The sequence below is a fragment of the Silene latifolia genome, chromosome 10 (assembly GCF_048544455.1).
Source record: "Silene latifolia isolate original U9 population chromosome 10, ASM4854445v1, whole genome shotgun sequence".
In the NCBI taxonomy this organism is placed as follows: domain Eukaryota; kingdom Viridiplantae; phylum Streptophyta; class Magnoliopsida; order Caryophyllales; family Caryophyllaceae; genus Silene; species Silene latifolia.
Genome location: NC_133535.1, coordinates 124,994,533 through 125,066,621, shown reverse-complemented (window position 1 = coordinate 125,066,621; position 72,089 = coordinate 124,994,533). Strand labels below are relative to the sequence as shown.

General features: G+C 35.9%; 5 protein-coding genes and 2 long non-coding RNA genes across 7 annotated transcripts; 3 read left to right on the top strand and 4 right to left on the bottom strand.

Annotated features, from left to right (window-relative positions):
- Positions 1-27,731: 27,731 nt before the first annotated feature.
- Positions 27,732-28,472, bottom strand: LOC141608159 (uncharacterized). Its single transcript, XM_074427521.1, has one exon. It carries the CDS (start codon positions 28,470-28,472, stop codon positions 27,732-27,734), a length of 741 nt encoding a protein of 246 aa, XP_074283622.1.
- Positions 28,473-30,387: 1,915 nt separating this feature from the next.
- Positions 30,388-31,836, bottom strand: LOC141608158 (uncharacterized). Its single transcript, XM_074427520.1, has 2 exons — positions 31,061-31,836; positions 30,388-30,958 (listed from the first exon to the last, which is right to left on the bottom strand). The coding sequence occupies exons 1-2, from the start codon at positions 31,834-31,836 to the stop codon at positions 30,388-30,390; spliced, it is 1,347 nt and encodes a 448-aa protein (XP_074283621.1).
- Positions 31,837-37,212: 5,376 nt separating this feature from the next.
- LOC141609165 (uncharacterized) lies at positions 37,213-37,837 on the bottom strand. Its single transcript, XR_012527260.1, has 2 exons — positions 37,661-37,837; positions 37,213-37,424 (listed from the first exon to the last, which is right to left on the bottom strand). It is a non-coding gene; the product is annotated as an uncharacterized LOC141609165 (long non-coding RNA).
- Positions 37,838-42,967: 5,130 nt separating this feature from the next.
- LOC141608157 (uncharacterized) lies at positions 42,968-43,844 on the bottom strand. The gene is made up of 2 exons (XM_074427519.1): positions 43,821-43,844; positions 42,968-43,687 (listed from the first exon to the last, which is right to left on the bottom strand). The coding sequence occupies exons 1-2, from the start codon at positions 43,842-43,844 to the stop codon at positions 42,968-42,970; spliced, it is 744 nt and encodes a 247-aa protein (XP_074283620.1).
- Positions 43,845-43,978: 134 nt separating this feature from the next.
- Positions 43,979-47,411, top strand: LOC141605907 (AAA-ATPase At3g50940-like). Its single transcript, XM_074424835.1, has 3 exons — positions 43,979-44,723; positions 45,832-46,315; positions 46,664-47,411. Exons 1-3 carry the CDS (start codon positions 44,176-44,178, stop codon positions 47,018-47,020), a joined length of 1,389 nt encoding a protein of 462 aa, XP_074280936.1. The 5' UTR covers positions 43,979-44,175; the 3' UTR covers positions 47,021-47,411.
- Positions 47,412-65,014: 17,603 nt separating this feature from the next.
- Positions 65,015-69,429, top strand: LOC141605905 (casein kinase 1-like protein 3). The gene is made up of 15 exons (XM_074424834.1): positions 65,015-65,377; positions 65,475-65,515; positions 65,923-65,992; positions 66,093-66,241; positions 66,348-66,443; positions 66,523-66,593; positions 66,711-66,772; positions 66,866-66,929; positions 67,035-67,119; positions 67,247-67,373; positions 67,508-67,590; positions 67,859-67,916; positions 68,282-68,418; positions 68,537-68,706; positions 69,044-69,429. The coding sequence occupies exons 1-14, from the start codon at positions 65,302-65,304 to the stop codon at positions 68,696-68,698; spliced, it is 1,281 nt and encodes a 426-aa protein (XP_074280935.1). The 5' UTR covers positions 65,015-65,301; the 3' UTR covers positions 68,699-68,706; positions 69,044-69,429.
- A 1,628-nt stretch (positions 69,430-71,057) lies between these two features.
- Positions 71,058-71,887, top strand: LOC141605906 (uncharacterized). Its single transcript, XR_012526524.1, has 3 exons — positions 71,058-71,189; positions 71,528-71,586; positions 71,711-71,887. It is a non-coding gene; the product is annotated as an uncharacterized LOC141605906 (long non-coding RNA).
- Positions 71,888-72,089: the final 202 nt, after the last annotated feature.

Below are 72,089 nucleotides of genomic sequence, written 5' to 3'. Positions count from 1 at the left end.
AGCCCACAACTTAGAAACTGATGGGTAAATGGAAAATAGGTATTAAATAAATAAATGAAGTGAATATAAAGTATTATATGTATTATTAAAACTTTTATAGCCATTACACAACCATAGATTCCAATATTTAAATTTTATTCTTAATTTATTTTGTGTTATTGTTGAATAATATAATTGAATGCCGAGAAACTCAAGAGGTGAATTAAATAAGAAAAAATGTTAATGAAAATGGTGGGGGTTAAGCAATATGAAGAGTTTTAATCAATTTATTAACATATTTTATTATAAAAATTAATTAAATAGAAAAAGTATTAATTAATTTGGTGGGTGTTAAGTATTATGAAGAGTTTTAATCAATTTATTAACATGTTTTATCAAAAAAATGAATTAAATAGGAAAAAACACTTAATAAAAATGATGGGTGTTAAATAATATGAAAAGTTTTAATTAATCTATTAACATATTTTATTACAAAAATTTCAATTTTAATTATAAATTATGAAACTTTTATGTAAATTTGTAAGGCTTACATAAATTTTGGAAAATAATATATTTAAATTAATGTCATGTAATAAAAAGTTGATAATTCATGTCATATTTATTCGTCATGTCACATTAAAATTTATCATGTCTTGTTTAGTAAGTGACTTGACTTTTTTGTTAATGCTAGGTAGCATTGTATACGTGGCATTTTAAGTTCCCTTTTTAATAATATTGTATAGAAGTTGAAACCATCCGTATATAATAAATTCCGTATGGAAAATCTTCAATAACGCCTTATAAGGTTGTAAACTCAATACCTCAGTATAGTCATCTCCAAATTATTTCCAGACCTCTCCATCAACCCTCCCATAGAAATATCTTTGAAGTCTTAGCACCACGTGCATGTTTCAAATATTATTTACATCCGAAAAACTTTTATTATATCGATAGAAAAATATTAGATACGATTCAACAGTATGGTCGGTATCTACTCCATGTATTATGAGTTAAATTTTCAATTCAATAGCTCAATAATCTAAAAAAACTATATTCCCTAAATCCGAATTCCAAAAGGTTCATAAAATTTTTTAAGTTCCTTATTACTATTTCAAGAATTTGATCCATCTCTTGTTATACTTATGTCCACGATCCTATATAAAAATAAAAATAGTATTAAAGACTATACAATAATCTATTCCGGTTTTGAAAAAAAAACACATAAACTTAAAAATATACGGATTAGAATTTAGAAATCATACTATTTAATATTTATCTGAAGGTTCACTTTCGCTTCCTTTTAGTACGCTTCGTTTTAGTACATGCCTTGATAATAGTTCATATGAAATGAAAAAGAAAAATATATGTTAGAGATGATTATACTCATGAATACAAACATACAAATTCAAATAAGTTGATCGGGAAAGCATAATAGTAAAATTACACAACAATATACGCTTAATAAAAAATTTAAAGAAATATTATAAGATCTTCATTCTGAGATCAACTATCATCTTATAATGGTTAAAAAAAGCATAAACCACTTAAAAAAGTAAAGTAAATTTATAGAAAAACAATCAAAAGGTGGGACTCGGAGAAAACTTAAATTGGAAGAGAAAATGACATAATTAAAATGATTAATTAGTCATGATGGTTCAAAAAGTAAATTGTGAAATTTTAAAGATTTTTCATTCAATTATTTGTACTTATTTCTTTACCATTAATTATGAGAGTAGGTTTTTGTTTTTTAGGAAATTATGAGAGTAAGTTTTATGTATTATTCTTGTTTTGACAAAAAAAAACATAAACTTAAAAACATACGAAGTAGAATTTAGGAATCATACTATTTAATATTTACCCAAAGGTTCACTTTCGCTTCCTTTTATTACATGCCTTGATAATAGTTCATAAAAAATGAAAATGAAAAATATATGTTAGAGATGATTATACTCGTGAATACAAAAATATAATTTCAAATAGGTTGATCGGGAAAGTATAATAGTAAAATTACACCACAATATACGTTTAATAACAAATTAAATGAAATATTATAAGACTTCTATTTTGAGATCAACAATCATCCATTACTTATTAGTTTCTACCTTACATTTTTTTTACCTTTAATTTTACCTCAGTTTCGTGCCTTTTGTATTTCTTCCCTCTTCAGATTACTCACGTGATAGTTTGCCTTATCTGCACTTACATACGTTTCATGGTGCTTTAAAGTTATATAAAAAATACATTGACCAAAAGATAAAACATCAACCTGGCAAAAACTTTACAAATGAATCAAAACATTGTCACATGTAAGTCACTTAAATTAAACAAACTAGAAAAAATGAATTCAAATATAAACCAAATGATTCATAAAACCAACAACATAACAAATTAAAATATACAACAACAACAACAACAACAACAACAACAACAACAACAACAACAATACTCAACAATAATACTCGACAATAATACTCAATATAATCAAATAAATAAATTAAACCATAAAATACAATTCACAACTTAGAAAGTCATGACAAATGGGCACATTTTAAATAAATAAAGTGAATAGAAACTATTATAGGTTTTATAGTCATTGCACAACCATAAATTCCCATATTTTAATTTAATTTTTAATTTATTTTGTTGTATTATTAAATTAGATAATTGATTGCCGAGTACCTCAAGAGATGAATTAAATAGGACAAAATGTTAATGAAAATTATGGGTGTTGAGTAATATAAGGAGTTTTAATAAAATTATTAACATTAAATAGGACAAAAATTAATTAAATAGGAAAAACTTTTAATTAATTTGGTGTGTGTTAAGTATTATGAAGATTTTTAATCAATTTATTACCATGTTTAATTAAAAAAAAAATAAATAGGAAAATGTTAATAATGGTGGGTGTTCAGTAATATGAAGAGGTTTAATTAATTTATTAACATGTTTTATTACAAAAATTTTAAAAACAATGAATTAAATAGCAGGAAAATGTTAATAATGGTGGGTGTTTAGTAATATGAAGAGGTTTAATTAATTCCTTAACATGTTTTATTACAAAAATTTCAATTACAATCTCAATTTTAATTATAAATTATGAAATTTGATGTAAATTTGTAAGAGTTAAATAAATTTTGGTAGACAATATATTTAATATACAAAATTAATTTAATAATAATGATAATATCCTTTAATATTATAGATATAAGTGAATTAAATTAATTTATAGATAAATGATTTAAATTAATGTCATGTAATAATAAATTGATAATCTATGTCACATTAATTCGCCATGTCACATTAAAAATATGCAACATCACATTTAAATATGCCACGTCACATTAAATTTTAATCTAGGTGGCTTTTTGGATCTTATGTGGCTTTGTCTAGGTGGAGTTTATTTATCATTTTAGGGTAGCCTTTTAATTACATTTTATAGATATATAAAGGATGTTATCGAATAGTATTGAGTGTCGTCAATTGCCGGCATCAATCTTTTATATATTCCTATATAAATTCGTCATTTTAAAATCATTTATCCCAGTACTTGTTCGGTGAACCATATTGTTTTAAACCTGCATGCCATCCATTGTTTTTTCCTTTTTCTTTACAACTTAATCAATACTTGCTCCGTGAACCATATTGTCTTAATTGATAGAAATACCACATCATGCATTCTTGACCTTGAACTGATTCGTTGCTAATAGCCTAATATAAGATGTTAATGGCAAGTAAATCAAATTAAACAAACAACAAAGTACTTTAGATGGGGAAATTATTAGTCTTATTTATTTATAAAAAAGAGTGATTAACGCACTCATCAACATACTAGACAACTTACATAGCAAAGGAAGCCTACTACAGTACAGAAAGCAAAGAAAACAAAAAAGAAATACTAGCTTAGGAAGGTGATAGTTATCAACATCACTCTTCCGATTAGAGTTACTCGAGCTTTATTCATTACAACAAACCGTCTAGCAATCAACCTTGCGCACGACGATGACCACGGCTCAGTCGAATAAGCGAGTGAGCTCCAAAAGGGAAGCAATCAAGTTGGGTTTGGGAGACGTTGACCCACCGCCGTACCTCTGCTGGCGGCCCTGGCCCTGGCCTTGGCCTTGGCTCTCCCTAACACACTTGCTCAAGCATTCAGCTCCTCCACCTCTTTCAAGACACCTTTCTTGACACTTGGCAAAATGTTTCATATCCATGTCAAATTGGTTGTCTTCCTCCTCGAAACGACCTCCTTGTTGGCTCTCTCTGACACACTTGCTTAAGCATTCAGCTCCTCCACCTCTCTGCAGGCACCTTTCTTGGCACTTGGCGAAATGTTTCATATCCATGTGACCTTGGTTGTCTTCCTCCTCGAAACGACCTCCTTGTTGGCTCTCCCTGACGCACTTGCTTAAACATTCAGCTCCTCCGCCTCTCTGGAGACACCTTTCTTGGCACTTGGCGAAATGTTTCATATCCATGTCAAATTGGTTGTCTTCCTCCTCGAGACGACCTCCTTGTTGGCTCTCTCTAACACACTTGCTTAAACATTCAGCTCCTCCACCTCTCTGCAGGCACCTTTCTTGGCACTTGGCAAAATGTTTCATATCCATGTCAAATTGATTGTCTTCCTCCTCAAAACGACCTCCTTGTTGGCATCTCCTTTGGCACTCGTACCCCTTTCCACGGCACATTTGCTGGCATTTGCGGGATGTTTCCGGATCATAACGACCCTGGTTGTCCTCTTCCTCAAAACGCCCTTCCTGTTGGCACCTCCTCTTACACTCATATCCCTTTCCACGGCACTCTCGTTGGCACTTCCTAGACAACTCAGGATCATAACGACCCTGGTTGTCCTCCTCCTCCTCAAAACGTCCTCCTTGTTGGCACCTCCTCTGGCACTCATATCCCTTTCCACGACATTCTCGTTGGCATTTCCTAGACAACTCAGGATCATATCGACCCTGGTTGTCCTCCTCCTCCCCGTACCGGCCACTCTGCTGACACTTCCTTTGGCACTCACGTGGCTGACTGCCGCGCATCAAACATTTAATTTGACATTGCTGGCCACTCTCATTATCATCCTCATCACTCACCAACATCCCGCCGCCTTGACCACCCTGGAACTTCTCCTGACACCTCCTCTGGCACTGCCACTCATCCCCTTGACCACGTTGCCCTTGACGTTGACAATCGCGTCGACACGCCTCGTACTTAGCCTTGGTTTGGTATTGTGGATCCGGGTTATCGTACCGGATAGCCAACGTTGAAGTTAACAACACTGAAAGAAGTAGCAAAACTAAAGAAACCTTCCCCATTATAAAACTAACTGATTATTATTGCTTATCTTTTTTATTTGTAGTTGTAGTGTTCGAGTGAATGCTGATTTGCACAGACGGAGTTAGATTATATAGGGAGAGTGTTGGTAGAAGTGAAGGTACATTTGGTGAGACGGTGGACATGCAGTGCGACGAGTGTTTTGAGTAGTAAGAGTGTAAAGATGGACGTGTCGGTGCATGCAATCATGCATGAGAATATGTGGACGAGTGTTTCGCGGAGTCAGGTTTTTTTGTGATTTTCGTCCGCCGCATATGCAAATGTGTACAAGTACATCCAGTAAACTCCACTTTCTTTGTTTGTCAAGTTCTTTTTGCAAGTGACAACTGTGCGTTTGTGCAAATGGACTTATGCAGGTATTAATTTAAGGAAAATGAGATGATGATACCGGTATTGCCCAAGTTGAGTAATACTTGGGGCATAATTGTAAATTGGTTAGATGTTTTTATTTCCCTCTCTTAATTTTAAGTTTCAAACTAGTTTTGTGACCCGTGAAAATCACGGGTTTGACTTTTTTTGTTGTTTTATTTTCGTTGGATTGTTCGTGAAAGTGTTTTTTGGCTTTTTCTGTACTTTCTTTTTTACTTGGAGATATATTATAGTTAGGGTATTTTGAAATTTTGTGATATGAGCCAAAACTATGTAATGAGGAATGACACCAAAACTCCTAAATCAGTATGATGGTTTGATTTGTCTTAATGACAACCCCTAAGTTAGTATTCCATTTTAATATTCGAGCATTGTAACCACTAAATTAAACTTACTTAAGCGAAATAAAAATACTTGGTATATTTGAAATAAAAGTAAAAAAGAATAAAATATTAATTGTTTATACCTCGACATTTCACGTTTAGATCCTTGGTAAGTAACTCTAAAAATAAACAAAAATAAATTAGAATCCAATTAAATAGAGTGTAAAAGATTATAAAAATGTCATGTGAATTAAAATTAAATGATTAAGGTAGCCTTTTGATTGTATATTCGTTTTGTTACCCGTGCAATGCACGAGATAAACATAAATTTTCTTACTAAAATTTACACGTGCTTCTTAATACTCAAAAGTGAATAATAATGATTAATTAAATTAAATGTACAACAAATTCTTGCACAAATGAAGATATATTAATATAGTAGTACAAGACAATAATTACACATTGTGTTTGAAACATAAATAGTTTGATCTACGAAATTAAATATGAGAAAGTGAAAAAAAGTACCCTAATATGAACAAAATAGTTATCCAAAATCTGTTATACAAACTTTACAACTCATTGTCATTTGACACAAAGTACATTTTTTTGTCGTTATCTACTAATAAAACGATACATCAATAATTTATTAGTTTATACCTTAAGTTTTATCTTTAGTTTTCACCTTAGTCTTGTGCCTTTTGATTATCTTCTTTCTTCAAACTACTTGCATGAGGCTCTACCTTATCTACATTCACGTGCCTTTAATGATGCTGTAGAGTTATTGATACACATGTTTTATTGATCAAAGAGAAAACATCAATATGACGAACATTTAACAAAAGAATCAAAATATTCTCACATGTAGGCCATTTAAATTAACCCAGATAAAAAGTATAAATTCCAATATAAAGCAAACGATTCATAAGTACGAATAACATAAAAAATTAAAATACTTTATCATACTACAAAACAACAACAATAACAATTTCATATAAGAGATGTTAATTCATTTTTATATACCATATGTTCATTCTCACCAAAATCAAATATAATATTCAACCATGAAATATAGTATGTAATTTGAAAATTTATGATCAATGGATATTAAATGGAGGATTAGTGAATGGAAACTATTAATTTTATGTCCATTATACAACCATTACTTTTAAACTTTTCATTTATTTATTTTGTGAGTTATGAGTATTATTAAATAAGATTATACAACCATTGATTCTCATTTTTCATATTCCTTTTCATTTATTTTGTGAGTTATGAGTATTAATAAATAAGATAATTTATTATGAGGACCTTAATAGGTAAATTAATTAGGAAAAAGGTTAATGAAAATTGTGGGTGTTCAATTGCCTTATTTTTAGATGCGTGAATAGTTTTTCACATAATAAGTAAATTGGACTAATGTGAAAAATGTCATAGTTTTTCAATTGCCTTGTTTTTAAATAGTAGTTAAAGTAAAATGTCATACTTTTACTTTTAGGAACGTTATTAAACTACAAAATTATTTTTATCTATACAATATAGTTAAAAGGCTACTTAAAACATTTAATTTTAATCCACATGTCGATTTTTTATTGGTAAATACTAATTCATCTATATTGATTATTTGATTATTTATTTATACAATATTATAAAAGTCTAGATTATGTATTAAAAAGTTATCTTTAAAACTGTCACATGCTTATAAGTACAAAAAAATTAAAAAAATATTAATTGCAAACACAAAAATTAAATTAATACAAACTATTTATTTCCCTTTCATAAATTTGGTTATTAATCTACTTATTTATTTAACCTTTAATTTCTTTTATTTAATATGATGGTTTTTTTTGTTGTCTCTCACCATCATTATAATTTATAGTTATCATAATTTTTTTTATCTCCCTTTTAATTCACAAAATCGTTTCTCTTCCCTCGAATAAATTGTTGAAATTAATCAATAATTAATAACAAAAAGTTTCCTATATAACTATTATAACAATCCTAATTTTCATTTTTATTCAAAAAGTTGGCAGGTAAAGTATACATACATAGATAATTAAATGAATTCTTTCGCTTTTTATACTTATTATGTTTTAAATTTATTAATAGTAAGAATATTATTTAGTTATTGTTTTTGTGTTTGTATTGAAATTGTAGGAAGATGACATACTTAATTATCAATAACATTGAATGAAATCTATACTATCTAATTAAAAGGGTAGCTTAGAACATTCAATTCCATTTCACATGACAGTTTCACACCCCATTAATTCTTATTCATTTTTATTGATTATTTAATTATATTCACAATATGACATGCATGGAATAATAATTGAATTTATAAAACTATAATCTATAATTAAAAAGTAAGCCAAACTGTCTACCATTAAATGAATGTCATATTTTAAATTTCATAAGATAATTTCTAAACCACTCTTATGCAAAGTGGATTTTGTAAAAATAAAAAAAATAAGAATAATAATAAAGCAAATCTCTTACATTCCATTTCTCCTTTGTTCCATATTTATGTCTATATTAAATTTCATATTAATGAGATAAATCTATAACTCAATAATCTAAATATAAAATATATGAATCTAATTAAAAGGCAAGCAAAACTAACTATCGTCATTTACATGTCATATTTTAATTACATAGTAAGACAACCTCTTAAATCAATCTCCTGTAAAGTGGATCTTGTAAAAAAAAAAATTATAATAATAATAATAATAATAATAATAATAATAATAATAATAATAATAATAATAATAATAATAATATCAAGCAAAACTTATACATTCCATTTCTCTTTATTCCTTATTATGTTTATATTAAATTTCATAATAATGAAAAATGATGCTCAAAAGTCGTGAACCTACCTATATTAATTTTCATAATAATGAAAAAAGGATGCTCAAAAGTCATAAAACGCATCCTCAATTCTTTATATATTTTTGATGGAAGATAAAATTTATAAGCCAAAAATTTTCTTATCTCTATCGTCAGTAGAACTAATTGTATCACTAAACTTTCCTATCATTCTATTAACATCAAGCCAAGTGTATTGAGGTTTTAAAATTATTAGTTAACTATAACTATTTAAGCTTTACATCTCTAATTGAAATCTTTTCCTCCCACTATGTTTTTTCTTTGTTCTATATTTTTCAACCGTATTATTTTAGATTTTTTTATTTTTATTGATATTGTTAATTTGTATATATGATACCGATTAGTGATAAATTGCGCTAAGAAATTTTAATTGGTGAAAGCTGAAGATACATGACTTATACTTTAAATTTGTTCCTGTTTTATATGATCAAACAATTTAATCTCATCTGTTACTCCCGTAAAATTTGGTTTGGACAAAGGGTTATTTTAGTAGAAGTAAGAACTCCTTAAGACTATTTAAGACAAGTGAGATGGGTAGGGCATCTTAAAAGCAATGGAGGCCCTGAAAATGGGTGAGGACATGGCATACGTGTATCATGCATTGGTTACACACACATATCTTTGGTTGATATGTTTTATATCTTTGATTAAGGAATAATTTCATTAGTGTATGTTTTGCTTTTGTTTAGTATTTAATTAACTTATTACTTCGTTACAGGTATGCATGGATTTGTTTACATAACAATGACGTTAATTATCAATTATTTCACAAAGATAGTCGTTGATTCCTTGTGAGAGCCAAGGTGAATTAGTTAATGTACTTTCATTCGCATTGAAACTTTCTTCCATTGAGACACATTATGGTGCTTTACTACTTTGTATATTTGTTTTGATCAAGATTCTTTCATCGATTTCGAATGTTCTTATTTAGTTTATGAACTTTTAAATTGTTAGTTGTGTCTTTCTGACTTTAGTTTGCCTCGTAATTTCTTCTAATGTATCATAGTATATGTCTTTCTAATGTATCATAGTATATGTGAAGCACACATATCATCATGAATAAATAGGTACTCTCCATTTTCCAACCAGCCTAGGCTAATATGACCCATAAACTCCATGTAGACAAATCCACATAGGATTTAGAAATGCCACGCAAGATTTAGAAATGCCACGTTTGTTTACGGACTGCCACGTTTGAAATTTTCTCTACAAATCAGTTGAGCCTCAATCAAACATCCCAATTGAATTTGCAATCAATTATATCATTGACACCGTCCTTTGTTTCTTCCATTTCATCTCCCATAATTGAATTATCTGTTATTGCTCACAATAAAAGCCAAATTAATATCGCTCACCCTAATCTATACAATCACTATATATATATTAAAGAAGACCCTTAAACTGCTGATGTGGCAGCATGAGGATCCAGAAAACTCAATTTACAGCCCTCTCATTAAAAGGGTACAATGGTCCAAAAGCTCTCAAAATTTGGAGAGTCAATAGAAAACTAAGGGGTAAAATAGTATATTAAGAATTGGTGTCCGAGCGACGTTTATCATATGTATTCATTACTAATCTTATAATTAGTGGCAAAATTTTTATTGTTCATTATACATCTCATCTAATTATTTTTTTTTGTTGAATATGCAAGAATAAAGTTTCCATTTATGCGGCAAAAAAAAAAGGTCTCCATTGATATTAGATTTTTTAAGGGTGACTCCACATCTAAGGAAAAAAAGACACAAAGTTTCATATTCATATTCATATCTTGATAATAATACATTTCCTGAAGGAATTTTCCCATCTTCTTGAAAAGATTGATTCTTTCTTCTTCCAACATTCTGTCTGTTTTGTTGTTTTGATCACTAACCTCTACAATCCAAGTTTTTGGATCATCATAAAGTTTTAGTGATTGAAGTCATAGCGCAAACCCATCCACAAACTCCCAACATTTGCGTCATTCCAGTCTACATAAGAAGAAAAAAAAATTGTGATGGACTTTTACCCGACATAAATGAATGAGGAAAGTGCCAACTAATTAACTCGGGATAGCTAACAGTATGTCCAATGACAGTTTGCCCAGCTCTCCTTTAGTTTAGACTTTAGATGTAGGTCTTCCGTTCTTGTCCTTAATCACATTGGGTTTCCTTCCTCGGTACACTTATAAATCATCCTGCGTCCCCTTTCGTTTAGAGGTACGTCTTGAGTTCGGGTTCATGTCCTTAATCATATTGGGTTTCCTTTCTCGGTATACTTGTAACCCTTTTGAAGTGAGGGGGTTGAAGTAATTGTAAAGTGTTATGTGCATAGTTGCACGTTATCTTTAATAAATCCATTGCAATAAAATTTAATTTAGGCAGAAAAAATGTACCAACAAAATCAATATCTGAGTTTTCTCCATTGCATCCATCTTTACGAGGTTCTATTGTGGGGGATGACAAGCCAGCCAATATAGGGTTGTTTCATCTTGATGAACACGTGGTTTTGTGGAGCGCCTTGCTCTGGGCAATCTCTTCTTTATGGTAAAGACCGGTCGTGTAGATAATAAGCTCAACACACACTTAAATGAGTCCAGAGAAAAGGCCTCCACCTTTGTAGGCATCAACATCCTTAACTTACCTTGTGTGCACAATGTATCCTTAGTTGTTTTCCCGAAAACATTTTCTATTTTTGGAACATTGCCGGGTTCCAAATCAGTTGTCAAAGTAGCCTCAAATTTCAATGATTTTTTACAGGTTGGTTGCTCCTCTAGGTGTTCGGAAATCTCAGAGCATTTGATCGGTCTTCTCTTATCATTTCATACTCTTTGGCTTTGGATTTACCAAATTCAGAGGTTTGGGCTTAGAAGTTTCGGGAGTTTTTGCTTTTGGAGGCACCGCATGAGGAGGATTTTGGGCGCAAGACTATTGGGTCTCGGAACATCAATTTTAGCCCAGTAGTATTTGTTTTGCTTTTTCTCTCCTGGTTTTCTGTTCAAATTTGGACCAACCTTTTGTTTCTTATTCTTTCGATGGATTAAAATTACTTCATCATCCTCGTTCGGTTCGTCTATTTTAAACAGAGAAATGAAACACATAAATTAAAAACATAAATACATAAAGAATAGAATGTGATTGTTCTTTCCCATTGTAACAATTGTGTATTGTGTTGCATCTGCTTTAGATAATAGTCAAGTAAGTAGATAGTGTAGTGCATAAGTAGATAATAGTCAAGTAAGTAGAAAGTGTAACCAAAAACGCATCCCCGTTAAGTTAAAACTAAGTATACCAACTGCACCACGACACCACGTCATCGTCTATGTAAAAAAATGAATTGACCATAAACAGAGTAGAACCTACGTGAAATATAAATCAAACACAAATTTTAAATTCTTAACGAAGACGGGTAAGGTATCTAAGGAAAGAACCAGGAACAACACCTGATTGATTTACAGTATTCGACCCTACCCTAAAATGACAAATAAACACCACCTAGACAAAGCCACGTAAGATCCAAAAAGCCACCTAGATTAAAATTTAATGTGATGTGGCATATTTAAATGTGATGTTGCATATTTTTAATGTGACATGACGAATTAATGTGACCTGGATTATCAATTTATTATTACGTGACATTAATTTAAATCATTTATCTATAAATTAATTTAATTCACTTATATCTAGAATATTAAAGGATACCTAATTGATTTCTAAAAGAATCTCAACTACTTAGGGATTATATTACTTGATTAAGTTTGTTTAATTAGTTATAATACGAATATTTTAGATTTTTTTTAATTTTTTTAATGTTTAAGCCGAGGACCAAGGTTATGGTTTTATTGGTTAGATTAGATTAGATTCCACTACTAGGGTTAAAAAATGAATTTGATATATGGTAAACAAGTTATCATTATTTATTTGTGACTTTGTGAATTTACTTACAGGCTAATATATTAATAATTGTTGAATAAAAACGAGAATAAATCATCCAAAATGTAGAAAGACATCCTAAAAAAATGCCAACTAGACAAAGCCACGTAGGATGTGGAAAAGCCACATAGACATTCACATTGCCACCTTGGTTAAGATTGACACACACCTACCCAACCATTCTCTACATAGACATCTATATTATATAGTTAAAAGGCTATTTATACCATTTAATTTTATTCCACATGTCATTTTTAGATTGGTTAATATTAATTAATTTTAATTTATATTGCTTACTTGATTAATGACAATTGACAACATAACATTAACTTATAAAATTAACATTTTAATTGAATGCTTTGTAATAAAACATGTTAATGAATTGATTAAAGTTTTTCATAGTTTTTTTTTTAATTTATTTTCATATGATCAAATATTGGTTGAAAATGTTGTATTTTTTTTTGGTAAAAAGTTAAACTTAACTTTCCTGAAATTGTGTCACTTAAAATTTACACCTACATCTATTTATTTAAGATCGTTATACAAATCTTTTTAACTAAAAATAAAAGATTGTGAAGTTTAATAACATTCTTAAAAGTAAGGTATGACATTTTATTTCAACCACTATTTAAGATCAATAATAATAATAGTAATTTTCATTAATATTTTTTCCTATTTGTTTTACCTCTTGAGCTCCTAACTAATGAATTATCTTATTTAATAACACTCATAACTCAAAAATAAATGAAAAGACAAATTAAAATATGAGAATCAATAATTTATCATGGCTATTAAACCTACGATAGTTTCCATTCACTAATCCTCTATTTAATAACTATTACTCATGAACTTCCAAATCACAAACTATATTTCATGATTGAATTAAAAAATTCCAAAAAAAAAGGATGTAACTTACCAAAATTCACATCAAATTTCTTAATTTACAATTATAGTAATATAGCTCATAAAAGTTATACATTTATTTATTTAAAATTACACAAACTTGAAAAGAAAAACAAATGTGTAGTTTAATAATATTCTTAAACGTAAAATTATGGCATTTCATATTCAACCATTATTTAAGTTCAATCCACGATAATTTTCACATAAATCCAATGATTTTCTTGAAGGCATCGTCGAATTTTCTCACAAGTCTCTTCTAATTCCCTGCCCTAGCCTAACCATTACTCCATTTAACTCTCATACTAATTCTGCAATAATTCCTACCACCATAAAGATGATATAAAGCAACCCATTATATATAACCCTTTGAATGCTTTTGTTTTTGTCCTAATTAATATCGATGTCATTTAAAGTTTGTGAACACTAATTTTAGTGTACTTCATTTAACTTCCAAATTAGCATTATTTAGTCTCTCCTATTTAAGATCGTCTCATTTGTTTTCCTCGAAAACAATCATTTGGGGGTGGTAAAAATTTGCAGTATTTTCTTTAACTTGAATTTAGAATGACGAATTACTAATTTGTGTATTGGTTTTTGTTGTCCTTTTGTTTTGTAGGCGGTACAAAAGGAAGACCTTGTGGTGAAGTCGTATGGTTAACAGCTAACTTTTGATGTCATGCACACTCCACAAGTAAATTCTCTTTTTATACAATTAACAACTTTAATATTTTAATTTGGTTTTAAAGTTTTCTAATTCGTACATAATCAAATTCTAAAATTTATGAATTTTTATTAGATGATGATCAAAATTAAAGAATAGGAATATGTATCAATGATGAAATAAATTCCGATTTCATTTGATATTCAAAAAAAAAATCAACTATCTAAATTTTTAAATCGTCAGTAGAACTAATTGTATCACTAAACTTTCCTATCATATATTCTATTAACATGAAGTCAAGTGTATTGAGGTTTTAAAATTATTAACTAATTTATTTACTTTTTATATAAGTTCCATTGGGTTATGAAATGTTCATCACATTTTCAATTTCATCATTTGTGTTTGTTTTGTTCTCATTTAGGAGCTATCAAGATTTGTGGTGTTGAGTTATTCAAAGGTAATATACTTACATCTCTACGACTTCATTCTCATTCCCTTTTTTCTTTCACTATTTAAGAGGAAACTTAAGTAAAAACCGATAATATTGCATAAAACAAATTTTACTATTTTGTTGATTAATTCAGACTAATTACCGAATTACTTTTTTTTATAATATGGTCAATTCATTGGAAAAAAAAGACTATATGGAGAAATAAAATACTAGGATAGCTTAAATAACTATATATTGGAGACTAACTACAAGATTGACGACATCAACGTGAATGACTAATAGTTTTTTTTTTCTTTCTTTTCAAATGTATATTTTATTTTAGGATTTGTTTTTTTTTTCATAAATTTACCTTCGAAAAAATAGCAATATTCACCTACTTTGACTTATTTAATTTATCGACTTTGATCTTTATGTTAACATGTAAATGCCCGTAATCTTAGTACGCAATCAACGATGACTTATTCATAAGGTGAGCTTACTATATGTTTCGATATTTTATAAAATTTCAATTACTAAAAACACTATAAACATCACACTCAAAACAAAACATTCCATGAATTTCACGGGCCACAAAACTAGTTTTTAATTTTAGGAAAGTAAAGTATAACAATTTATAAAAAAAAAATACAACACTTTCAACAAACACTTAATCAAATTTATAAATTAGAAAAATAAGTATGGAGGACTTTTAATCAATTCATTAACAGGTTTTATTACAAAAACTTTAATTAAAATGTTAAATTTTATTTGTGAATTTGTATAGATTTTATTACTTTTAAATTTTTTTAACTCATGAAATATTTAATGTATAAAACTAATTTAAGATTAATGCTAATATCCTTCGATTTGGTTTATCTTATATGTTACAAAAATTATGAAATTTGTAAGGGAATTTGTATAAATTACATCACTTTTGAAATTTTTAACTCAAGAAATATTTAATGTATACAATTAATTTAAGAATAATGATAATATCCCTTTATTTATTTTAACTTATATGTTACAAAATATATGATGACACTTTTGTGAGAAATTTTTGTAAATTTAATCAATACAAATTTTAAAATTATAAAAATGCAACATAGAATAAAATTTAATGATTATGCCACATGGAATTAAATTTAACGCTTTTAAAAGTCTTTTACTTTGATTTAATTTAACTTATATGTTACAAAATATATGATGACACTTTTGTAAGAAATTTTAGTAAATTTAATAATCAATATAAATTTAAAAATTATGAAAATGCAACATAGAATGAAATTTAATGAGTACACCACATGGAATTAAATGTAATGCTTTTAGAAGCCTTTTAACAATATTGTATAGATATAGTCATAGTAATATCGTACGAAGTAATGTATTATAAAATGTCATTTGAAATAAAATTAAATGGTTTAGGTAGCCTTTGTTTAACTTTACCCTTTTAACTATAATTAATAATAATATAATATTTTATGGATTAATAAAACTAATGGTTTATGTAGTCTTTTAATTAAATTGTATAGATATATATAGATCATAGAGGTTGGGTGAAATGTGAATAATAAACTACTCTTTTTTTTGTCATTTTTTTGCTACTCCTTTGTCTCCTCATCTTTTTGGTTTGTTAATTAGTAATAAATTAAATAGATAATTAAAATGTATAGAAAGTAAATTGATTGCTAAGCCTATGTGGAATTAAATTAATTGTAGTGACTCGTGGAATTAAATTTATTGCTTTTGCCTAACCTTTTAATTATATAGTATAGATAGATTAATTAATAATAAGGGTAATTCAGGAAATCTATCTTATAGTTATTTAAATAATCAACTTGATTTTGAGTTTCTTATCATATTATCAACACCATTTTAAATCTGGAGATTTCTTTCTAATTAAATAGATTAAGAATGAAGATCGGTAATAGGTTGCGGAACTCGAAGAGCATACTTTTTTTTTCCAAATCAACAAAATTTTGATCTATAAAATACTATTAAAAGCCTAGACTAAAAATGCCACGTAGACAATGCCACATGGGATGAAAAAAGCCACGTACACAATAACTATGTGACTTGGCAAACGAAATGACATGAATTATCAATTTATTATTATATTGCGATAATTTAATTCACTTATTTCTTTTAAAAATCCATCCATATTCCATTATCTTTAAATTTAATTAACTAAAAAAAGCGCAATAAAAAATACGCATTAACTATAAGTTAATAATTTCAAGATATCTATATAATAACATAAAAAGCCTAGATTGAGTAGTTAGTAGAATGACACAGGGCGCGCAACATTTACATGTTAGATCAATTTTTTATTTTTTATTTTAAAAAAAAATAGAAAATGAAAAAGTAAAGTAGTAATCAATAGACTAATTATTCATCTTATTTAAACACTTTCATTTACCATGCATTATTCCATTTAATAATCATTATTTAGTGATAATCTTTTTATATTCTACCGTTATGAAAAAAATTCACCTATAAAATAAAATAAAATAAATTGATAATATTCTAGCATATTCCTAGCAAAAACAAATTAATGAAAAGTAACATAAAAAGCATAGATTGAGTAGTTACTAGAATAACACGTGACGAGCTACATTTACATGTTTGAACAATTTTTTATTTTTTATTTAAAAAAAAAGTAAAAATAGAAAATGAAAAGGCAAAGTAATAATCAATAGACTAATTACTCATATTATTTAAACACTTTCATTATAACACATTATTCCACTTAATAATCATTATTTAGTGCTAATCTTTTTATATTCTACCGTTATGAAAATATTTCACCTATAAAAGAAAATAAATTGATAAAATTCTAGCACATTCCTAGCAAAAACAAATTAATGAAAAAGTTTGTTTATTTTCACCTAATTATTTTATTTAATTTATTTTTCAACAATTCTCATATCTTTACTTTGTTGTGTGTAGGAATCAAATGGGCAATAAATGCAGAGATAAGAGAGAAGTACAAGAAAAGTGGAGAATTCGGCAAGCATTTGTATTATATAGTTTGCTTTAGGAATTGTCGAATGTATATAAAGATACTTGAGATCGTCGACGATTGAATATAATCGTCAGCGAATGGTGGTTAAACTTTGGTGAAGGAAATCATCAGTGAATTACTGGCGAAAAAAGGTTGTTACTGAGTAACCCGCGTTTTCGCAGTAATATAACTTGACTAAATTGTAACTTTAGTTTTTTTTAATCTCTTTTCAATAGTGATAGATTGTTTTGCGGATGTTTTTAATATATTCATCATTGTTAATGTGTAGTAAATTTATTAAGATTGATATTAACAACAAATTACAAATATGACTAGGGTAAGTTGGTGTAAATATAGTATTCTCTATATATTTAATTAAGTTGGTTAGATGGGTAAATCTATATGTTTCTTATGATTTGAATACTAATGAGATGAGATAGGACACATTTGATTTTGTTATCTTATTGTTGCTTTGATGATAAGATGGCAAAAGTACATTGTATATATCGATTTGTGATAATCTGTTTATATTAATTCTCTTAGTGTAATTATTTACATTTTATCCCAAAGCAACATAATACTAATGAGTAGAATATCTTTTTTACTTATAATTTTCAATGTGAGAATGGATGTTTTATCTATTTACCCACCTTATTTAAATTATTATCATTTGATTAAACGTTACAATAGTTAAGAGAAAATGAGTGAAGAATATTTTAAGTCTTAAATATCATAATTATTTTCAAATTAAAAAAAAGAGGTATATAAACTACGTTTAATACTACTTATTATTTTTTAATTAATACGGAGTATCATCATTTTAATAAAGTTGACTAACAAAAATATCAAATTTGACGTTGAACAAAAATGATATCATTTGGTTACAAAAGTAACGAGAATGAGAATAACAAAATAATAGGTTATAATAAAAAAAAAAAACAATACTAAAGAATGACGTAAAATCGTAAATAACTAAATATCAAGCTACTACAAAAAATAGTAAAAAAAAATTTACGCCAACAAATTAATGAAAAGTTAGAGCTTAACTCTTACACTTTCACAATAGGTTATCTCCTATTAAATAAACCACCCCCCATCCTTTCAATTTCTCTATCATCATATTACAATAGTTAGAACCCTACACAAATGCTTTGTGTGTCTTTCCATTTTTTATAACTTTTTAACTCTTTCATTAATTTGCCATAAATTCAAATTCATCATCCTCTTTAAAAGCTCAATCTTTTACTTTTATAAAATATGAGTATATTAGTATGAGATATCGTGTAGGGTCTCATGTGTCAACTTTATTTTTGTTATCGATTCATAGAAACGACTCATTTTCTAGCTCAGTAAAACATACCTAAAATATGAACGACTAAAATAATTATAAAGATAGACCACGAATGAAAAATGGAAAAACCATCAAAAAACTAAAGAAGAAAATGCATGAACGATCCTTAAACCGAACCCGTGAATTTCACGGGTCACAAAACTAGTTTATTTATAAAAAGATCATTAACAAATTCACGATTGATAATGAGCAAATTAAATGATCAAAAACTAATTCACTTAAAGGCCAATCAAATTCATTTCAAAGAAGTGAATGAACTAGCAAAGATCGAATTCGATTGCACATTGTAAATTTATTGTAAAAGTTAAATTACATGAAAGGTAGATCATCTTCATGAATGATACACCACTTTAGCAAAGTAATAATGATGAAGTTGGTTTTGTTATACAAGCAGAATTCATCTACAGACTTTATCATTTGTTTAAACATTTACGATCGAGTGGTTCATAAAAATCATAATTGTTATTATCATTGTTATTATCAGTAGTGTTTTGATCCGTTAGATTTACCTCAACTTTAGCTAATTCAAGTACAGTTCTACCCTTTAAAATTTTGGCGCAAATTTAAAAATAGATATTTTAATTTATGTTTTTGGTAATTTTTTAATAGGGTGTTACCGAAATTCGGTAATACCCGGTGACGCCCTATCACTTCCCTTAATTTAATTTCAATAAATTCTTAATTTTTACTATTGAAAAGACCTCTCTTCATTCACAATAAATCTTCTTTGTGACGGATATAGCTTGTGATGGGTTAAGTAGTAGCCACATGGTAGATAAGACAACAATTAAAGTACATGAAAAATCACAAATGATTTGTCTTATTAAGCCATGTGGGTTTTTACTTGACCCGTCACAAGCTTGTGACGGATATCAGCCGTCACAAATGAGAATTTATGCTTCATAATAGGTAGTTATTAATTTTTTTTTAAATTTTTATCTTATACTTTATATTTAGTTCTTTGTTACTTATTAGTTGTCTCTCATACTAATTTAGTAAGAGACAATATCTCAAGAGACTTATTGTTTACTTTTTAGGATCTTCTTACATTTTCTTTTCCAGTGCCCTGTTGTTTGTTACTCCACATTTTTTAGTTGAGATGAGTTTAGTGTTATATAAAGTGACGAATTGAATTGATAATGGTGTGTTTAGGAATCTAAAATTGAAATTCATGTGATTGAGATATTAAGTGTTTGAGAACTCCTGAAATTTGGAATTCAAATTGGCTCAATTTCTTATCAATTCCAACCTAATTAAAATTCGCTTTTTCTTTTTGTCACCTGAAAATTACTAATATTGCCCGTGTAAATTACAAAATTACCCCTCTACAATTTGAACCTTACGTAATTACCCTTTGACAATTTACAACCTAATACTAACAATTAAAACTTTATATACGTTTCCCTCCTCCCCGCATCGGACTTCCCATTCCCCAGCTGCTTAATCATTTACGACAGTAGCGACGACGACAACAAGAACAACATTAACAACAATTAAGTTAAACTACTCTCTTTAAATTTTGATTCAATTGCAAATTCTTGAAATTTGTTTGTATCATTCAATTGCGAATTCTGAAAATCGGTTTGTGTTATTCGTAATTAAGTATGTAAATTTCATACTCTATAGTTGAATATTTACATTTTACAATTAAGGAATCCTGGAAATGGAAAATTCGATTCGAGTTAGGGTTCGTCGAGGGACGTTGGTTCTCTTATGTGTGAGGGATGTGCGCCTGGGCATTTGTCGTGGAGTTAGTCCTGTTTGTGGCACGACATAGCAGCGGGGCGGTCGTGTTCGTAGCATGAAATGGTGATGGATTTATCCTGCAAATCCCAAGAAATGTTACTGGTTTACTCGTGTTTTTATTTTTTTATTTTAGATATATTGTGTTGGCCACACGACATGCCTATGGTGTTGTCTTAACAGTTGCACGAAGTTGCCATTGTTGTATCATTCGATCAAGTTAATACCCACTAGTTGACGATGGCAAAACAATAAAATTAGATCAGGGTGAAGTAGAAATGCTTTGTTTTTTGTGCGATGAAGCTCGTAGATGAAGTTGTATATGAATTATATGTTTGAACTATCATTTGAATTGTACGTTGGAATTATATAATAAATCGTGCTATATACTATTTGAAATATGTTTGAACTATCATTTGAAATATTGTTTATTTTAGCTTTGGTAATCAATTACACGACATAACCATGGCCTTATCGTGAAAAGTAAACGACAACACCATGGACTGGTCATGTCAATCACACGTCACAACCGCGGTATGATCGTGTAAGCTACACGATACCACCGTGGTCTGATCATGTAAGCTACACGATACCACCGTGATCTGGTCGTTTAAACAACACGATTGAATGATGGCTAAGTTGTGAACTTTACACGAATGCTAAACATGGGCTTCCCGTCTCCCTCACGCTATCAGGTCTACACACCACCCCGGTCACCGGAGGAGAACGGAGGCCGGCCAAAGTTCCGTTCAACGTTCAGTCTAAAAGTTCAACTAAAATCCAGAATTTTTGCGTCCTCTATAGTCCATCCGCGTAAACCATAAATTTGTCAAGGAAGAATGAAAATGGAAGAAAGTGTACGATCGAATTGACTAATTTACCATGTTTCTCGCTTTTGAATTGTGGTCGTTCATGATTGGAAATTTTAAGTTATGGAATTTAGTTATTAAGTTTGGAGGCTAATGAGGGAGGAGATATTATTAGAAAGTCAAAAGATGAGATAAATAAGGGTAGAATTGGAAAGTCAATGCAAAATTCGGGCGACACTAAGTAAAACACGGGCGATAAAAAGTAGCTCCCAGGGAGGGGAGTATTATATGGTAAAGTATTGTAGTGGGGTAGGAGATTGGAGAGAGGGAAGGTATTGTGTGATTAAAATAAGTATTGTTGTGGGGTAAGGTGATTAAAATAAGATAAAGTATGAGTATTGTGGGGTATTGTTGTGGGGTGGTGTGATTAAAATAAGTGTAAAAGTTTGCCAAATAAGGAAATAGGGAGAGTATTGTGAATAGACGAAAAAGGAAATAGGGAGAATTATTTAAAATAGGAGGGAGTATTTTTTTATAACAAATATTTTCCATGACGATATTTATTTTTTATTTTCAAATGAAAAAAATTCAATGATCTCGACCCATATTCGTCCCTCCTAATTTCAATTCCATGGTTTTCCCAAGTGACCTACCTTACTCTTTATTTAAGTCATATTGGCTCACTTAATTTTATTTGACATCTTATCTCGGCCTATAGCCCAAGACATCTAAGGCTAGTTCTGCCCTTGTGTATGAATGTGTTATCGAATAGTATTGAGTGCCGGTAGTTGGTAGTAGTCTCTCATATACGGAGTAGTTTTATATAAAGTTCATCATTTTAACGATTCCTGTAACTCTTCCTGATTAAACATGCCGTCCATTTTATTTTTCTTTTTTCTTAACTACTTGATCAATATTGGTTAGAAGAAATGAATGAATATTCTCTCTTTATCGGCGAAGTTTAATTTATCGCCGCTTTTAGCTCTGTAGGTTGGTCTATGTGCGCTCGGATGGAGCCTCTGTTTTCGTCTCCGCTATGGACCGTTCGGATTTCCTTGACCGGCTGATCTCTAAGTCTATCCTTAATGTTATTTGGCTTGTCAGCCTCGCTGCGTTTTGACGGTGTTTGATCAGTCTCACTTTACTCGGTCTTTATACTTAGGTCGTTGACAAGCCGAATAAACAATTATTTATACTCAACAAACAAGCATAGCATGTAAGTAAAAGTCGAACCCAAAGGACGGTTTATTGAAGCGTTATACAACAAAATGTAAACAAATGAAAACTAAAACAAGTAATTAAAGTAGGGGTGTAAACAATATAGAGAAAACAATGTCATGGGATAATAGGGGTAATCAAATGGAGGTCCACATGTATGAGTCTAAGTATGGTCAAAGTTGTAGTCGGGTTAGAACCGAGGCTCTTAATCTTACGGTCCCACCTAGATCTAGTCGGGCTAGCTCTCGCGTACACCCGGTCTCCCTACCAACATCATGCATGGTCTAACATATCCTAAGAATCTCGATCATATAGGAGGTGTTGAAAAGATAGAGGTTCATGTAAAGTTGTCAAGCAAGCATTTCATCAAACATCTTATGTGCACTAGTTGGAATTACAACATTCAATCAATTATATAGACTCATTAAGCATGGATATACCCTCTAATCATCCCCTAATCCCCCATTAACCCTAGCTAAGAGACTACTCACTACTCATCATGATCAACATGCCAATAATGTTGGTGTGCATCATAATAAAGGTAAACATGATGATTAAAGCAAAGTAATTAACAAAAGATTAAGTAGAGATTAAGAGATGAACAATAATAAGGAAGAACAATAGAAGAAATCCTTGTTTAGATGAAGAATTGTCACCTTCTTCAATAAAGACCCAAGAAATCTTTAAGTACAAGAGTAGATCTAAGACTAATTATTAAATGATTAAGGAAAGATTAATCTAATTATCTAGGATTTAGAGTAGCTAATAATAGTCTAACGTGATGCACCTCAAATTAATTACAAGAGGGTATTTATAGTTAGCACAAGTTTATGGTTAGCTAAGGACTTATGAAGTGTTGGCCCATTAAGAGAATTGTCACCCTCTCTGATGTAGTTGTCGACGATGGTGCGGGCCTCCCCTATCATTTTCGACCTGCTCCATACCATTTCTCTCTTCATCATCCCCGGTTGTAATACATGTGAGAAAGCGGTAAGATGGTCTTCGGGTCGGCCAACCCTTTGAAGGTAAAGCCCAGATTCTTGAATTTTTTCTACGTCACATACAAGGATCTCCTTGGTGAATGGAGAAATCGTTGGCAGACAGACGTCCTGTGGTACACCTTTAGTCCGCTTGGGCATTCCGCCCGTCTTCTCGATGATTTTTTAGTCCCTAACATCTGTATTTGGGCTTGCCTCATCTTCCTTTCAGTGGGGTTGTCGCCTCTAAGAGTATTGAACAGATTTTTGACGAGGGTGTTTTTCCTCTTGTTGCGCTTGTCTTCGACAAGCATCTTTGCTACTAAGTCTAGCATTCGCTCCCTCGATATGTGTTTAGCCGGACTTTGTCTTATTTTTCGCCTTTGACAATGTGAGCATCTCCCTCCACAAGTCCCTTACTTGGTTTCCGACGTGCAGCGGTGGTATCGCTCTTTTCGACAGCCGAGTCTTGGCCAATGGTTTCGATCGGCATGCCGAAAGCCGGGGTAGTTGTGGAGGTTATTTTGTCGGTAGGGTTCAACATTATGGTTTTTCAGCTTATTTTGTGTTTTTGGGGCTTTTACGTAAGGTTCCCCACAGACGGCGCCAATTGTTCCAGGTGTAAATGCACTTAATGATAAATAAAGATACAATCGGGACTATTATGGGTTGATTCTGAGCGGCTCCGAGCTAGGCTCGGCTTCTTCTCCGTGTGGGCTCTGCGATCCGTGAAGCTGCACCCTCCTTCTAGCTTGTACTTGAAAGCAAGAGCAAATCTAGCCTCGGGGTTCCGAGGAATGCCCCTCTAATGCCTAGGTCAGGTTCTCTTTTGTTATTCTAGGGTCAACGGGGCTTCTCTTGAGGAGCAGCCCTAGGTCGACTTTAGTAGTGAGAGAAAGCTTTAAGAGAGAGACAGAGACATAGAAAAAAAAATAGAGAGAGAGTTGATTTTGGAACCTAAAAAATTATGTTTTTCTCCCTGTTGTTCTCCCCTTTGGTGGTGAACAGTAGTCCATATTTATAGGGGAAGCAGTGAGAATCTCGAGAAGCTTACGTGGCGGTTCCCAAGTAAGATTCACCTCGGCCGACGTCATTGCCCCGAGGCATGCTGGCGAATTTTCTTCCCTGGTAACCTAGCCCTGGTCGACTCGATGTTCTCGGGAAGGTCGTTGATGTTTGGAGGCTGACTCGCTGAATCCCTTAGGATGTGGTCGGTCGTGACCTGACCATAGGCATACGGATTTTAGGCCTCGAGTTCGCTAGATCATTGAGGAAACCTTGATGGGCCTTGCGAGGGACTGGGTCGTAGATTTGTGCCTTATCATTTAATATAAATATGGTTCACCTAACGAATTCAAAGATGACCAACTTTACTTGCAATCCACCAAATGTATTTGCCAATCACCTGCAACATTCCAAAGCTATCCATTAATGATTCCTATACCCCAATTTTTCTGTCCATATAGAAACTCTCAAGATACCAGAGGAGCCTTCTGATACTCTTCATCCCCTGCCAGAGGCAAATATTCATAATCCTTGCAATGATAGGGATTTGAAAAGCTAGCCCAATAAGAATACATTTGAGATAGAACAGACTAAACAAGAACCATCATACCTGCATAGCTTAGTTTCCTAGCTGCCCATCCCTTTACTCTAGCAACCATATTTTCCACCAACTTTAACAGTCCCAAACAAACATCCTTTTATAAGAGATAGGAATCCTTAAATATGTAAAAGGAAATATCCCTTCTCTAAACCTAGACAACACTGACATTGGCATGTTGAATCCTTTTACAATAAATTTCAGATTTTAACACAATTCATTTCAAGTCTAGAAGTCTCATAAACTGTAGTAAATGCTCTAAGTATGACACTCACGGACTCCTTGGCCCCTCTACAGAACAAAAGTAGGTCATCTGCAAAGTATAAATGACATAACTTCAATGCTTTACACAGGGGATGAAACGTAAACCCCCTCCTATTCACCACCATATCCAAAATCCTTCCATGTAGATAATGAATAAAATAAGAGAAATAGGGTCCTCTTGCCTTATATCCTTTTGACCAAAGGTACTTCGATTACTGGAAAAGTAGAAAGTAAGAGTAGTGACACACACCATTATCCACTTAGCCATTATTTCATAGAAATTCAAAGCCATTAACACACTCTCAAAAAAAAATCTCAATTTATGGAATCATAAGCTTTCTTCAAATCTACTTTCATTATGCATCCAGGGGAGCAATCAAGCTTTTCTGTTATACAATCTCACCAAATCTTGACATATCATATATTATCCACAATATCCCTCCCCTTGATGAAAGCACTCTGATTCTCACTCAGAATATCAAGTCAAACATCAGGCACCCTGTTACAAATCAGTTTTGTAATGCGCTTATAAATACATTATAACAGGCTATTAGTTTGAAATCTGCAACACTGTTAGGCATTTATTCTTAGGGATCAAAGTTAACACTGTAGCATTTAATTAATTGCTTAAGTAACCTGTCATTCTCAAAACAAAAAAAAACAAAAAAACAAAAAAAAAAACTCCTTAGCAGCAGCAATCACCTTTGACCATGTCACCTTAAAAAATTCCTTATAGAAATGGCTAACTGGTGTAACCGCCATTTAGTCCAGGAGCTTCATTAGTTGGTATGGAAAGTAATGCTTCCTTGATTTCCACGTCAGTCACAGATTTTAATAAGATCTGCTCATAATACTCTTCATTAATCTTGCCACTTCTCACAGTACGGATATGAGTCTCAACCACTTGCTTCTTAGATAATCCTTGATAATAATTCAAGAAAGCAGCCTCAATATTAGGCCCCACTTGTATTTCCATACTGCTATGTAATCTTTGAATATTTTACATAAACTAGGCTAGGTTTTCCTTTAGTTACGTCTTCTATCTTTGTATAAATACCTTGCTTATACACATCAATTATATTCGAGCTTTCATAAGTTTCATAGGATTTTAATTTGCCTTTAATGAGGGAACATGGATCCCTCGAAATTAAATTTATCCCCCTCCATTTTCCTTCACTCGTATTTACTATCTAAATAAGAAATTTTAAGTCTCCTACTCTCCCTCATTTTCCTTTTCCTCCAAATTCTTCAATCCAAACAAGCCCATAGTCTAAATGAGCCAAACAACCACTTATAAAAGGAATTGGATATTTCATTATTTTCTATCTCCTATACCAGAATCGTGTTAAATCCTTCATATATTACTTACTCCCTTTGTCTTTGTCATTTATTATTACCTATTACATATTAGAGTTTCTAATTCATTTATAATTTACTTTCATATATTTAAAAGTTTTTTTATATGTAATTCGATCATGGACTATCATTATGGTTCACTTGTCATCCACAAATAAAAGAGGGAGTACAAAACCTATCCACATTGCGTAAAAACTAAAACACAAATTCTTGTTTCAGATGGACAATTTTTAATGTTTCCAAAAAGACATTATTTTGATATTATTTTACGGCTTATGTAACTTGTTTTTCAAGAGTAGTTACATTTGACATATAGGGGTCGTTTGGTTGCATTCAGGAAGTTGCATTGCCTAGGAAGTGATAAATCACATGATTTTAGAATTCATGTGAATTAGGAAATTTTGTTTGGTTGCATAAAGGAAATACAATTCATGTAGGCATTGTAACTTACCTAGGGGGACCTAGGTAAGCAACTTCCTCCATTATGGAGGAATTAGAGTTCCAAGGTAATTCCATTTCATGTGAATTGGGGTAACCAAACAAGTTACCCATTTTACAATTCACATGAATAATGAATTCTTGTGTTTTTTTTTTTTTTTGAGGTGAAAGCCCGAAGGCCTTACTGTATTAATCTGGAATAAAAAATAACAGCATTGTTCGCAATCGGAGGTAGGGTATCCGACCAAACTACTCTACCAACAGTTCTAGGAAATAAATGAGCTAAAGAATGAGCAATCATGTTGTTGACTCGACACGTATGCGACCACAAAACAGACTCGAAAGAATTACATAAATTGGAAATATCCTCTAGCAATAACGAAAACATGCTCTTGCCCTTTGCTTTCCTCTTCAGCGCGTCAATCACCGTCAGACAATCACTTTCCACGACGATCTTTGTGTGCCCTCTTCTCGCAGCTTCGTTTAAACCTTCGAAAACCGCACTTGCTTCCGCTATATGAGCCTCCCACGTAACATCCTGCACCACCGAAAGGCCCCAAAGCACCTTACCCCTATCATTTCGACTAACCACCCCCACACTCACCCCTTCACCCTCCTTTACTCCCGCATCAACATTGATTTTCACAAAGCCCACCGGGGGAGCCACCCAACCTCTCTTCCCAGCCTCCCTTCCACCTTGAACACCCTCCCCACCACGGCCCAACCATAAAAAACCGCCCCCTTCTATCTCCTCAACCACATCCAAGACCCTCTTAATAATCGAAGCCGGGTTCACCTCTCTAGCATCAAACACCACTTTGTTACAGTGCTCCCACAAAGCCCAACAACCCACCATGAAAAGGACCTGCTCCCGGTGCCCAAACTCCCTCCACCTCGCCTCCACCCAATCCCGTATACCCATCCCCTCCCTCTCGCCATCACCCAAATCGAGGCCCTCCCAAACCTGTGTAGCTATAGCACAATCCCGAAACAAATGACAACTCGACTCATTAAAAGAATTACATAAAGAACAAAAAGCAGACTCACCTCAAACTCGGTTAGCTATGTTTGCTCTTATTGCCAAAGCTTTGCTGCACAGTTGCCAGAAGAAAAGCTTCACTCGGGGCCAAACCGAGACTTTCCAGAGCCTATTCCATAACCATTTCTCCCGCTCCCAATTCGACACCCCTCCTAACTCAAGATCCATACCCTCGTCTGCCAAACGTCAATATGCCGATCTAACAGTGGAAATCCCGTCTTTCTCCGCCACCCAATACCACTCATCCACCGGTCTATTAGAGCTCAAACGTATATTTCTAATTCGCTCTCGCTCAAATGGTAGGAACACTGTGTCAATCAAAGCGTCATTCCAGCCATTACCATTCGTCTCCATGAGTTCCGCCACAGTCATACCCTCTCGGCCAGGCATACGTGGTGAAAGGATGCACCTCGTCTGTGTCCCTGGCAGCCACGCTTCCCCCCATACCGTGGTCGACAAACCATCCCCGATACGACGCCGCCATCCCCCTCGTAACATATCACGCGCCTCCAGAATTCCCCTCCACGTGTAGCTCGGATTAGAGCCCAAACTGGCCGACATAATGCTGCCCGTAGGGTAATATTTGGCCCTCATTAACCTCGCCCATAACCCATCAGTGTCCGTCATTAACTGCCAAACCTGCTTACCCAGCAGAGCCATGTTAAAGAAGTGGAAATCGCGAAAACCCATACCACCTAGACTCTTCGATTGACATAATTTCCTCCACGCAACCCAGCTAATTCCCCTCTTCCCGTCCTCGAAGCCCCACCAAAACCGGGATATCAAGACTCGAAGCTCATCACAAAAGCTAGCAGGAATTTTGAAAATGCTCATAACATAGGTAGGGAGTGAATTGGCCACAGCCTTTATAAGAATCTCCTTACCAGCCCTAGACGAGATTTTCCCGCGCCACCCAGACAGTCTTTTGCTAAGCTTGTCTCGCAAAATATCCGTGAGAACTTTTTTGGACCTCCCCACCACAGTCGGTAATCCCAAATACCTGTCATGCTCCGCCACTTCCGTTATTCCCAACCTTGAAGCCAAGTTGTTCCTCTTCTGTAGCGGAATCCCCTTACTAAATGAGACCGTAGTCTTGTCTAAGCTCACTAGCTGCCCCGAGGCATTTTCATAGCTTCGAAGAATGTTCTTTACCACCTCGGCCTCCTGCTCATTCGCTCTCATAAAAAATATACTGTCATCCGCAAAGAGAAGGTGTGAAATAGAAGGTGCACAGCTCGACACACGCACGCCATGTAAGCTGTTTATCTCGACAGCTCGTCGCATAAGGCTCGACAAGACTTCAGCACAAAGAATAAACAAATAGAGAGAGAGAGAGCGGATCACCTTGTCTTAACCCCCGCGAAGGAACAAAAGTCTCTGATAGGTGCCCATTACTAAGTACAGAAAAGGAGACAGTCGAGACACAGTCCATTACCCGTGCCACCCATGCTCGGTCAAAGCCCATAGTTCTCAAAACCCGTTCCAGGAAACATCATTCAACCCGGTCATAAGCCTTTGCCATGTCAAGTTAAATGGCCATATAACCACCTGTACTTTTCGAATTTTTCATATAATGGAAAATTTCGAAAGCAATAAGAACATTGTCTGATATGGCTCTACCTGGCGTGAAAGCAGTCTGATTTTCCGATACAATATCATTAAGGAAAGCTTCCAGGCGATTTGCAAGCACTTTCGAGACTAGCTTATACGCTACATTACACAAGCTGATTGGCCTAAAGTCTCGAATTTTGTCCGGGGCCTTCTTCTTAGGTATTAAAACAATATTTGTTTTGTTAAGCTATCTCGCTGAAGTTTTGCCACGTAAAATAGCAAGAACTGTGCTGACAACCTCCGACCCAATCGAACCCCAGTAAGTTTGATAAAATAGGCCATTCATACCGTCAAGTCCTGGGGCTTTTAGCGGGTGCATTTGATGTAGAGCGTCGATCACTTCTTCCTCATTATAAGCACGTCGCAATGTAGCATTCATATCGTCTGTTACCCTATTTGCAACTCCCTGAATCGTCTCACTTGGGATAACGGGATTAGATGATGAAAAAAGCTCCTGGAAGTACGAGTTGGCCACATTAGCCACAGCTGCATCCCCACATCTCGTGACACCCTCATCGTCAACAAGCTTGGCAATAAAAATTTTCCCCTTCCGCTCTCCTGCCCTAGAATGAAAAAATTTTGTGTTCTTATCGTCATCTTTTAACCACAAAGCCCTCGATCGCTGTCGCCAGTATTGTTCCTCTTGACGTCTTAAACCCGCCAGTTCAGCTATGAGTTTGCACCGTTTGAGCACATTCGCCTCCGTTCTCTCGCTACCATTCCAACGGCCCAATTGTTGTTGTTTTAAACCAATGCTCCTGTTAAGTTGTTTGATATTGGTACCCTTCCACTTACGCAGCTCCACCGCACATTCCTCCAAAACCTGAACTAGATCCCCCCTTCCCCGCTACACCCCATACTCCACCGCCTCAGCACACCCCTCCTCCCCTACCCACATCTGCTCAAATTTGAAGCCCCTCTGCCGGTAAGTCTCACGCCTCCTATGGTCGAGCACTAATTTGATTGGTGCATGATCCAACCATTCTCTCTCCAGATATATCAATCGAGCATAGGGTAACATGTCCGTCCATGATGACGAACTCATCGCTCTATCCAACATACATTGACGATTAGCCTCCCTACTTTGCCCATTATCCCAAGAAAATTGGTACCCTTCCCGAGAGATATCTTTAAGACCACACTCATCGACAGCTGCCCGAAAATTATTCATTTGCCATTGTGGACGACTTCCACCCTTCATCTCTGTTGAGAAAAGAATTTCATTATAGTCCCCAATACAAACCCAAGGCAAAAGAGATTGCCTACTTAAGAGCCGAAGTAATTCCCAAGAAAGGTGACGATCCAACGCAACCGGCCATCCGTAGAAACCTGTAAGCCTCCACTCTCCTTCATCCCCTTTGATATTAATGTCAATATGATGAACCGAAGACGAGACAAAAGCACAATCCAGCTCCTTTCTCCATAACATAGCAAGTCCACCCGATCTCCCCATACTATCCACTTCAATACCAAAATAACCCTTCATCCGCTCCCTCACTCCCCGTAACTCACGACCACTCAATTTTGTTTCGCATAAGAACAGAATGGCCGGGGCTTCCCTTCGTACCAGAGCACGAAGTGCAGAGACTGTGTCGGGGTTGCCCAAGCCCCGACAGTTGATGCTTAAAACATTCATTGGGCCCAGCGGGGCTGACCACCGTCAACCTCCGCCTCAGGTATTAAGACGCCCCCGTCTGAAATTGTTTTAGCTCTCTTTATCCCCATCTCCTCGATCGCATCCTCCCTTCGTCTCTTAACTAACTCCACTCCTAAACTCCCCCCCCCCCCCCCACTTCCGCCAGCGCCCTCTCCCTTCTCCCCTGACCTAGGCAGCCGTGTCCAGCTCCTATGCCCCACTCCAGTCTCCCTTCCCCATATCTCCTCACCCCTGTCCACTGATGACTCCACTCCAGCCTTCATCACCCCTCGTATCTCCCCATTATTTCCCTGGTCACTACCCACCACCCTATCCGTCTCCTTTCCTCCTTCAACCACAACACCCCCATCACCCATGCCTTCATTCCCAGCTTCCATCGCCCCCTTCCTCTTCTCCCTCTCCACACTCTCACCTCCCTGCTGCCCGTCCACATCCTCAATTATCATCATCTCCGCCCTACTTGTTGCATCCCTTGCTTCTTAGAACGAAGCCCTAACGCAATATTTTTTAACTTTTCGATCATATTAGACACCATCTCCTCGGAATCCTTGACACTCAGCTCATCAAATTTGGCTCGAAGATCCCTAGCAGCCTTCCCCGAGCTTTCCTTTTCCGTCTTCATAACCTTCCATGGCGAGGCACGAAGCCAGTCCCCAAATTTCTGTTAGTTATTTAGACCAAATTAATACTCATCTTATGATATTAAAATTACAAATTAATTTAAAGTGGTCTAAATCTACATGCATGCAAATAAAAAGTATAAAAGATGGTTTTAAACCATCTTAAGACAAAAATTCCTTACATTGCTATAAGGCAAATATGGGCACTACAAAGGTCTCCTACCTTTATAGTTCATGAGCTATTCAACTATGGATGATCCTCCAAGAACATCAATTACCAATATAGGTAATCTCCTTTGGTGTCACCCAAGATTAACCCAAAATACTACTAAAATTAATAACTAGTTAATAGTAGTAGTAACCTTGTAATTGTATATTTGATGTACTAATTAATATTATTACTTTGATAATATTATTAGTTAGTTTTTATATGTGTTTTAAGATGAAAATGATGAACAAAAAAAGAAGAAAAGTTGGTCTTCAAATGGGATGATGAAACCGGTTTTGGCAACTAACAAAGACCAAGTTTTTCTTCTAATTTTTTCAACTAATGAATGAAGTGAATATTGGTGTATTTATAGGTAAATGTGGGAGACAAATCATAGTGGAAAAACCATCTAAATAGACACATGTATGCCCTTATAAAAACCGAAACATGTGGACTACTTATGGTCCATTTCGGTTTTCGACATTTGCCCCACAAATGTTTATAAGTCTTATATTTAATTATCTTACATAATTAAATATTAATTTAATTATTTAACCCTTAAATAATATAAATTAACTACCAATGACTACTTAACTATTAAGTAATCATAAGACCATATTATCAACATACAATGTGTCAATATTAACCCATTTAGCTAATTTTACAACCTCTTGTAAAATATAATAGCTAATTGATTCTACCTCAAAACATATACACATATCGTATAAAATTAATTAATTAACAATTAATTAATAAATTCTAATCATTTATTATTTAAATATCTCATAATTAAATAATAAATCTCTTTGTCCCGAGTTCGTAACCCGTCATCAAATAATACATTTATGTGACTAACTAAGAGTCAAATAATACAAGGAATTAATTATCTCGTATCTCATACACACAATTAATTTATTCTATTTGGACGTCATCCTATAGGTGTGACCTAAAGGGATCAGCTGATCACCGCCGTCACATGACAGTAATGTCAAACTCTAGTCAGCCAATCATTACCGATTAACGATGACCAGCTGATAAATAAATAAATAAATCCCTGATATTCCTTTTACAAGATTTAATATGTAAACGCACTCATTGTGGAGGACACTACTCCAACAATCTCCCACTTGTCTGACACAAGTGTGCGTTACCAATTCTCTTGTCCAATAATATCTCCCACTCAATGCAAGATGTCTTTCAGGTCGTCCTTGCACGTGATCATATCATAAAGTGGTTTCCTCGATCAGGAGAATGACTGTCTGACCGGATAATCTACTATAGATCGCATTCGAGCGTGGCCACGCATTCACAGTCATCTCTCCTCGAGTGGTCTTGAGATAAAATATGACTTAAAAGGACAATCCTATTGACCTATTTTCTTCATTCGATACAGATCACAATGACCCAGTAAATGCTCATCGGCCTCCTTTTACGGTGCGACCTAGAACAAAAACCAAAGCCACCGGAAAACCGTACCAACTCAGACAAATAGTCACCAGTCTAAAGAATTAACTAGAAGGAATAAATAGAAGTCCTCGTAGCAACAAAAGGACTCTATAAATGGTCACTGTCCGACAAATTATCTCACAATATGCTTATGTAATCGACCAGTCATCACTATGACCATATGACAGTCGAACCTGTCATCTATCGCCTTACAATCTAGTCACTCCGAGACGTCACCTCATTAAGTAACTAGGGACAAAATACAATGTTAACCCAGTTCACTTAATAGGGTTCGACATTGTCTTTACAACCTATTTGGAGAAAACAAAGTATATAAATTCAGACAAAAAAACTGAATAAAACGATAAATGCAACTTATCATATATGAAATAATAAATACAATATTTTGATTATTACATATCATATAATTTACAACAGTTCTGGCATTCGTCTCAACCCCATCGAAACTACATGACTATCATGTTTAGCTTGAGACAAAGGTTTGGTTAAAGGATCAGCGATGTTGTCAGCTGTCCCAACCTTACAAACTGTAATTTCTTTCCTTTCGATTAAATCTCTAATTACATGAAATTTCCTAAGTACATGTCTAGACTTGTTACTAGACTTGGGCTCTTTTGCTTGAAAAATAGCCCCTTTGTTATCACAATACAAAGTGATAGGATGCTCTCGGTCGGAACTACTTTTCGGTCCCTCTAAAAATTGCCTAATCCAAACAGCTTCTTTTTTTGCGCCTTCGAGAGGTCGCAATGTACTCAGCTTCCATTGTAGAATCAGCAGTCATATACTCTTTGAAACTTCTCAAGCAAACCGCCCCTCCGTTCAACAAAAAGACAAAACCAGCCTGGGATTTCAAATCATCCCTATCGGTTTGGAAACTGGCATCCGTATAACCTCTTATACGTAATTCAGATTCTCCTCCAAACACTAAGAATGAATCTTTAGTCCTTCTCAAGTACTTCAGAATATTCTTGACGGCTATCCAGTGACTCTCACCTGAAGTTTTCTGAAAACGACTCGTCATACTCAAAGCATACGAGACATCAGGACGAGAACACATCATAGCATACATGATCGATCCAACAGCGGAAGCATAGGGAATCGATTTCATGCGTTCAATATCCTTAGGCTCAGTAGGACACTGTGACTTACTCAAAGAGATCCCACTACCCATAGGTAGAAAACCTCTCTTGGAGTTTTTCATATTGAATCGGTCAAGAATCTTATCGATATATGCTTCTTGACTCAATGCTAATATCCTTTTGGGTCTATCTCTATAGATCCGGATACCCAAGATGCGCTGAGCTTCTCCCAAATCTTTCATTTGGAAGTGATTTCCCAACCACTTCTTAACAGAAGCAAGCATATCAACATCATTCCCAATGAGTAATATGTCGTCTACATAAAGAAGTAAGAAAACAACTTTACTCCCACTAAACTTCATGTATAAACATGGTTCCTCAACACTTCGAGAAAAACTATTCTGTTTAATAACATGATAAAAACGATGATTCCAACTCCTTGACGCTTGCTTAAAACCATAAATGGATCTCTTAAGTTTGCATACTTTGTTAGGATTTTTAGGATCCACAAAACCCTCAGGTTGTGTCATGAACACTTCCTCTTCCAGAAACCCATTCAGGAAAGCGGTTTTGACATCCATTTGCCATATCTCATAATCATGAAATGCAGCAATCGCTAACATTATCTGAACAGATCTAAGCATAGCAACTGGTGCAAAAGTTTCATCATAGTGTAAACCATGAACCTGAGTGAAACCTTTTGCAACCAATCTAGCTTTGTAGACATCTTTATGTCCATCCATGCCAATTTTAATCTTGAATATCCACTTACACTGAAGAGGTCGAACATCTTTAGGTAAGTCAACCAGGTCCCATACCTGATTATCGTATATGGAATCCATTTCGGATTGCATGGCCTCGAGCCATAGCTTAGAGTCAGAACTCATAATAGATGCTTTATAGGTCTTAGGTTCATCACTTTCTAAAAGTAAAACCTCATAGTCACCATCTTCCTCGATAATACCAAGGTATCTATCAGGCTGGCGACTAACCCTTTTCGGCCTCCTAGGTTCGGAAGGAACAATAAGCGATTCGACGTAGAAGGAACATCTTCCCTGCAGTGTCACATCGGTTTGTGGCTCTTGAACTTCATCAAGTTCAAATTTTCTCCCACTCTGTCTTCTAGAAATAAACTCTTTTTCTAGAAAAGACGACTTCACGAGCCACAAACACTTTGTTCTCGTTACTATTGTAGAAGTAATATCCACAAGTTTCCTTAGGGTAGCCTACAAAAATACACTTTTCAGAACGAGGTGCAAGCTTATCGTCAGACTTGCTCTTGACATAAGCATCACAACCCCATACTTTCTTGTATCGTTGATTCGGGACTTTCCCTTTCCATATCTCATATGGAGTTTTGTCGATTGCTTTAGTGGGACTTTTATTAAGTGATTGTACAATGAGATAAAATGGCAAAACCCAGAATGACTTAGGTAACTCTGTTTGACTCATCATCGATCGAACCATATCTAATAAAGTTCGATTCCTCCTTTCACCCACACCATTTAATTGTGGTGTGCCAGGAGGAGGAGTTAGTGAGATACAATACCGCATAGAGTTTATAAGGTGATCTTTAAAGTCATTGCTTAAATATTCCCCACCACAATCTGATCGTAATGCTTTAATCTTCTTATTTAATTGGTTTTCTACTTCATTCTGAAACTCTTTGAACTTATCAAAAGCTTCACTTTTATACCTCATTAAGTAGATATACCTAGGGATGTCATTGGGGCGGGGCGGGGCGGGTAATGCATATCCCAGACCCATACCCACCAGCAATTTTATCCCCCGCACCCGGCCCGCGACCCGTGATGGGTCAACTTTTCTATTTCGTTTGCTCCGCCAAGGCGACACCTATAAACCTTTACCTGCCCCAATCCATGGCAAGGCCCAGATAACCCGCCCCATACCCGGATCACCCGCCCAAATTTTACAGTCCAAAAGCAATACTTAGAAAAATTTACAGTCCAAAAACTCCAAATACATTGAAAATTGAGAATGCTGAGAAAAATTTACAGTCCAAAAGCACAAATTCTTAGAAAAGTTTACAGTCCAAAATCGAAGTGATTATCCGAGAAATTTAATACACCAATTTTCGCAACTAAATCAGCATTTCTTCAATTTGTAGTCTAAAATCAGCCCTCTTCGGCCGTGAAACAATCTTCATCCTCCTCAATGTCATACGATTGAAAACTACAACATTATAAGGTAGTAATCAGAAGTTAATGATACTAAACCAACATATTACTTCATCAAATCATAAAATGAAAATCTACAAACAATAAAAATCATTGAAACAAAATGAAACCTATACATCTATAAAAATAAAGGGAGAACGGAAGATGCAATACAACAAAATAATTGAAGAAACAAAAAAGAAGAAGAATGAATAAGGAAAAACAATAAAAAAAAAAAAAAAAGGAAATTACCTGAAAATGGCGTGGCTGCAGGTGACTGAGGTGAGTACCAATTTTTTTTTTTAACCTAATTTTGATTTGGATTTGGAAGGTAGAAGTAAGTAGTCAAGTAGACAAAGTAGTACTAAAAGATAAGAGCAACATGGGCCACTAGGACTTTTATAAAGATAAAGGCCATACAACATTATTTATTTGTTGTCTTTGTTGTGCAATTCAAATTTGTCGGTCAGTGGCCAATGGCCAATATATTAATGGGTATGGCGGCGGGCGGCGGGTACGGGGCGGACGGGCGGGGCGGGTGATAAGCAAAACCCGTCCCCGCCCCACTACCCGTGGCGGGTCACGTTTTAGACACCTACACCCGCCCCATCACCCATTTATGTATCACCCATATCCGCCCAATTGGGGCGGGTGCGGGGCGGTATCCGCATTAACCCGCCCCAGTGACATCCCTAGATATACCCATATCTACACATGTCATCGGTAAAAGTAATGAAATAGTCATAATTACCTCTAGCAGTGACTGTCATTGGGCCACAAACATCGGTATGTATTAAACCCAATAACTCACTAGCTCGAGATCCTTTTCCTAGAAAAGGTGAACGAGTCATCTTGCCAAGAAGACAAGATTCGCATGTACCAAATGATTCGAAATCAAAAGGTTTAATTACACCAGTCGACACTAGTCTTTTAATGCGTTTCTCGTTGATGTGTCCTAATCGACAATGCCATAAATAAGATAGATCAGGATCACCTGTTTTGAGTCTTTTATTATCTAAATGATAAACATCGTTGCATGTATCTAGAATATAAACACCATTGATTGAAATAGCTTGACTATATACAATCCCATTAAGGGAAAAAGTACAACACTTGTCTTTAATTACAAAGGAAAACCCTTCTGTGTCTAACACAGATACGAATATTATATTTCCAGATAGCGTTGGTACAAAATAACAATTATTAAGATGTAACTCCAACCCCGAAGCTAAACTAAGTACATAAGTTCCTACAGAGACGACATCTACTTTAGACCTGTTTCCCATTCGGAGATTGACATCACCCTTGTTTAGCTTTCTTATGCTTTTTAGGCCCTGCAAATGATTACACAAGTGAGAACCACAACCAGTATCTAATACCCAAGTTGTATTTGAAGCATAATTTATGTCTATCATAAAAGATTCAGTTGAGAAATTACATGTCGGCTTCACAATGCCAGCTTTTATGTCATCTAGGTACTTTGTACAATTACGTCTCCAATGTCCCTTGTTATTACAATAATTATAAGTATCTTTAAGAGGATTACCCTTTATAGGTTTTTGCTTGGTAGAGCAATTCGCAATTGCTTTACCTTTGCCCTCCACCTGAATGGGCTTCTTACCTGTGTTCCTCTTAAATTGCTTCTTCCCCTTCACATTAATCGCAAGCACATCTTTCCTCGTACTCCCACTCAATCCCATGTCCTTCTCTGCTTGCACAAGCAGAGAATGGAGCTCATGTAAACTCTTTCTCATGTTTGTCATATTGTAATTTACCCTAAATTGGGTAAATCCCTTGACGTGCGAGAGAGAGTGGAGAACTCGGTCCACCACAAGTTCGTCGGGGATCTTGCATCCCAACCCCTCTAAAGTTTCCACGTACTCAATCATTTTAAGTACGTGTGAACTTACAGGTTGACCATCTTTGAGGTTAGCCTCAAAGAAACGAACAGCGGTGTCATACTGAATTATTCTCGGGGCTTGAGAAAATATAGTGGAAAGCCTCGAGAATACTTCATGTGCATCACGAAACTTGACACATTGCCTTTGTAAAGCAGGATCCATTGAAAAAATCAAAACATTTTTTTATTGCAGCGGATTCCTTTTGATAATTTGAAAAAGCCTCCCTTACATCGGCAGTGGCCCTAGTACTAGGCGAATGGGGAGAGGGATCGACAAGGTAGCGTAATTTGCCATCACCTGCGGCAGCTAATCGAAGTTGTTCCTCCCAATCTTTAATATTACTACCGTCGGCTTTTAATACATATTTGTCCATAACCGAACGTAGCCAAGAATCTCTCGCTATGGTGGCGGTTTCACTAGTAGAAGCCATCGTGATTACTACAAAGGAAATAAAGGAATGATTAACATTTATCGTCTAGAAATATTTAACTTGTGAAACTATTTAACAAGTTCCCATTTATATAATGATCTCCCACTGAATTATATAAATGATTCCAAGATCCAATTTTATATAAACACGGGCACGGTGGATCGATTCAACCCATATTTATATAAATTTGGTGAGTCAACATTTTGACTGATTCTACTACTAGAACTCTTGGTTGACGGATTTTCTTAAAATCTATCTTTTAGCCCCAGAATAAATATGGGCACGGTGGACCGATTCAACCCATATTTATCCCGTTGAGTCCAACCAATTTTCACGCGTAATAACTTTTATTACCCTACTTACCCAACGTAAAAAGAGTGTACCTCGGTGATACGAACCTACCTCTAATGAAGAAGGGATTCATAGGTGCTATTATTTGGTAAGGCTTAATCTCAATTTTAAACAAATGTGAGAGATCTTATCAATTTAATTGTCTATCACTTTTAAGTGAACTAAATTGGTGAATGCTAGACAATTAAATCAATAACAACAAAAATAAAACATGTAGTGACGATTTGGCATGAATGCATAGAAGAATTAAAACAAACAAGTCCTAATATGGCCACCTAGTTAATCTAATTAACTAAAATTATTACACTTCGGAAACCAACTCCTTGGTCCCTTGAGTCTTCATAAATTGGCCTCCTTCTTTAGGATTTCGGAACGCCTTTCCGAAAACACCGTCTTCATGACAACTCCGTCTTTAGTAGCTTCATCTAATTACTAATAATTAAATTACATAACAATACCCTATTATACAATTTGTAATAAAATTAAAATAAAACTATTAATTAATTACAAATTAGGCGATGCGAAATTGCAATTAATTACAAAACAAGTCAATATTCCCTTACATTTCGGGAAATACCAACTTCTACCTATGGCCATATTAGGAAAAATTACATAATTATAATTCTAAAAAAAACATTCATCTAAATGAATAATAAAATGCATTATGGAAAATGACATGCCAAATCGTCTAACTTACCAACAACGATCATTTGAGCTTGCCTTGACGGAATTTTTACCAATAAAAATTCATAATCAATTCTTAAAACACTTTTAAGACTTACTTATCATACTAATCTGGTCTAATATCAAAATAATTATTCTCAACAATTATCTTGAATTTATATGGGACTTAAAACACAATTGTGACAAAAAAAAATATATAATAATTCACAATTATCATACAAAAAATTCCATTTAATATAAAAATTTATGGAAAAATAAATTTCAAAACCATAAACATTCTGGTCTTACACCAAAAATTCCATGCAAGTGAAAATTTTTGTTTTTAAAATTTATTTAAAACGATTTCACAATTTAATCGATAAAGCGACATTTTTTACGATTTAATTCTAAATCAAACCATAAAAATTGAAATGACTTAAAATAAAATTTTGTACATTTTGGAACAATTTCCAGGAGTTAAAAATTCAGAAATTTCGAGCCCTAAAGTTAAATCAATATTTATTTACAAAATAACCATTGTTTACCCATTTTTATCAAATAAAAATCAATAAACTACCTAAATTAATCACATTAACCTAAAGTATCTACTTATCTCATAAATAGAACATGCATGTGGTTATTTATAAATAAATATGCATAAAATTAACATGCAATTAATTTTAATTAACTCTTAATTAATTTTAATGCATTTTTACTCAATTTTATGCCAATTTAAGTTATAAGAAGTGGAAAATTTAACAAAAATCAAATTTTTGTCCCATATCATCCTAAGACCAGATTATTTACATGCAAGACTATATTATGTGATAAAACGAATTTTAGTAACATAATATCAATTTTATTAATTTATCTCATAAATTACTAAAATCGTCTTAAGACAACATGCATGTATTTAACAATGCTCTGATACCACTTGTTAGTTATTTAGACCAAATTAATACTCATCTTATGATATTAAAATTATAAATTAATTTAAAGTGGTCTAAATCTACATGCATGCAAATAAAAAGTATAAAAGATGGTTTTAAACCATCTTAAGACAAAAATTCCTTACATTGCTATAAGGCAAATATGGGCACTACAAAGGTCTCCTACCTTTATAGTTCTTGAGCTATTCAATTATGGATGATCCTCCAAGAACATCAATTACCAATATAGGTAATCTCCTTTGGTGGCACCCAAGATTAACCCAAAATACTACTAAAATTAATAACTAGTTAATAGTAGTAGTAACCTTGTAATTGTATATTTGATGTACTAATTAATATTATTACTTTGATAATATTATTAGTTAGTTTTTATATGTGTTTTAAGATGAAAATGATGAACAAAATAAGAAGAAAAGTTGGTCTTCAAATGGGATGATGAAACCGGTTTTGGCAACTAACAAAGACCAAGTTTTTCTTCTAATTTTTTCAACTAATGAATGAGGTGAATATTGGTGTATTTATAGGTAAATGTGGGAGACAAATCTTAGTGGAAAAACCATCTAAATAGACACATGTATGCCCTTATAAAAACCGAAACATGTGGACTACTTATGGTCCATTTTGGTTTTCGACATTTGCCCCACAAATGTTTATAAGTCTTATATTTAATTATCTTACATAATTAAATATTAATTTAATTATTTAACCCTTAAATAATATAAATTAACTACCAATGACTACTTAACTATTAAATAATCATAAAACCATATTATCAACATACAATGTGTCAATATTAACCCATTTAGCTAATTTTACAACCTCTTGTAAAATATAATAGCTAATTGATTCTACCTCAAAACATATACACATATCGTATAAAATTAATTAATTAACAATTAATTAATAAATTCTAATCATTTATTATTTAAATATCTCATAATTAAATAATAAATCTCTTTGTCCCGAGTTCGTAACCTGTCATCAAATAATACATTTATGTGACTAACTAAGAGTCAAATAATACAAGGAATTAATTATCTCGTATCTCATACAAACAATTAATTTATTCTATTCAAGGCGTCATCCTATAGGTGTGACCTAAAGGGATCGGTGATCATCATTGTCACATGACAAGATAATGTCAAACTCTAGTCAGCCAATCATTACCTATTAACGATGACCAGCTGACAAATAAATAAATAAATAAATCCCTGATATTCCTTTTACAAGATTTAATATGTAAACGCACTCATTGTGGAGGACACTACTCCAACAATTTCAAATCATCATCTTCATATGGCCCATGCTCGCAGTCTTTTTCCCCATGGCCAATCAACCCACAACCATAACAGTATGTTGGGAGCCTTTCATATTTAACAGGGAAATTAATAGTACGTCCATCACGAACTCGAATAGCAATTGAGGCCTTTAGGGGTACCCTTATATCGTATAAAACCCGCACCAGTATTGCCCTATCAAGCTCCGGATTGGGTCCATGTTCAAAGTGCATAAATGTACCCAGGCAGTTCCCCAATCGTTTCGCATTTGCTAAACTAGTTCGTCCCGAAATTGGCAGATCATAAACACGTGCCCAAATCGGAAAAAGATGAAGCGATGAATCAGTAAGTTTACCCGATTGATTTGGTTCGTCGAAACACCACATAAATTTGTCGAAATGCCATGGTTGACCTTCCAGAACTCTCGCCTTATCTCGCTGCGAATTAAATCGAAATATGAACGTTTTTTCTTTTGCATCGATGACATTGCCAATGATAGGGTATTGTGGATTCCACACCTTAACCATAGTTTCGATGGCCGCCTTGACGTTGATAGCCCTAGTTGCACAAAGCTTCCCCACCAGCAGAATTTTCTCCGTTTCCTGCCCCCCACCTGCGTCCTCTTCCCATTCGAAAAACCCATCGTCAGACCCCATAGGCTCTTTCCCGTCCCGGTGTTGTCCCGTCGATTCACTCTCTATCTGCACCTGCACACGAAAACAAAAGCAAAAAGAAAACAAAAAAAACCGACCACGCTCACAATCAGAGATCGTGAGTATAGCCCCGATCGAGAGGAAGAGATCAAAGAGAAATTGAAGAAACAAGGAGTCCCAGACAAACCCTAGGAAACCCTAGACCCAACATTTTTTCTTTTTGTTTAGTTTAGTCTTTTTAATTCTTGTGTTATTTAATGGGTAACCAAACAACCCCATAGTCTCAAAATTCTCCTCTTTTTTTTAAAAAAAAAAAAAAGGAAAGATTTTGTTTAAGAAAATAAAACAGAGTCGGTGTAGAAGAAACGAAGACGTCTAAGTGTCGGACCCAACAAAGTATCCTCCGTCCCAAGAAACACCGAAACTCTTCTATTACCACCTCAACCACCAAACTTCACCATAAAACCCTATAAAATTACAAAACTGCAAAACACCATTAAAACGTAAAACCTTGAAATTAATCAAATTCCCAAAATCCAACCATGGTAACCCTAAGCTGCGACACTATAACTTTACCACAAACAACCACCATAATCTCCGCCATAGCCACCACAGCAGCCACCACAGCACTCTTATGTACAATCGCAAACGACTTCATCCCTGATCAAATCCAATCATACTTCTCCTCCAAATTCAAATACTTAGCCAAAGCGCTAACCACTCAAATGACCGTCGCCGTCGATGAATTCAATGAAATTTCGCCGAATCATATGTTCGAGGCGGCGAATGATTACTTGGGGAAGAAGGTAAGTGCGGCAACGAGGAGGGTTAGTGTTAGTAAAGGTTTTAAGGAGAGTGATATTAGGGTTTGGATTGATGTTGAGGAGGAAGTTGTGGATTGGTTTGAAGGTGTTAGGGTTTGTTGGGTGCTTGTTAGTGATGGGAAAAGGAGTGGTGGTAGTGCAACGGCGTCGTTGCATGGGAAGAAGAAGGGCGGTGGTGGGAGTGGAGTAGTGGGGTTGGGGAAGGGGGAGGTCAGGTATTTTGAGATTCGGTTTCATAAGAAGTATTTGGACTTGATTGTTTCCAGGTACAAGTTTTATTACTCTCGTTGTTCTAATCATTTGTTTAGTTTTGATTAAAATAATTGAAAGCCACATGGAGTGAATATTTTCGACAATGCAGGCTTGCAACCACTGGTCGAGCTAGGGACTAGCGGGGCGCTCGTCCGGGATGAAAAATTCAATGTTTTTAGTTACAATTTTTCAACTTTTTTTGAGTTTCCTTATACCATTACCCCTCCGCCCCACTGCTTGCAATACAAAGTTAGTGATGACTTCGTTTTAAAACATAGGATAATTGCCCTTCTAATCTTTCGGATGACATTCTATACAAGCGAGTTTTTTTTGGGTAGAATAGTCTTGTAAATTAAAGCTACTTAGAATTACGAATTTTTTGGTTAATTGGTGTTAATTAGCAAAATAATTAGGGAATTAGCGTCCGTTTGAAACTATTTGGATTTATGGTGTCCACGTCATCACTTGTATTTTTTTTTTTTTTGTAGCGGCTTCTCCTCTTCCCTATTTTACAAGCCATGAGAAGCCATGAAAGGGCAAAGTCGCTGAGGTCAGCGGTTTTGGTCTTTATTTTTTGCACTTTTAGAAAATAGGGAAGAGGACAAGCCACGAGAAGCCATGAAAGGGGAAAGCCGTTGAGAATCTCAGCGGTTTTGGTATTTGTTTTTTGCATTTTTAGAAAATAGGGAAGAGGAGAAGCCGCTAAGTTTCTTAGCGGCTTTACCTAAAAACACGAAAAAAAATACTAACCATAAACCCAAATAGTTTCAAACGGACACTAATTCCCCAATTATTTTGCTAATTAACACCAATTAACCAAAAAATTCTAGAATTACGGTTAAAATGTCCCTTGGAGCAATGCTCTGAATTGTTTCTTTCAGGTCTTCTCTCGATCTTCTTCCCTCATTAGCCGATAGAATAATGCTCTATATATGGTAGTCACTTGAAATTGCTAAACGGGTTACGGAGTGCAAACTTGTACTCTGTATAAAGATTGAAACTGTATACGGTAACAAGTGACTTTTTATGAACTGGTTTTACAATAAGTTCGTGTAAAGCGATTTTATACAAGAATGTAGAGTTACTCGATCATAAAGGAGTGCTAATGTTCCATGGTATCAGGTACTTGCGTCATGTGCTGACAGAAGCAAAGAAAATAAAGGAATCAAGGAAGGAGATTAAGCTACATACAGTTGACTACAATGGCACTGATTATTGGAGTTGCATAAACTTAGATCATCCAGCAACATTCGATAAGATTGCGATGGACCCAGATATCAAAACCGAATTAATTGAAGATCTTGACAAGTTTATTAGCAGAAGAGAGTACTATAGGAGAGTTGGGAAAGCTTGGAAACGTGGGTACTTGTTGTATGGACCTCCTGGTACCGGGAAATCTAGTTTGGTAGCTGCCATGGCTAATTACTTGAAGTTTAATGTGTATGACTTGGATTTAAGGGAGGTGATGTGTAATTCTGATTTGAGGAGGCTGTTGATTGGAACTGCCAGCAAGTCGATTCTTGTGATCGAGGATATTGATTGCTCAATCGAGCTGCAAAACAGAGAGGGTACAGAGGATGGCTCTAAATCAGTTGATGATGAAAAGGTTTGTTCTTCTATCTATTCCTCATGTGAATACCTTTTATTATTTGGCGAAGGATCATACGAATTTTTTTGTCATAACCTATGTCACTCAGACTTGGTTTTGAAATATCACAGTCTAAATGTCAGACTCTTCTACATATGAAAATTATTTATGTTTAGGCTTGAAATGAAGTGTCACGTGTCTTACGTATATCTGAATGCCAATCTTATGGCTTGTGTATACGAGATAGTATTTGATCAGACTAATATAGATACGGAGTAATAGATGTCTTAGGACTTCTAGTCCAATCTAAATGAATAAATTTCAGGTTGCTATGCTTTCTAAAGTCATTGATCGACTTTCGTGTAGGTTACTCTATCTGCCCTGCTCAACTTCATAGACGGGTTATGGTCCACATGTGGGGATGAACGAATTATAGTGTTCACAACGAACCACAAGGACCGTCTTGATCCTGCCCTCCTCCGGCCTGGTCGCATGGATGTACACATCGAAATGTCATTCTGTACTTTTAATGGTTTTAAGCTTCTTGCCACCAACTATTTGGGAATTCAAGATCATCCTCTTTATCGTGATATCGAGGATTTGCTCATTAAGGTTCAAGTTACACCAGCTCAGGTTGCTGGGGAGCTTATGAAGAGTGATTTTCCGGAGCTTGCACTTGAAAAACTTGTTATGTTTCTGAGAGCATTAACCACAATTCGATGAAAGCAAGTAATTTGAGGAAGTGATTTTAAAAGGAACATTTGTTCATCAGGTGTCCTTTCTAATTAACTCATTCTTTGGTATACTTTGGAATTTGAGATTGCGGTTGATCATTGGATCCCGCTCGATTGTATTGTAGGCTAGTCGACTAAATTTGTCACGTGCTCATGTACTCGTATTCGACTTTATGACGTAGGCATGATAATGAGACCAGACAGCTCGAGCTCGGCTTGTGCGGGCTTGGCTCAGAGCTTGGGCTCGATAAATTAACGAGTCAAACTGAGCTCAGTTTTTGGAGCCGAACATATGTGGTAAGATAATATCTTGCACTTATTTTATAAAAATATTTATCATGATTATATCTTTGTATAAGAATATTAAATGTTTTTATTGATTTGACCGTAATTTTATATATAATCTGAGAATATGTTTATGTAAATAACGAAAGGAAAAAAATTAACTTAACAATTATAATGTGCTCGAATTAAGCTCGTGCTCGGGTTAAAGCTCGGGAGCATGGTAATCAGGTAATGAGCTTAATTTTTTCAAGCTCGAGTAAGCTCGAGCTCAAGTTTTGTTTCATAAGCACAAGTCGAGCAAGGCCAGGCTCGGCATCACCCCTAGTACGACGTATACGAACTAATGCGTTAAATACTCACAACTTTAAAGTGCCTATAAAATGAGGTTTAGTGGTCAAAACTTGGGTGAATTTTCAAAAGTAAGAGGTTCAAGTCTCACGGAGTCACCGGGAACAATTTTACAGGATAAAACGGTCTTAGATTATGTAGTCTGTCTTGCTTGTGACGGTCAAAAGCTTGTGACCTCTAACAATCCCCTCCCACTTGCCCTCCCTGCTTGCTCTCCCACTTGTAAGTTTGTCTCACGTCACAAGCTTGTGACGGATTTAGCCCGTCACAAATAAGAATTGTGTTGATTATGTCTTCTAGATTTTGAACCTTGTGCGCTCTTAGAAAAGAGTGATTGACATTAAGGCTGAGCAAAAAATCCGATTATCCGAACCGATCCGATATCCGATCTGTATCCGATCGAAAAACCGGATATCCGATCCGAAATAAGCATTCGGATCGGATATCCGATCCGAAACTTTCGGATACGGATCGGATATCGGATACCAATTTAAAAAGTTTCGGATATCCGTATCCGAACCGAAACTTAGCTTTTGATTTTTTTTCCTAGAAAAAAGTTGTTCAACCATTACATTTGGGCCTTCCAGTTCACTTATTTATTTACATTGGGCCTTAATTAAATGGGCCTACCTATAAATTACACAAATAAGACTAACCCTAGCCATTCCTTTCATTTTGACACCCAGCAACCATCTTCTCTTCCGTCTTTCACATTTTTACCCAATAATTAAGTTGAATCACCATTTTTTCTCATAATCTCATCTACTCCTATTTTACCCAATAATTAAGGTGTTGTTTGGCCAAACTTTAGAAGTGCTTTTGTAACTGAAAAAGTAGTAGTTAGGCCAAACACTCTAATTTAGGGAGTTTTAAAACTACTTTTAAAAAGTTAAAAGCTGATAATTATCCCCAAAAGTAGAAGTAGGTATTTGTTACTTCTACTTCTACTTTTCACATAAAGAGCAAAAAAAAAGCAAAAAAAGTTGGATGAAAGTAATTAGGCCAAACATATAACTTCTATAAGAAACTGCTTTTACAAAACTATGGTCAAAAAATCAAAACTTTTCCAAAAAGTAGCTTGTGAATAAACTCATTTTAAAAAAGAAAAGTTATTTTACATAAGCAAGGCCAAACAGCACCTAAGTTGATCATTAACCACTCATTTATTTTGACCCATCGACTCCACTATTGTATCAACTCGACAACGCAAGATCTGAAGTCGTCACTCATGGCGACCCCCGTAATGCCGCCACAAGTGGCAACGCCTGCAACGACATCACACCCAACTCCAGTTGGAAGCTCATATTTGTTAATTGTAATTTTGTTCAATTTCTAATTTTTGTAATGATTTCACTTCAATTAAGTTACTGTATAAAATTGAGGAAGAGCCTTATTTGCCTCTTTAATGTTTCCATTTGTTTGAATTTGTGATTTTTTTCATGCACAAAACCTAACTTTGTGGAATCGGATAAGATAACGGATTCTCGGATATCCGATCCGATATTTTTGGATATCAAAAATCGGATACCCGAATGTTTCGGATCGAATATCGGATAGTAAAAAATTGGATTTTCGGATACGGATATCCGATCCGAAACTGTTTTCGGATCGGATATCCGATCCATGCTCTGCCCTAATTGACATGAAGCACGTGGTTGGCAATTGCATTTTTGTATTTCAGTTGATTAGTTGGTCCACTCAACATTGCTTTGCCTCCACCTTAGTCGCATTCCCTTCGCAAGTGCTTATCCATTAGATACATATACGGGCAATACGGCTATGCTACACTTCGTCGTCTATATTATACAACTAATTAAATATTCCAACTTGTTTTAATTTTTCAATCCGTCAAAAAAATATGTTCCCTTTGGAAATTTCCTTAAGGTTGGGATAACCTGTTTTCTTGACCTGTTGACCTCACTTTAATTAATTTACCTATTTTCTCATTTCTCGTTTGTTATTGTGGAGAAGTTGAGATACGGAGTATTTTATATATGTCACTTATATAAATAAAGACTCTCAATAGAAAGCAAGTGATATATTACTGCATATGAGATCATGAGACCCCATCAAACGGAAGCAACTTTAATTGGAGATCAACATCTGAAATTGGAAAATGGTTCTTGTTAATATGTATCAACTTCCCTTATGGCTAAGTGTCACGGTCCGGGACTTTGAGTCGAAATGTGGCGTGCACCCTTGTCTAACACACGACAAGAATGCAAGCAAGAGTGTCAAGCACTAGTGAAGGATCACTAGTGCATTCGTAATCAGTCTCGGTTGACGTGTGTCGGGAATGCTAGTCCCGATTATCAAAGTCCGGCACACGGAAGCAATAAGAGTAAGCAATACGATTATTGAAAGCAAGAAACAAGCAATATCAAGGTTAAGGATGAAAAGCGGTTTTGATTGACTAGCACCTCTCATAAAGGCAAATTTGATAGTTTGATTCCTCTAGCAGGATACATTGATTGTGCAGAATAGTGATATATTTTGTAAACACCTAAAAACGTATCTTAACTAAAAACGGGACTCCGAGATTCGACACACAGGAAGTAATCTTGGAGTACTAAATGAAATTAAAAACAGAAATGAAAATACATGAGTACAAATAAAAAATCTAAGGCCTCGAAGTGAAAGGACTGCACGCTCAATTCTCAGGGATTATGCGGCTAAAAGTGCGGCTTCTTACACTCTCCCCTACCTAATCTGTTGTCGTCCTCGGCAACGCTTGAAATCTGCATGGCTGGTTCAGTCGGCTGATGTCGCTGGAAGTTGATTGGAACGGATGTTGGCACGCTTGCTCTTGTTGCGGGTGGGATTTTCAGGATCTGGATGGTAAGGCTTCAAACAGCTCACATGAAATACAGGGTGACACTTCATCCAGGCAGGGCGGTCAATCTTGTATGCTACTTCCCCAATTCGCTTGATCACTTGGATGGGGCCTTCGTACTTTCGCACTAGACGCTTGTCTCGTCCCCGAAGGAATCTCATCTGCTCTTTGTTCAGCTTCACCATGACCATGTCGCCTACTTTGAACTTCCCTGACCTCCTGTTCTCATCTGCCCACTTCTTCATGCGGCGAGACGCTTTCTCCAAATAAGCTCGAGCAATCTCTGTAATACCCCCTCATACCAAGGTACCTTACCAAGGACCACCCTAGCATGAGAGAATGTTACCAACTTGGTTCCCCGAGGATAGTATATCAAAAGAAACCATTCCACAACATTTATTAAAGTATATAAGTTAATGTTTACATAGTTCCAAAACCAAACCAAAGAAATGTTTACTAATACTCAAAAAACTGAAATCTAAAACAGCTAATCTCGTCACAGCGGAAGCTAGACTCGAAGTGATGACTCCCCATCCACGAATGGATCACCACAGATTTTACAAAACAACGGTGTCAGTTCACTGCATATCAAAATAAGACAAAATGCAACAAAGGTAAACAGCTGTTCCACCATCAATCTCCAACTCTGTAGACACCTCGTTTCTACACCTCTCGCAAACCACCCGGTGATGATTAGGCCGCATGTTTGGTACGCGGAACGATTTGTGACAATTCGTAAGTTTATCGTCAAGTGATTGCTCAAATATTAATATCTACCTCTTAATTGTCATCTACGTGCCGATACGGTCGTTTTGGCAATAATTAGAGTTCATTTGGAGTCCAGGTCAAAAACCGTCTTCATTTCCTAAAACCGTCAAATCCCGAGTCAAAGCAATGTGCTTGTCTACCTAAGGTTAGGATGTCATAAAATGTTGAGATTATATCTCATTTTGAGTCACATGTTACTTCTTTGGGCTAAACTAAAAGTTTACATTACAAAATGTGCATTTCATTTAGTTAAATTGACAACTCAACCTTTAGGCCCGTTTTACAAGGTGATAACGACTTTTTTGGGTCAGTCCTATTTCAGAGAAAGTTCTAGATCTTTCTCTTAGATTTCCAAGGCCACCAAAATCACCTTAATCCGAGTCTTGTAGATAAAGTTATGCCTAAAATACGACAGGCTGTCAACCGCGCTTTCTTACGCAGGAGGAACCCGCTGAGGAAAGGACGCAGCAAGTGCTGCGCCTCTTCCAAGGGACGCAGCACCTGCTGCGCCTCTTCCTCAAGGTTTTCTTTTTGTCCAAGTTTCCGTGTTTAACCTAAGTCGGTTATTTCCGGATCTTTCTCTCCTTTCCTAAACCCTAATTCCGTGATTAGTATAAATAGGAGCCTTCGCTCCTCATATTTCTCACGCGAGTGTCCGCCCTTCTCTTCTCCCTTTGCATTGTAGACCACGTTCTTACTTTTTGGCGTCTACGTGCTTGAACATTCGACCACGTAAGCTCGGATCCTTCTGAGTACCAGCCTCGTTTGCATGACCGACCAATTTGACCAACTCCACATCAATCAACTTAATCAATCTAATCGTTTTCCTCTTACGAGGGCACTTTCGTTACATTCGAGTCGAGCATCACTAATCGTAAACTTAGTTCTTCTCGTTTCGTCAAACATGTAAGTCTGAGGGTGTAAAATCTCTCTTTTTATTATTGTTCTTTACTTTTTGTATTATTAATGTAAGGTTTATGTCGAAAATACTTATTAAAACCGATTTCTAAAACCTCGTTTAAAACCCTTTTTTTACGGATTTCCAGAAGACAAACCGTCGAGAAAGGACGCAACAACTGCTGCGCCTCTTCGAAGGAGCGCAGTTCCTGCTTCCTTTCTTCTTCCTTCGTCTTCTGTAATTCGTTCGTGTTTACTTGTTTTCGTTTGTTTTCTTTAATTCTTCGATACAATCGTCTAATAATCACACGTATATTAATTGTTATTCATTCACATGTTTAAATAATCATAATTCCGACTTAAATCCCTTATAATCTCATATTTGCGGGTTTTCGTCATTAAACTCAAATCCGGGTTGTAGAAATTCAATTTGTTCGTGTTGAGTTTCTGGAATTCGATCTTTGATATATTTTCATCTGTCTTTTGTCATATGTATCGCATATTCATTACATATTTGTCGTTAATTCATCTTGTTTTGTCTATTTCATTCACTCATGTCACTAATTAATCATTCGTTCATGTAATTAATTCGTTTAATTCCGTTTCAGCCATGTTTTATTGTTTTATGACCCTTAATCGCATGTAAATAACCTACTAATCACTTTCATCCGAGTAAATAATTTAATTAATCATTAAATTTACCAACAAGTATTAACAACACGCAATTCCGCTCACGCCCGAGAATTGAGTCAGAAACAGAAGACGCAAAGAATCGCCGCGCTTATTCCAAGAGACGCGCTCTCTTTGCTACTGTTCGGTTGAATTGTCACGAACTCCGTTGTTGCTTGACCTAGTTTAATTAGCTTACGTATAATGAACTATTATTCGTATTATCACCTTCTGATCTGTTCGCTAATTCATTCTTTTGTGCGTTTTTCTCAAATTATCCGTTTTAAAGGTGTTTTCGACATAAATCGCCTATTTCATTGTAATTATTGTAATTTTCTTTGTTGTAATTTTGTTTATTGTATTTATCATATTTTTTGTGTCATTTGTATGTTTTCACATGTAATTGAACATTAAATTCTACTCCGACCCAATTGTATGCTAAATTAATTGTTCACCGACTTAGTCTAATTCTCACATGTTAGGATCAATTTGTTGGATGTTGCATTGCATGCATATAGCCGACGATATATCGAGTACGAATAACTTCCCTAATCATTAGTAGAGGCCGCTATCGAGGCGGGCGGGATTAGGTGTTCGATCAAAAGAGCTTCCTAATACGTACCCTCACCCCTGACTCCAGATCTCTGTGAACATCCGTGTTCATTGGCATCCACGAGAGTCATTCTAGACATAGAATGCTAAGGGTAACGATTGCTTAGTGTTCATGTCTCTACTTTGTGTCTTGACATGACATGAGGTATTCGAACGGTTCCAATTTCCCATAAAAGTTGGTGGCGACTCCAACAAAAATGCAAACGCTTGTTCTCTTCCTCCCAAGCGCCCGTGGGCCCCCCGTATCCACGGTTTGGCGACTCATTTGGGGATAATACACTTACGTGTAGCAAGGGTGAAACTTGAACAAGGTTAGGGAATAGTTTGTACAAGACAATTGTCGGTTTTCATAACTCGGTCTTCCTAGACCGTTTTATTCGGCCTTACTAGGCCCAACCCAACCCATTCGACCAATCGTCCCGTCTAAACGGTCCTAATTCTTATTTGGGCCTAAGGATGGATAGCGATTGACGTCATCCATACCATGATGCTTACTCTTGCTTGTATCAAGGGCCTTCACTACTTGAGGAAATGGACTAGGAATCGGCCTTACTCTTGTTTGGTACTAGCCTCTCCACAGACTTCGGGTTTGATGGTTCGGTATGGCAACCCACCCTTTAAATCAAAACCCTTTTAAATGCACTCAGCATCCCGTTATAATGCTTGTATGAATGTTTGTATCTTACGTGATCACCCTTTTCTAAACGAAACCATGACGTTTTTTTCAAAAATCAAAACCCTTTTTTAAAATCAAAATTTCGAAAAGGCCATTTGATTAGCGCAAAACCAGTCAAAACTCTGTCCAAATGTCAAGTCAAATTTCGGACCTAAAACCCATTTCAAAACTAAATACAAAACAAAAAAAAAAAAAACAAAAACAAAAACAAAAACAAAAACATTTTTTAAATCAAAGGATTTTCAATCCATGTAAATGCGAATATGTAATTTCAATTAGGCTAAGTTAGAGTCAAAGTTCAAACCGACTATGCCCTAGTCGGAACTCTGTCGAGTCATTAACTCGTCTTCTTTTATATTTTGGGTCTTTTCAAAATTCAAGTCAAGTCCTAAGGCGTCACGCCGTCATTTTGGACCCCCTATCTCATTTCAATTATGATCTAAACATTTCCACACCTCGACTCACACACTCGAGGCTAACACATCGAGTCATTCCAATATCCGTTTTTTGAATTCTCCTAATGACACGTTCGGGACACACATACCCGAACCTCGAGTCAAGTCTGTCTTAAACACACGTCCTAGAATCAACACGTGTCATCAATCCCGTCAATAAAGTCAACCACATAAATGTAACTCCGTCAAAGTCAACACTCGAGTCTAAAATTAAATTTAAGCACCGTGAATTCAAACACGAGAAGTCGCTCACGACGTTTCACGAATTCAAGTCAAGTCTATATTTGTCATCTTATCCCTTCCTTTGTTTGTTGCCTTAGTATGCGTGATCCCATGTCGAATCGAGTTGTAATGCGCGTCATTTCTGTCGAGTAGGAATCCAGCAAGTTCTGTCAATCAACAAAGTCACAAAGCAGATCAAGCCACCATCACCGTGTCTCTCCAAGATGTTTATGCCATGGTCCTAGGAGTTCAAGCTACAGTGGAAAATTTGAGCATTCGCGTCCTCACCCTTAAAAATGGAATGGTGGAAAAGAACATGCCAACTAAGGAAACCTCTAGTCTAGGTCATCCAAAGCTTACCTCTTGCAATAACCATCGTCCTAGAAAGCCGAAAACAGCTGAAAGGAAACCTGGGAGGCATCAAAGGGTGCTTACCAATTTAGGCATGTCTTATGCCGATGCTTTGAAGAGACTCTCTGCCCAAGGCAAGCTACATCCAATAGGGCCAACTCCGGATCCACCATTAGAGAAACAGGTGAACCTCTGGAAGGGCAACAAATACTGCTTATATCACCAAGGTAGAGGCCATGATATTGAAGAGTGTTTTCTCTTGAAACACACCATCCAAGATATGATCGAAGTGGGCAAGCTTCCTAAGCCACCTTCTCGTCGTAGAAAATCCAAGAAAATCGACCCTCTGGGTCTAATATCATTAAGCATGATGAAGAACCATCTCTAGATTGTTCTCATCTCCTCAATCATCATGATGATAAAGAAATCAATGTCCTCGAAGATGAAGATATCCAAAATGGAATGCTCATGCTTTTCATTACCTTCAACAATAAATTCTCCAAAATAGAAAGAGCCATTGATAATCTAAACTTCCGACTTTCCAGCATGGAGAAACAGTTTACTGAAATGAGTAAGAAGCCTGATGCCCGACCTCTCAAGATGAAAAGTGTCCAGACAAACCTCCCGCACTTGGTCTTAAAGAGAAAGCAACAAATGGACAATCTATTCCTAGTTCTTCTCATCCAAGAATCAAAATCAACAAAGGCAACCTCATGGAGCCTTCGGGGTCATTTACAAAGGCTTCCGAAAATAAGGGCACACCTCCTAGGAAATTTACCAACATTGGTATTACATACACCGATGCCCTTCAGAGACTCATGGAGCGACAAATGTTGAAGCCTATAGGACCTACGCCTAACCCAGAGAAGAAATCCGAGTTTTGGGATGAGAATGCCTACTGCAAATACCATAGAGGCAAAGGGCATGATACAGAGAAATGTTACAAATTAAAAAACGACATTCAGGATATGATCGAAAACGGGAAGTTGTCCCTCTCAACTTTTAACCCACATGGCAGGTTAGGCAATCCTCATGCATATACCACTTATCAAGAAACTTTTCTAAACTATTACCCTTTCAATGTTCCCAATGACGAAGATGAAGTGCTCAAATGGGTGAATGCTCAAAGTCAGTTGCCGAAGCCAGTTGCTGGAAGGGAAAATGCTCAAGCATGAGCCGATGATTACGAGTCTAGGTCTAAGATCGCGTCAAAGTCCGGGTCCGAGTCCGAGTCTTAGGCTTTCTATCTCGTATTTGTTCTAGTATCTTTCTCCATTTTCATTCCTAGTGACAACCTGGGGGCTGTCCCATGAGTCACGTGTCTTCTCATATCTATGTTAAAATACATTCATTATCCATTTCAATAAAAGCACACTTTTCAATCCACATATTCTATCATATCTCTTCCTCTACCCTTTTCCTGTGACAACAAGAATTGGTTTGAGACATATATTTTTTTAAAACGAACAACAACACATGACAGTCAATGTGAGTGCATTTATATGATGTTCCGTTCAAAGTTGTAGAGGACCTGAAACTCCGTGTTCTTTTCTTACCTATTCCATGTCTGGCAATAGAAACCACAATATACCCCAGTTTAGGACGAGCCTTTCTCAAGAGATTCTAGGACGAATCCAAACCATCTCCCTTGTTGACAATCCATGACGGAAGGCAAGCCCATTCCCCACAATAAACAACCCGTGTTACTAAAAGACCAACCTGTTTCACACTAAAGGTGCTAGTCTGACCCAAATCCATGGTAACAAGAAAATCCAAGATGATACGAGCCACGATCAAAGACAAAGGCTCAATCAAGAGAAATACCCAAGATCAATATTCAAGGCCGTAGTTATGCCCGTAATCCAAGACAAAAGAGTCAAAAGAACAAGGCTCGATCAAGCAAGTCAAGTCAAATATCCAAAGTCAAAATTATCCTAAAAAAACCGAATAAAAAATCTGAGCAAGAAGCCGAGATATATTCTAGACCAAGAATCTGAGTCTGAATCAAGAACAAGCCTGAAATCAAATGCTAAACGGAATACTCCTGAAGTCTATATAGAATCAAGTTACAGTATAGAATCAAGACATCGATGTCGATGGTCAGCTAGCACCCTCACTTAGCCTTTCACACATCACACACCCTAAGTCCTTCTCGAGACCGTTACAGGGAGATAGTTAGGAATTTTGAGAATCCTCTCAAGCTCGTCAAGTATACCCATCCTTTAGGGCCAAGACATGGAAACTTGATCCCACGTCATTTTAATCTACCTTTATGTGCTCAGGCTACATCAAGCCAAGAGACTCCATTTCCAAGCCACATTACAAGCCATAGCCCCATAAAGCCTTAACCCCACAAAATCAAGCTCCAGAGATTTGTTTCATCAAAGCCTCTTATTTCCGAGCTCCACATTCCAAATATCCAATCCAGTTTCACCTTGACCCAGACACGGAGTCTTCAAATACTTTGCTACCCAGAATGGGACATACCCATATCCATCCTTAGGGTCCATTGAGTGCGCTCACATGACAAGGAAAATTTTTACAAACTTAATTATACCTCTTTGGTCTATGATCAGAGGGAGTTATCTCAAATCGATTCTTCGAGTCACCAAAGGAATATACTCTCCTGACCCATGCACTTTAAGGTCCTAACAACATAGCTTAGGCACACACTTGAACTACGATCTGGTTTGATTTCACCTTTTCAGGTGGATACGAAGGCAGTCCTTTCTTACACAAGAAGGATACAACCACAACACCCAAACAAAATTAACCAAACCTCAGAACTACGATCTGGTTTGATTTCACTTCACGTGAATACGTAGACAGTCCTCAAGGACACAACCATCCCAACTTTCAATCTCAATTATCAACCACCACAACCATCTCAACCATCACAATTCACAACCTTCCAACCTCAATTAAACAACACCTCTATACTGGGGGCTCCTTATTGTCGCCCAGTCTCTTTTTTACCAAATTCCAGAGTCATATACTCATCCTGGGGGCTTCTCTTCCGAGATGCCACCCTTCCTTTATTCCTCTCTTATTTTAAGCCAAGTTAGTACTCGGTCCGGACAATGACAAGGGTCTTAGATCGATTCTCCGATTTATCGTGCCTCAAGAGGGGTCTCTTTTACAGCAAACGGTGGTGAAAGAAGTCCTAGTAGACAGATGATCCATGGCTCATGCCTTACCTTTATATGCCTTCATCATTCTTGTAATTCTTCTGCCTTTGGAATTGATACGCGTTATCACCCACATTTGGCTAGGGGTTGCACATACTTAAACAAAGTCTGTCAGAGTCATCTCTGTGTCGCGTCAGTCCAAGCTAAGTCTATATTTTCACGTCCGCATAAGGTCTACGTCGCGTCAGTCACGTGTCTAAAGCCCATTGAATATGCATAACGCATTACAAACGACAAACTTCTTTGAACAAGTTTTAAACGACTTTTAAAAAGAAACAACTTTTGAAAACCTATGTGTTTCCTTATTCGAGGTCCATGTGATAATTGCTTACATGCATATATTAGATTGCATTCTTGTGTGGCTACTAACCATGCAGGTAAGTATTAGAAGCATTACTTTACCAAGACCTTGCTTGTCACAACGAGCGAGTATTTCCCGACAGGTGTTTCGACACGCCTTCATTATATTTCCCCAAGCGAGAGTAAGCGGATAGACAATCTCTCTCAAGACATGGAAATAAAATCCCGATTATGTTCCCCAACGAGAGTTCACGACCGACAGTCACTTCCTCTCGAGACATGGAGATCACCATCGACCCTACATTCTTCTGAAGTTTGTTTGAAGACGACCCAAGCAGCTTCCCCAGCAGTTCCCGCTTGCGTCCTGCTACCCTTGACATTTTTGTTTCCTCATAGAGTTCGACAAAGGTGTCGTTCTCCAGAAGTTCCCAAACCAGAGCCTCCTTCCTTAGGTTCGTAAACTCAAAGTTAGGATTCTTACCCCTAGATTCTTAGATCCCAAAATGGCTTCCCATAGGTTCATAAGCCTTTAAGCTCCCACACCAACATCCTTAGGTTCATAAACCCATAAAATCCTTTTGGAGTTCTCATACCTCAGAAAGCTTAAACGCACGCGTTTAAAACAAGAATTAGTAACCCAGCAGTTCCTAAACTTAACTTTAGGATCCCAATTCCTTTAGGTTCACAAGCTTTTAAGTTCCCATGCCAGCCGCCCTTTTAGGTTCATATACCCAGGTTCGCACACCTAGCTTCTTTTAAGTTCCCAAACTCCCTAGAGTTCATCACCTTATACCTTTTAGGATCATATTCCTTTAGGATCACCTTTTCCTTTTAGGATCATCCTTTCCTTAGAGTTCCTACACCCAAACCTTGGTTACCCCTTAAGTTGAACTTATATTTGGCCTCCTTCCCGTCGATACTTTCCTTTAAGGTCCCACACCCTAGCACAATCCTTATATATCTTTTAGGTCTTACCCTTAGCTCCTATGCTTACCCTTAGCTCTTACGCTTACCCTTAGCTCCTACGTTCCTACGCACCTCCGGAAACGTCTCGAGGAAGAAGTCTCAGGTATGGTCTCTTCTTATGGCTGGCGAGCCTCCTTACGTAGTCTAATGGACTTTAAACGACCCTCCCCGGAAGTCGACAGACTCTAAAATGTTCCCGACGACAGGTCCTTGGCTCAGACCCCCTGAGCCGCCTCGCGTCGCCATAATCGTCAGGTTGTAATCTTCGATTGACCTGATGGCTATACTTTGACTTTCGCCTTGTCCAAGCCTCAGTCAAAGTGGGGGCTCTGTAGACACCTCGTTTCTACACCTCTCGCAAACCACCCGGTGATGATTGGGCCGCATGTTTGGTACGCGGAACGATTTGTGACAATTCGTAAGTTTATCGTCAAGTGATTGCTCAAATATTAATGTCTACCTCTTAATTGTCATCTACGTGCCGATACGGTCGTTTTGGCAGTAATTAGAGTTCTTTTGGAGTCCAGGTCAAAAACCGTCTTCATTTCTTAAAACCGTCAAATCCCGAGTCAAAGCAATGTGCTTGTCTACCTAAGGTTAGGATGTCATAAAATGTTGAGATTATATCTCATTTTGAGTCACATGTCACTTCTTTGGGCTAAACTAAAAGTTTACATTACAAAATGTGCATTTCATTTAGTTAAATTGACAACCCAACCTTTAGGCCTGTTTTACAAGGTGATAACGACTTTTTTGGGTCAGTCCTATTTCAGAGAAAGTTCTAGATCTTTCTCTTAGATTTCCAACGCCACCAAAATCACCTTAATCCGAGTCTTGTAGAGAAAGTTATGCCTAAAATACGACAGCCTGTCAAACGCGCTTTCTTACGCAGGAGGAACCCGCTGAGGAAAGGACGCAGCAAGTGCTGCGCCTCTTCCAAGGGACGCAGCACCTGCTGCGCCTCTTCCTCAAGGTTTTCTTTTTGTCCAAGTTTCCGTGTTTAACCTAAGTCGGTTATTTCCGGATCTTTCTCTCCTTTCCTAAACCCTAATTCCGTGATTAGTATAAATAGGAGCCTTCGCTCCTCATATTTCTCACGCGAGTGTCCGCCCTTCTCTTCTCCCTTTGCATTGTAGACCACGTTCTTACTTTTTGGCGTCTACGTGCTTGAACATTCGACCACGTAAGCTCGGATCCTTCTGAGTACCAGCCTCGTTTGCATGACCGACCAATTTGACCAACTCCACATCAATCAACTTAATCAATCTAATCGTTTTCCTCTTACGAGGGCACTTTCGTTACATTCGAGTCGAGCATCACTAATCGTAAACTTAGTTCTTCTCGTTTCGTCAAACATGTAAGTCTGAGGGTGTAAAATCTCTCTTTTTATTATTGTTCTTTACTTTTTGTATTATTAATGTAAGGTTTATGTCGAAAATACTTATTAAAACCGATTTCTAAAACCTCGTTTAAAACCCTTTTTTTACGGATTTCCAGAAGACAAACCGTCGAGAAAGGACGCAGCAACTGCTGCGCCTCTTCGAAGGAGCGCAGTTCCTGCTTCCTTTCTTCTTCCTTCGTCTTCTGTAATTCGTTCGTGTTTACTTGTTTTCGTTTGTTTTCTTTAATTCTTCGATACAATCGTCTAATAATCACACGTATATTAATTGTTATTCATTCACATGTTTAAATAATCATAATTCCGACTTAAATCCCTTATAATCTCATATTTGCGGGTTTTCGTCATTAAACTCAAATCCGGGTGGTAGAAATTCAATTTGTTCGTGTTGAGTTTCTGGAATTCGATCTTTGATATATTTTCATCTGTCTTTTGTCATATGTATCGCATATTCATTACATATTTGTCGTTAATTCATCCTGTTTTGTCTATTTCATTCACTCATGTCACTAATTAATCATTCGTTCATGTAATTAATTCGTTTAATTCCGTTTCAGCCATGTTTTTATTGTTTTATGACCCTTAATCGCATGTAAATAACCTACTAATCACTTTCATCCGAGTAAATAATTTAATTAATCATTAAATTTACCAACAAGTATTAACAACACGCAATTCCGCTTCACGGCTGAAGGTCAAAGTCAGAAAGAAGAATCGCTGCTGCGCCTATTCAAGAGACGACTCGCCGCACTATTCCGGTTGAATTCTGTCCCTGAACTCCGTTGTTGCTTGACCTAGTTTAATTAGCTTACGTATAATGAACTATTATTCGTATTATCACCTTCTGATCTGTTCGCTAATTCATTCTTTTGTGCGTTTTTCTCAAATTATCCGTTTTAAAGGTGTTTTCGACATAAATCGCCTATTTCATTGTAATTATTGTAATTTTCTTTGTTGTAATTTTGTTTATTGTATTTATCATATTTTTTGTGTCATTTGTATGTTTTCACATGTAATTGAACATTAAATTCTACTCCGACCCAATTGTATGCTAAATTAATTGTTCACCGACTTAATCTAATTCTCACATGTTAGGATCAATTTGTTGGATGTTGCATTGCATGCATATAGCCGACGATATATCGAGTACGAATAACTTCCCTAATCATTAGTAGAGGCCGCTATCGAGGCGGGCGAGATTAGGTGTTCGATCAAAAGAGCTTCCTAATACGTACCCTCACCCCTGACTCCAGATCTCTGTGAACATCCGTGTTCATTGGCATCCACGAGAGTCATTCTAGCCATAGAATGCTAAGGGTAACGATTGCTTAGTGTTCATGTCTCTACTTTGTGTCTTACATGACATGAGGTATTCGAACGTTCCAATTTCCCATAAAAATTGGTGGCGACTCCAACAAAAATGCAAACGCTTGTTCTCTTCCTCCCAAGCGCCCCCGTGGGCACCCCAACTGTCCACAAACTCCCAATCACAACTCATAACTGACTACACACTAAAGTGTGTAGCCCTGCCAGTGGGGGACCGCAGCCTTGTCCACCTAAGCCCCGCTCATCACACGAGCGATAACCCATGTTCATTAATGTGCACATCCCTTCTTGTGGCGGGTTTCACAAAGGGCGAATCAAGGGCGTGAAGCCACTCCCGCAAGTTACTTCATTCAGCCGAGGACGCACCTCGCAAACATCATAAACCATCTCAACTTCAACACCCCATACTCCAATCCACGAACAACAATCAATCAACAATATTAATCATATTAATCAATCACAACAATGCATCTTAAATCAATTATACAATCAACTGAATAGGGAAACCCTACCTTAGCACAAATCTTATACGAGTCAATCAAGAAAGCTAGAACGGCTCCTCTATGAAATCTCCACCTAACAATAACCGTACAATTCCAATCACAATCATGCCAAAATCCCTTTTTCCCCCAAATCACAAAATTAGGGTAAACCCTAAGAGACACATCGACAAAACTTGTAGAACTAGTGGATTACCGACACAATCGACGCAAGGGAGAAATGAACAAGACTCACGAGCAATCGACGAACTTGAGAGAGATTAGAGATGATTAGAGTTACGTTGGAAGGTTTAGGTTTTGGTAAAAAGTAATTATGAAACTGTAAATTCCGTTTTATAACTCTAATCCTCTCTAAATCAAACCGCGGAAATAATCACCGTCAGACCAGATACTCGGTCGAGTATAGAGTATACTCGGCCGAGTATCCCCTACTCGGTCGAGTATTCCCATACTCGGCCCAGTATTCTGGATGAGCGACCGAAATACACGACGCATTACTCGGCCGAGTAAGCCATATTCGGTCGAGTAACAGACTTAGAAAACCGTAGTATTACAGTCTTCCCTCCTTAAAAAGAACTTCGTACCCGAAGTTCACACTATACTCAAAACAAAACCAACAACCACAACACAACTCCTCAACAACAACACAACAAATACTCCAAGTACCAACAACTCCCACTATATAAGACAAAAAATACAGTTGAAGAAAAGATGGTGGTGAGATTCTAGCAGAGTACCACATAAAGGACAAGTCTCATCCTCTATGATCCCCATTTTCTTCAACCTGTCACGAGTGAGTAATCTATTCTGTGCCACAAGCCATCCTATAAAACTATGTCTAGGTATAGCATCCTTAACCCAGACAAAAGTGGACCATACAACCTTCTCAGAAGCTGGTCCCAACCAATTGTATCCCTTACTGATGGTATATTCCTGATTACCTTGTAACCACCAGTCACCAGCAAAACCAGGTAACAGAATGTCCTTGATCTTGCACAACTTCCTCCATGCCCAACTACCATTCTGATTTGGTGAATAAGTCTTCCAATCAGCCTGTTTCATAAAAATAGAATGAACCCATCTAACCCACAGATGGTCCTTCTTCTGAGCTAACCACCAAACATATTTACCCAAGGCAGCTTTGTTCCATCTGATCAGATCCTTAATCCCAAGACCTCCATAACTCTTGTCCTTACAAATTTGTTCCCAAGATACTAGAGGTTTCCCTACATCATTAGCAACCCCTGTCCACAGAAAATTCCTGCAAGCTATGGCTATTTGTTTCATAACAGTATTTGGGAGGATGAAGATTCTAGCCCAGTAGGAGTGTAAGTTAGCCAGTACTGCTTTAATGAGGACCAATCAGATTGGTTAAGATTGATTTCGTAATTTTTAACTAGTAAATCAATAGCACAAAACACTAAACGTAAAAAAACAAAGCACAGATGATTGGAAGCACTAAAAATAGGGTAAAAACCTTGCTAAGAAGTGGAACATGAAGAAGCAACTTTTATTACGAATCAATTTCATATCTAAGGTGTCGTTTGGTTGTCCCATTAAAAGTGGGTGAATTGCAAAAATGGAAGTTATTTGTTAGCCCAAAATCACATGAATTGCATTTTTCTAGGAGTCCCAATTCCTTCATTTTTAATTACCTAATCCACTTAGGTAATTGAAAACTCCCGCATGAACCAAACTCTCGGATATCAACCAAACATGTTTTGAGCAATTCACGTGAATTGACCAATTCACGTGTTTTGTAAAATCATGGGAAATTAAAAGTTACTTCTCCATTCCTCAAAAAAAAAGTTACTTCTCCATACTTTGTTCTGGTCCAGAATCCTTTTTATTTTTTAAAACGTTTTTTTTTTTTGTTGATCAGGAGTATTCCTATCGAGACAGTTGGGGCAATCCCCTCCGGAATACTGAAGACAATTTAATAGGTTGACCCCTCCAAAATTTGGGGTATTGAAGACAATTTAATGGATTGACCCCTTTCAAGTTTGTCTTTTTTATTCGCAAGAGTTAGAAATCGAATCCATAATCACTTATTTAAGAGATCAAAACCCTTATAATACACACTAGCTGGTATTTTATTTTTTTAGTCATTGAAAAAGATATCCTAAATTTACGAATAATGAAGTTGGATGACGTGGTATATAATGTACAACTAGGACTTTTTCTTCTCGCTATATCCCCCCTTCCCTTCTCTCTCTTTCTTCCCCCGGTGTGTGGTTCGAGTTTTCTCTCTCCTTACTCTTAACGCCTTTTTTTCCTTTTTCCTTTTTTTTTCTTTCCTTATTTTATCTATTAGAATTTCCAGCGTTTTCCCCCAATTTTCATAAACCCTAGCTTCATCTTCAAGCTCATACTCATCTCTGTATCACAAAACAATCGCTTTAATTCAATTAATTCAACAATAATTGAATTGTTACTCTTAATCCTTAAATCTATTCGATCGATTGTGTAATTTATATGGATCGGATCGTCGGCGTAAAGTATAAGCTCGGCCGTAAAATCGGCAGTGGATCTTTCGGCGAAATTTTTCTCGGTGAGTTCTTAATTTTTTTCATCGTTAATTATTGTTGTTTGTAATTTTTTTTAATTGGATTATTGATTAATTTTTGTGTATTTTTGATTTTTTGCAGCTACTCATGTTGATACCTTCGAGATTGTTGCTGTCAAACTTGTAAGCGGATTTTAATTTGTGTAAATTTGGTATTTAGGTTAATTTAGTTGAGTAACGTGAGTGTATGTTTGGTGAAGTTCAAATATTGATTTGATCCCGCAAATTCGGGGTTTTAGCTGTTTATAGTGTAGTTGAGCAGACCGAATTGAGACCGTTGCATACGACGGCCCTAGTCCATAGCTAGGATAATTTTGGTGCATGCATACAACGGTTTTCTAAAGACTAATAATGGGTTGTCTTATAAGCTAAGGCCTAAGGGTAGGGAGGGAAATAGGTGAATAAATGTGAATATGTCGCCATTGCTATCCTTTTCTATTCGGGTTTTGAGTGTACTATTGGGCTTTTCTATGGCGATAATCTTCTACTCAATTGCTTATTGCTATGTGCATTCATTTGTAATTTTGCAGGAAAATACCAAGACAAAGCACCCACAATTGTTGTATGAAGCGAAGGTATACAACTTACTGCAAGGAGGAAGTACGTAACAATCTAAATCTTGTATTGTTTTATTTGAGTTTTATTTGGTGTTTTCAACTGGCTACTTCTATTTGTTCCTAATGTTGTTACAACAATTCAGGTGGAATTCCTAGCTTGAAATGGTCTGGAGTGGATGGGGAGGATCATATACTTGTGATCGATTTGTTGGGACCTAGTCTGGAAGATCTATTTGTTTACTGTGGTAGAAAGTTTTCATTGAAGACAGTCTTAATGCTGGCTGAACAAATGGTAATAATACATTCCCGGCTACCATGTTTGTTGAACTGTGAAAATGATTAATTTAAGTATTCATTGTGATTTTGTACCTGATATTGTTGCCATCTTACTTTCTCAGATCACAAGAATCGAATATGTGCATTCCAAAGGTTTCTTGCATAGAGACATTAAACCTGACAATTTTCTAATGGGTCTTGGTCGGAAAGCAAATCAGGTGAGCCATTCTTCAGTGTGTTCCTTGTTTTGCATATCACTATCCTTTCAAACTGTCCTTTACTGATTGTATGTTACAGGTTTACATTATCGATTTTGGCCTTGCGAAAAGATACCGTGATTCCACCACAAATCGTCATATTCCATACAGGTTGGTGCACTTAAGATGTTATGTATTTATCTGGCTTAGTGTTTGGAACGTCACATGCACTCAATAGCATGATTTTAAGAAATTAATTCTTTTGTGTTATGTGCTTGATTTGTTCAGGGAGAACAAGAATCTAACAGGAACGGCTCGTTATGCCAGTTGCAACACTCACCTTGGCATAGGTAAGTAAGAGCGTATGCGTATGCCTGGTACTTCATAGCGTCTCTGTATATGAAATCTAGACGAAAATTATTGACCTGTTCTCTATTTTGTAGAGCAAAGTCGACGTGATGACTTAGAGTCACTTGGATATGTGCTTCTCTATTTCTTGAGAGGAAGGTGAGCTGTGTTTGAATGCTCTCGTAGTTACTTCACTTTGTCATGATGATTATAAGCAACAGTCAGCTCATATTGTTTCTTGCTGGTTTTTTTGCTTGTATATAGCCTTCCCTGGCAAGGTCTCAAAGCTGCAACAAAAAAGCAGAAGTATGACAAAATATGTGAGAAGAAGCTATCTACACCAATTGAGGTTTGTCCCTACACCAAATCATTTTACGTGCCTTGCTCCTATATTTGATGTTGGAAGACAGCCTTATTTTTTATTTTTAATTAAAGAGATATTTGACTATCGCATTGATGTCTCTTACTTTATGTAGGTTCTGTGCAAATCACACCCTGTTGAGTTTGCGTCTTATATGCATTATTGCCATTCTCTAACGTTTGATCAACGGCCTGATTATGGATTCTTGAAGCGCTTGTTCCGGGAATTGTTTGCCCGTGAAGGTACCACAGTTGGTTTTGGTTGCAACTAATAATTACTGGAGTATATAGTCATCATCTACAATCCACATGGTTTACTTGCTTTATACCTGGATCTCAAAACTTACTTCTACTGTTTTTGTTCTTTATAATTGTAGGATATTCTTTGGATTACATCTTTGATTGGACTATCATGAAATATCAGCAAGCACAAAAGAGCAGGAGCCAGCCCCAAGTATTGGTATGTGTACACTGTTCTCATTCAAGTGATTCAACATCTCGATTCTCAACTAGAAGCTTAATCTCTTTTCTGTTAACCTAACCCGTTTCTTGGATAAAAGGTTATTGGGTGTATTAACTGATTTATTGTAGCAGTGAAAACTTGACTGCTAATTTGTCACATAATCCTCCGTTTGATACTTGGGTTCTGCTGATACTGCAAAAGTGACTTCGGCTTAATTTCTGTCAATTTTGATTTTCTAACATGCTTTATCATTCAAAACATGCAGCCAGCAGTAGGAGGAAGTAGCAGTCGACCTTTGCCAGTGGATTTGGATAAGAATCATGGTTAGACGCCTTTGTATATGTTCGCTCTCAAGGGGTTAGAGTAGTCTGTTAGCAGTGTCTACCTTTTACTGGTTCTTTTCTTTGTATGAAGCTGGGACATAAAAGTTTTGTTTTTCACTTTTGTATTAGCTTCGTTTATTAGTGGTCAATTATAATAGGGACCTCTGTAATATAAATTTTTTTGGGTATTGTATAAATTTCATCATAAATCTTAAATAGCCATTATTACGAGGCAGAAATGGTTACGAGTTGTGACATGAATTGCTCCTTTGGAAGACTGGATTGTTATTTTTTCTTTTTCCAGTTCTTTTTGGTTGTGAAGAACCTTGTACAATTATATCTAAGTTACTTTGCATTGCTTCCAGGAGTGCAGAATGCCTATAATTCAGGTGGCATTACCGAACGTGCTAGAGCAGGGAATGGCACCATATCTGATGCTCGCTTAAATTCTAATTTAACTGTTGAGAAAAATTGGAATTCTGAAAGTACTGTTCACAAAAATGTATGTCTCTCTTAGATCCACAGCCAGCTTATCTGCGACTCTGAATTTGTATTTGGCTGCTGAACTTGATGATGATTTCTTTAATTTTTATGGTGCTATACTGTATTCCTATGAGCAGATGCCGTCAACATCCTTCACCTCTCATGGAGTCTTGAGAAAAGATGGAGCAGAGTCTGCAATGCCAAATGAAACTATAAACCCTAATCATGGACATGGAAGCAAGGCTGGGCCATCAAGCAGATGGATTTCTCCCTTGATGCGGATCTCTTCCACGAAGTGACAAAGATGGTAGTATCCGCTTATGTCCTACTCCCTCCATTTGGTTACATTCACTATATTTTCTTTTTTTTCGTCCCATTCAAACCATATACTATTTTTTTTCTTTTATTAATAAAATCCACTTTGAGAAGACCAACACATCCTTTCGAAAGCTAGCGATTCCACTATATTCACTCATCCATTTACCTTAATATAGGCAACTTTTGATTTCTATCCTTCCTGCTGTACGTTATCTTAAAAATTGGACCATATGCAAATATTTTCATTCCAAGTTAATAGTAGTAAATTTTTATCATACACAACACCTTCAATGAGAAATGTAAAGGATTGCATATGCTTCTTCCAGGTGAAGATTATGCTCGGATGAGATCTTGACTATATCTATGCCAGTTGCACCTTGGATCTGCCTCTCCTATTATGACTTGTGCGGTGCAGATTATGTGACTGCAACATTTGGTTTGGATTTACAGTGTATGACCTGAAGCCTGGTGGAATGCCATGAATTGCATCCATCAGTCATGTATTTATAATCCTGTGTAATATGACAACGTGTGGCTTATTCTTTCGAATTGCATTCTAAAATGTGCAGTAGCTACCTCGCCACATGGTTGTCATCAGCAACATTTGGTTCGTGGTTTTGTGAGTTCCGTTTGTACTTTCTTTTTGCAAATTTGGTGTATGTGATAACAGAGAAGTAAATATTAGATTGAATAACTTTTAAGTTCCTCTCAATATGAAAGTGTGGTGTTCATTATTGTTCCTTGTCATTCTTGCTACTCTACCCACACTTGAAAATTGCTGCTCTACTGATACTTTCTTGAGGTTTCTTTTTATATGTGTTTTCTGACTCATTTGTAAACTGATTTTAAAATTGTGTCGATTTCTTCTTTCCAAGCCTTTTTTAGTGATGTGAAAATTTATTTCTTTGGGTTCATATGTTATGTAACTTTAAGTTTTGTAGACGGGTTTTCTGCAGCTTCCCCATGACTTGCACAATATCTGATCATTTTGTTTTCATTTGTGCTTGTCTAGTCCTATAAGATTTCAAAATCAATATAAATATAAACTTTACTTTATTTTCACCATTGTTTTAGTGAGTTTTTGTATTAACTCACAGTTGTGATCTTCGGTAGATATTTTGCCACCTATACTATGATGTGACTTCATTTTTCATTGTATTCGTCAATATAGTCAGATTAACCTTAGTATCACTGGAATGATTCTGCAGTATAAGGTCTTGTTCTCTTTTTCTACTTCTCGCTTTCCAAGGTAGGTACAGCATCTACCACATGTTGCCATTAAATTTGTTGCTACTTTGTTTTTAGTTTTTATTTTCCTGCCTCATTGTAGAGTTTCTTTGAAATTGTTTTGAACTTTTTCTGGTGACTCACATTTTTTTATTAATTGATATTACGCAAGACATGCTAGCTTTTTTTTTTACCACTGAACTTCATTTTTTTAATCACCTATGTCAGCTTTACATCTAGTCAGAGGACCCTGATGTTTATTGCTGGTGCGCATCAAGATATTCAGTCTTTGAGTTGGGTAAGTATGCACTGCAGGAGTATCAAAAGGCAGGATGGAAAAGCAGAGGTATTTCCTTGATGATCAGAGGATGTGAGTACATACGACATCCTTACGAATTCGTTCGTCAATCGATGTGAAGTGCGGCATCTACTAATCACTGTTAATGTTGCCACATATCTAGGCACTTGGGCTTGCTGAGCTGCTATGTTTAACATTTCTTCTGATCAAATTGCTTCTGATTATAACTTTATAAGTACACTGGAATTGAGTTTCATTTGGGTTTAGAGGAATGATATTTCAGCCGTTTCAGGGACTAAAGAGGGCTTGTCCAGATTCCTTGTGCTATCTTAGAGGCTTCGCCAGTAGTATTTTGTATATTTATGCCACTTGGATTCCTGCATACGAACACTGGAATTGTGTTCCATTCGGATTCAAATGGGTGTGTCCAGATTCTCAGGTGATCTACTGTTAACAATGCGTTTTTGCTATATCAGAGGCCAGCTGAGATCAAACATGGCCAGTCCCGCCAGACAGTCTCTGTATTTCAAACTTAAAAGCTGTGGTGATTGCTTGTTTTTTTTTTTTTTCTGGCGTAAAGGGACGTGTGCTACAAGGGCAGCTTCTTTGCTGAGGGAATTCGAACGGAGATCTTGAGTACCAACCTTCATTACTTTTTACTAGTGACCATTGTTTGGGACTATGATCAGGACCGGCTTGGCTTTTTCACTGTCACCAGGGGGCAATATTTACCTGGTTTTACTCGTGATCATTGTTTAGGACTATCATCAGGGCCGGCTTTTCACCAGGCTCTTTGTCACCAGTGGATGATAATACTAATTGTCTGTCTATTGGTTCTCTTACACATCCAGTTGCTGTGTCCTTGTTGGCCTTTCTGTTGTGTGCTTAGTTTTAAGAGGCGAGAGGCACACTGAGGCGAGGAGACCCCCGAGGCTACAAAACGCCAGGTATGAGGCAAAGGCACATGCCTTGTGAACACAAGGGACGCAGTTTTACAAATAAATTTGTATTTTCCCGATATTTTTGTGTGCAGTATTTCCCTTTTTTGGATTTTAAAGAGGGTAAGGTTTCAACGTTAAGAATATGTGGAGAAAGCGCATAATAAAGGAAGGAGAAGAAAAATATATAAATTGCATAGTTATGCGCCTTGCTGGTTGTGCCTTGTCTATAAGGGTCACTCAAAGCGCACCAACGTGTTTTGGCTTGTGCCTCAGCGAGCCTTTGGCTTCACAGGGGGGCTTTTTAAAACTAAGTTTGTGTGATGTGTGAATGTTTCTGATTCTAGGTATCTGATTGCAGAGGAGGCTAGTCATGATTGAAACTCCAATTGTTGCATGTAGCAAGGTATGTTGCATATCGAGGAGCCCATCTCTACAATGATTTTCCGGTTTTCACGTATGGTCTACCATATAGAATGAGATTTGCTTTTTTTTTTTTTTTTTGTTTTTTTTTTGTTTTTTGCAACAAGGGTTTTGAAGAATAAGCTTTTCTCGTAAATTGCTTTTTGACTAAATTGAGGGGGGCTACAAAGGATTATGTAGAAGGGTAAAACTAAGTGATTTGTTTGCTTAAGAATATCTATAGAAATAGAAGTGTGAAAATAAATAAATTGGTGTTCAGGTAGTAAAACACTTGCAATGCAAAAGCTGTGCGTTGTTAATTTCTATTGCTGCAGCCTACAAGACATCTTCGATTGTTTGTAATTGTCCTTTGTTGAGGTGATATGCAGATTACTCGTGGACCAAGATACGTAAGAGAGGATAGTAAATGGAATAGGCCGCTTCATTTGGCTAATCATATACCCAAATAGACAAAGTCGCGGGTGGTGATTTAAAACCCGTTTGTCA

Coding starts and splice junctions, on each gene's coding strand:
- LOC141608157 (XM_074427519.1), bottom strand. CDS start 43,844: ATGTTGGGTCTAGGGTTTCCTAGG. Junction 43,688..43,820: donor TGGGTCTAGGGTTTCCTAGG/GTTTGTCTGGGA, acceptor TTTCGTGTGCAG/GTGCAGATAGAGAGTGAATC.
- LOC141608158 (XM_074427520.1), bottom strand. CDS start 31,836: ATGAATGTTTTAAGCATCAACTGTCGGGGCTTGGGCAACCCCGACACA. Junction 30,959..31,060: donor GGGTGTGCTGAGGCGGTGGA/GTATGGGGTGTA, acceptor ACAACTTAACAG/GAGCATTGGTTTAAAACAAC.
- LOC141605905 (XM_074424834.1), top strand. CDS start 65,302: ATGGATCGGATCGTCGGCGTAAAGTATAAGCTCGGCCGTAAAATCGGC. Junction 66,773..66,865: donor CAACACTCACCTTGGCATAG/GTAAGTAAGAGC, acceptor TCTATTTTGTAG/AGCAAAGTCGACGTGATGAC. Junction 67,591..67,858: donor GGAGCCAGCCCCAAGTATTG/GTATGTGTACAC, acceptor CAAAACATGCAG/CCAGCAGTAGGAGGAAGTAG.
- LOC141608159 (XM_074427521.1), bottom strand. CDS start 28,472: ATGGGTATACGGGATTGGGTGGAGGCGAGGTGGAGGGAGTTTGGGCAC.
- LOC141605907 (XM_074424835.1), top strand. CDS start 44,176: ATGGTAACCCTAAGCTGCGACACTATAACTTTACCACAAACAACCACC. Junction 44,724..45,831: donor TTGGACTTGATTGTTTCCAG/GTACAAGTTTTA, acceptor CCATGGTATCAG/GTACTTGCGTCATGTGCTGA. Junction 46,316..46,663: donor AATCAGTTGATGATGAAAAG/GTTTGTTCTTCT, acceptor ACTTTCGTGTAG/GTTACTCTATCTGCCCTGCT.